At 39.9% G+C, this 71,156-nt stretch overlaps 6 protein-coding genes across 6 annotated transcripts in view; all 6 read left to right on the top strand.

The window, feature by feature from the left end:
* The window catches only part of cers2b (ceramide synthase 2b), a gene marked incomplete at its 3' end in the record, with an annotated part of 16,294 nt that extends 953 nt beyond the window's left edge, over nt 1–15,341 (top strand). Inside the window, exons 2-11 of the mRNA XM_083893072.1 lie at nt 8,963–9,136; nt 9,525–9,642; nt 9,745–9,863; nt 11,796–11,853; nt 12,123–12,173; nt 12,932–13,024; nt 13,433–13,561; nt 13,797–13,903; nt 14,011–14,164; nt 15,186–15,341. Coding sequence (XP_083749198.1) covers nt 8,964–9,136; nt 9,525–9,642; nt 9,745–9,863; nt 11,796–11,853; nt 12,123–12,173; nt 12,932–13,024; nt 13,433–13,561; nt 13,797–13,903; nt 14,011–14,164; nt 15,186–15,341 — 1,158 coding nt within the window. The 5' untranslated portion in view covers nt 8,963. The remainder of the gene's footprint in view (nt 1–8,962; nt 9,137–9,524; nt 9,643–9,744; nt 9,864–11,795; nt 11,854–12,122; nt 12,174–12,931; nt 13,025–13,432; nt 13,562–13,796; nt 13,904–14,010; nt 14,165–15,185) is intronic.
* Nucleotides 15,342–18,091: 2,750 nt separating this feature from the next.
* arnt (aryl hydrocarbon receptor nuclear translocator) lies at nt 18,092–30,760 on the top strand. Its single transcript, XM_083900131.1, has 19 exons — nt 18,092–18,409; nt 19,049–19,142; nt 19,274–19,318; nt 19,414–19,464; nt 20,313–20,526; nt 20,716–20,929; nt 21,017–21,119; nt 21,226–21,291; nt 21,416–21,501; nt 21,640–21,716; nt 22,203–22,337; nt 22,430–22,504; nt 23,073–23,224; nt 24,077–24,140; nt 26,218–26,414; nt 27,882–28,071; nt 28,357–28,534; nt 28,607–28,743; nt 28,832–30,760. The coding sequence occupies exons 1-19, from the start codon at nt 18,373–18,375 to the stop codon at nt 28,913–28,915; spliced, it is 2,199 nt and encodes a 732-aa protein (XP_083756257.1). The 5' UTR covers nt 18,092–18,372; the 3' UTR covers nt 28,916–30,760.
* Nucleotides 30,761–35,011: 4,251 nt separating this feature from the next.
* setdb1b (SET domain bifurcated histone lysine methyltransferase 1b) lies at nt 35,012–48,872 on the top strand. Its single transcript, XM_083890267.1, has 25 exons — nt 35,012–35,064; nt 36,841–37,044; nt 38,597–38,763; nt 38,854–38,897; nt 39,504–39,633; nt 39,731–39,901; nt 40,043–40,244; nt 40,367–40,440; nt 40,592–40,782; nt 41,746–41,875; nt 42,026–42,500; nt 43,055–43,168; nt 43,282–43,573; nt 43,692–43,953; nt 44,107–44,197; nt 44,280–44,396; nt 44,493–44,662; nt 45,148–45,369; nt 45,501–45,671; nt 46,458–46,588; nt 46,795–46,814; nt 46,918–47,036; nt 47,134–47,393; nt 47,489–47,577; nt 48,739–48,872. Exons 1-25 carry the CDS (start codon nt 35,048–35,050, stop codon nt 48,854–48,856), a joined length of 3,981 nt encoding a protein of 1,326 aa, XP_083746393.1. The 5' UTR covers nt 35,012–35,047; the 3' UTR covers nt 48,857–48,872.
* A 613-nt stretch (nt 48,873–49,485) lies between these two features.
* LOC310931913 (meiotic recombination protein REC8 homolog) lies at nt 49,486–58,691 on the top strand (the record flags this gene model as incomplete). Its single annotated transcript, XM_083895157.1, has 15 exons — nt 49,486–49,541; nt 50,551–50,619; nt 50,711–50,853; nt 50,932–51,007; nt 51,086–51,206; nt 51,323–51,404; nt 52,875–52,942; nt 53,036–53,114; nt 53,208–53,325; nt 53,423–53,603; nt 55,227–55,422; nt 55,889–56,072; nt 57,071–57,160; nt 57,300–57,403; nt 58,615–58,691. The coding sequence occupies 15 exons, from the start codon at nt 49,486–49,488 to the stop codon at nt 58,689–58,691; spliced, it is 1,644 nt and encodes a 547-aa protein (XP_083751283.1).
* Nucleotides 58,692–59,336: 645 nt separating this feature from the next.
* On the top strand, nt 59,337–67,600 carry clk2b (CDC-like kinase 2b). Its single transcript, XM_083885933.1, has 12 exons — nt 59,337–59,451; nt 59,642–59,814; nt 60,458–60,548; nt 60,637–60,703; nt 61,060–61,176; nt 61,271–61,437; nt 62,737–62,831; nt 63,957–64,086; nt 64,200–64,282; nt 64,369–64,448; nt 64,531–64,615; nt 66,058–67,600. The coding sequence occupies exons 2-12, from the start codon at nt 59,746–59,748 to the stop codon at nt 66,238–66,240; spliced, it is 1,167 nt and encodes a 388-aa protein (XP_083742059.1). The 5' UTR covers nt 59,337–59,451; nt 59,642–59,745; the 3' UTR covers nt 66,241–67,600.
* Nucleotides 67,601–70,914: 3,314 nt separating this feature from the next.
* cyp11c1 (cytochrome P450, family 11, subfamily C, polypeptide 1) overlaps nt 70,915–71,156 on the top strand; it is a gene marked incomplete at both ends in the record, with an annotated part of 18,662 nt that continues 18,420 nt past the window's right edge. Inside the window, 1 exon segment of the mRNA XM_083895147.1 lies at nt 70,915–71,142. Coding sequence (XP_083751273.1) covers nt 70,915–71,142 — 228 coding nt within the window.

The following is a 71,156-nucleotide window of genomic DNA, read 5'->3' as shown; positions in this document are numbered from 1 at the left end:
ATGTAGTTTTGTTTTCAGAAACTTCAAGTGGTGCTAAGGGGAGTAAAACTAAATCCAAACATTTATTTATTTGACAATGTTTACCTTTTGAGTACCTGTATCATGTAGATAATATTTAGGTGATACATTACATTGCAAGACAGATTGTACGTGTTGTTTAAAAAAAAACCAAAAAAAACCAAAAACAAGTTCAGTAATACTATTAAAATATTATATTGTAAAACAGAAAGACTGACAAACCCAAACCCACCCAGAAGTGATTAACTGAATGTTCCTATTTAAACAGTTCAGGAACACTTTGTCAGGAAAGTTTGTTCTGCATAGTTTTTTTCTTTACTAAATTTCTCATAGTGATGTTTAGGTGAGGAACTACTGGACTACAGACCAGAACTAGCTCCACTTTGACCAGCTACAACAATGTAGATGTAAATAAATTTGATGCATCAATATTAACAAGTGTATATTAATCAGTTACTGTAGAATGAATACGGTTTAGTACAACTTTAAACAATATAATAAACAGAAAAACAAGCCCAAAAAATCTAATTATTGATGACAATGATACCAACTATGATATGATAAGATTTTCCATTGAGTACTGATTACTCAGTGTAGTTGAAGACAGGAATGTTGCCCAGACATTCATTGTATTGCGGTTTTTCTGTGTTGTATTTGGTTATCGTTATCCCACAGAGGGATTCAATTAGCATAACAGTATTACCTTTTACACCTCCCCAACAGGTCTACTCAAATCAGTATGCGGACTGATTAAATCTCCCCTTCAATTCTTTTATCAGGGTCACAGATCAGTGTTAAAGGCCCTGAAGGTGACTTTCTTGTGATTGACTGTCTCCACCTGGATTATTTAACATGCTTCCCGCTTTACAGTATGACTTACACTTTGGGATCGTGGTTAAACAGAAAACAACTGTTTTGTTGTGGGTGCGGATATGACTCACTCTCAAAACCCTCTGGCCCAAAATGCCTAAGGGATGACCCGTGTTACAGCTAATCACACATGTCCAGAAAGAATTCAAGCCTTCAGAACTGCCACATCATCCCACAGTATTTGTATTAAGTTTTTTTCTGTGGTGTGTGAGTTGTGGTTGTATGTGGGACCACAAGAAGTAAAGGCTGTCACTACAGAAGTTGGACATAATTAGATGTATACCCATTACTTACTGTAGGCTACAGTTAGACTGATATTGGTATTTGACAGGGCCACACTTTTTATAATCAGTCATTGCATGCATCCACAGTTGTTCTCACAGACCCCTGAGAGTGAGAGATTCATGTCTTGGATCAAACACTTGGTATAATCGGTCATAGCTGTTGGAGTATAAAGCTATGCAACATGTATTTTACAGGATGTATTTCATTTACAGCCCCTTTAACACATTCAAATGTCTTGTTTTATCAACAAGCTAGTATAAAGCTCTCAATAAAACAAACAGCACTATACTCAAGTGTCCACTCCATTAAACACGGGACTGAATCAAAGTGTACTTTTTAATTTACTACAGGACTCTCTATCAAAACAATAACTATAGTTTATTGATTTCAGGCATTAGCAATGGGAATCATTGTCTTGCTGGGTTGTCTGATGACTGTGTGTGCTTTACGGGGAGATTTTCTGCAGCAGAATGTGCAACGAGTAGTCCTGATCGATCAGTGACAAATGCACTCAAAACAAACTAGTAGCAACACATATTTCCTTCCTCTCTGATGTTCCGAAGAGGGCTTGCTCAGGAAGTTATAGCAGAGACGGGTAAAGTGGATGATGTCTTTAAAACAGGGGTCTCAAACTGGCGGCCCCCCAATGAATTACATGCGGCCCCCCACTTAATATCATGTTATAATGAAAACATGGCCCACGACCTCACCATCTTTTATACACAGTGTGTAGCTGAGGCACAGCTGATAGATATATAGAATATATGTTTGCTAGCAATGTTTTTTATCACAGTTATAAGAACACATTTGGTCATAATTATCCCATTATTAAATGTATCACATACAACATTCAATTACATATATAAATACGCTTGTTGGGGCCCAAGCCACGAATGTCAGTGACCGAAACGGCTCCTGGTACACATTTTAATTACAGTTGTCCACACTTTTATTTATGTAATTTAAAATAATTATTTTACCCACTTTTTGTTCTCTAGGCCGGCCCCCTCTTGACCACAATAGATGCACATTGGCCCCCAGGTCATTTGAGTTTGAGACCCCTGCTTAAAAAAGGTGACCAAAATGAAATGACCTATTACCTTGAAAATAAATTAGTATTTCAATGGATGTAACGACTGATTTAAGACTGTTTTGACTCATGTCAATACTCTACCCAACAAAATATGTAACATTAGTTTGATCATTTTTAGATATTTTAATGCAGAAATATCAGATTCATATTATTTATTTAATTTTCTTCTGCTGACTTATTTGATTGAATCTGTTCCATTTTGTTCCATTTTGACTACAGTCTTGTGACCATATGTTCAATTGCTCCTCTGTCTCTGAATCATCCAACTCTAAAACCTGTAAACTCATCATTGACTCCTCGTACCATGTGTTTCCTAATGTTTTAATATACGTACCCAGTTTACATAGACAACAGACTATTGTGACCAAATTTACAATATAAATTGTGATACAAGGGCAAACGCGAGATGAAAAACCTAATATTTTTTTTGAAGAGCTAGACCAGACATTTCCAAGAGTCACGAGAATCACAACTTTATTTTATGAATGGCATTTAAAACATACACACAACTCTTAAGCATAAGGTTGGAAAAAAAACCCTCTGGGAATGACAGGTCTTAACTGCACAGCATCTATGCTGCCTCATCCTGCTGTGTCTGTCTCCATCTGTTTAAAGTGTGTGGTTCAAGTGATTCAGCTGACAGTGAACAACTTAAGTATGAATGATATGAGTAAATGGGTAGTTGTTTACACAAATAGATGGTATTTTATGAGTCAGCCACCATGACTCGTGATCTCCTTGTCATTCAGAGAAACAAAGTTTGGTTGACACCATCAGGTTTTGTTCATTTGTGGGCAGTGAATGAGGAGGCTGAAGCTCTCCCCTTCTTATTGTGGCAGTAAGTTTACATTCTCCAAATATTCCTGGTTGCTGTACCAGGTTCCAGTCTGGTCTGTTTAGGTTTCCCCAAGAAGACTTTTATCCTTTTATCATTTCTGAAAGACAGCAGTTTAGGTTTGTAAACTATGGAGCTGAAAAGAGACATACTGGTAACAGCTGGAGCTATGCTCTCTCCTCCAGTAGCTGGAGGTCTGTTTACAGTCACTGGATCATTCATATAGAGGAAGAGAAAAAGAGACAGTCAGAGGACTTCCTGTCTCCCTCCCCCACCAGAGGCATCCTTTATTTTTATTGGACCTCTGAAATGGTCAGAGTTTAGTCATATGATCCTGAGAGCCAATGGAATGTGGTGTTAGGAAAGCTGTGGGGGGAAAAGTGCCGTAAGTGCTGAATTAACTGGATGATCTCAACAAGTAACCCTAAAAAAATCCTGTGGGTTCTGAAAGCTTTATCCGCTCAGCTCACTGCTGCAGCGGTGTCAAGTTTTCCTTGTTTAGATGCAGGTTTTTGTTTATATTTGGGAATGTGAATCAAAGGATGCTCTATTGATCCTAATTGTGCCTGATTAACAGTTTAAGGACGGTTGTTGTTATTATGGGAAGTCATATATTACACAGTGAAGTTCGTGCAGACTACTGGTGTGTCTCTGTCCTGTGAACCATCTAAAGCCCAATGCTCAGCGAGGCGTTCTGTTGCAACAGGAAACTGGGAACTGTGACTAAGATGACATGATGTGGAACATAACTGACACATTCATCCATGACACTGTCGGTGTCACCAGGATCATTACCTCAAGCATTACTTTACCAGTCTTATATTTCTGCTTGTGTGTCTGACAATATAAATGTGGAACCTGTATGATTTCAGTTATAGGGGATTTGGTGAAGCCAGTGGTTAAAAATAGTAACAACGACTGAAGTCCAATACAGCAAACCCTCACAGATCAGCTTCTTTGTTAGAATTACAACATAAACGCAAAATATTTATCTGTTTACAATGTATGTTTGCAGCTTAGCAAACTCATGCTGTAAAAATGCATTATGGCAAACTCTGACACTAATGCTGAAAACAAATATAGTTATAGATGACATGTACATTTATTGTATGATCATAATGTAATCAGTAGACACATTTACTCTCTAGACAATCTCACTTAAAGGCACTGTAAATGTACACACACACACACACACACACAGAGCATGTTAAGGAGAGTAATCAGGAACACCTGGGATTTCAGGGTATTTCCTACAGTCTCATGGTACTATACATATCACGATTCAGAGGCCATGATATAATTCATATTGTGATACACAGTTGTTTTGAATAATGACCATACCCTTTTACAGAATTTATTATACTAACCCTTATCAGCAAGGGCAATGGATCTGTTTGAGATAAGTGTCTGTTGCATCATATTATTTGACCTCTGCTGCTACCTACTGGCTTTACTTTAGGTCTTTGTGTCTTAAGACTGCCATCACAACGTTTGCTGCCATATCAATTCAATAATGTCTGAATTTACCTCATGATATTCTTCCATATTCACTTTTTTTTTTAGCATTATTCCAGTGATAACTTTGGTTCTTTTCTTACTGGGGGTTATCATCATGGTAATGAACACACCACCTTTAACCTGCTCTGAAGAAGGAAGACTTCAGAGGACATTATAAAAGCTTGTCACTAGCCCAACTGCTTGCCAATCAGACCACCAGAAAAGTAGTTATCATTCCTCCAAGACCTTGACAGTGTTAACAGTAAAGTGATAATAAACAGTGTGTAGCAATTGAATAGATTGGTGAGGGGATGGTTTTCAACAAGTCAGGCTGACTATTTCCAGTATGCTGTCAGCCAAAGATGCACAGAGTATTTAGCAACACATATATGATTTAGCGGAGGCTGTACACAGTACATGTTTACCAGAAGTGAAGGAGCTGGTTTATATTTAGCAGGTTGTAACTGATGAATACCAAATGATGTTTCAGACTTTACAACACTACTGTAGTGTAATTTAGCTGAATTTATAACCCTAAATAAATATTATCACATTAGTTATTATAGCTTTATTTAAAGGTGCATTATGTAATAAATCTAAAGCAACTGGCCATAAAATCCTCCTAATATGTCACAGAGACTCAGGAATAATGTTCATATAACAAACTGAACTCACCAACAACAACAGTACAGACAAAATATTTGCATAAAAAAAAATATTTTGCAGACTGCAAATCATGTTTATGTTTTGAAATCATGTTTTGGCATGTGGCGCCACCTACCGCCGTCTACCAGTCATTGCAGTCAGTAGAGTCTCGGCTGCCGAGCAACCACGGGTTGCCAGTTACGTCAGAAAACGAAACCTAAAAGATCTTTGATCCCTGACAGGAGTCATGACACTGTTGAGGTTTTTTTCTTTTTAATTCTGCCACTGCAGTTCTCAGCAACATGAAGCTGTGTGATGATAACTGGGGATAAAAAGTGAATCCTCCCCATGTTTATGAATATAGATTGATCACATCAGCGATAACCTGCTTGTCTCATCTTTCAGCTGTGGCATATCAATCTTATCTCTTATTAGTATTGTTATAATAATTTGCTCACCATCAGAGAAATAAAGCAACCCTCACTCAGCAGCAGACCTTAATGATTATTTTGATTACATCATTAGCCTGGCCATTTCCCCGCAGGCGTCAGTCTCACAGTCTCTTGACGACGTTACATGGAATGATCAACCACGCCTCTTTTCGGAAAAGTCAGATGGGAAAACCCCAAGTCAAAGTAGAAAGTTGATTTTTTAAGCTTCCATTAATGGATGAGACAGCAAAGACATTTACTGAGTGTGAGAAACCTGTTTTGTTACCAGACCCAGCTGAGTTAGCGGCTGATGTTAGGCTTAGTGAAGCCGGATAACGAAGATATATGGGTATGCAGATCTTGTTTCGTAGCACAGGCCACAGACATGCGAATTAGTTTACAAGAGTTCCCGGCATGTTGCAGAAGAGTCATTCAAAAAATATCCTGCAAGCTGTCATTCAGACAAGTGACATGGGTCTGTTGAGAATCTGTTGTTTATTTATGGCCCTTTTCCACTATGGTCCCAGCTCGCCTCGGCTCGCCACGGCACGGTTTAGATTGGTTGGTTTCCACTACAAAAATAGTAACAGAGTCATCACTGCACAGCTGCATGAAACTGCCATGATTACATGCGTTAAAGCAGTGGTTTTCAGTGTAAATGAATCATTAGAATATGTTAATTAAAACTATTTGTGCAGTACTTCCTCCATGACCAGAGCACAGACTCCGTCTGACACTGGACTGAAATGCAGTGGCTGTTAAATGTTGAGATTTTAGACATTTCCCTGGTAAATTGTTGGATATTAACCAACGTTCGTAACGCACTTTTGTGGGAAATGTGAAGTCTTTTTAACTGATCTACAGTTTGGCATTGTTCGGCTTGATTCTTGTGTGGGAAATGTCTTCCTGTGACAGCACTCTGACCAATCAGTGGCCGCATAGTACCTGCTTGTAACCTCACCAGAGCAGGTACTATAAAAAGTACCTGGTATCAGGTACTATGCTAGTGGGAACGCAACTTAGCCGCGCCATGCCGAGGCGAGTCATGTGTGTGAGAGAAAGAGTGCATTGTTTTTTCAAATTCCATTCAGTCTATGTCAATGATTATCACAACTAGAACATTTCTCATGAAGAATCATAATTTGATCTATACTCAGGTCACCTGAACTTTGCTCTCAAAGGATGTTTTGTGTGTATTTTTTTCTTCTCCATGTTTACCCAAAACACTCACAAAAACCATACCTGGTTGAAACAGATTGCTTATGATTTATGAAATTATGATATTAATTATTTGGGTCTTTATTCTGCGATGATTTTTGACCTCAGAAGCATGAAGAATATTTTTTTTTACAACTGACTGTTTTCAGCTCCACTGGTACTAATACAGGTGAAACACCGGGAGATTACATTTATGGTCTGGAGGGAAAAAAGTTAAACCAGAAACCAGTTAATTCTAAGAAAACAACAAACCGAAAACCATTTAACACATCTGAGATAAAACATTTTTTTAAAATTACAGTGTATATGTTGTATCTCAAAGTGGCTGCCCAGTGTATTAACATATTTAAATACTACTGTAAACTGAGCGCTGTTATAATTCTACTGAAGCAAAGTAATTTTTTTATTGTGATTAAATAGTAATTGGTAATATATGCGTCATGAATAGTAGTCGTCATCACTGCTGCTGTATTAAAGTTTACAATGTGTTGCCCATGATCACAAACTGAATACTTTTTGGCACGCGCTGCATTATATTTTGTGAAAAAAACAATCAGTGGTCTGCAGACATAGATAAGGACTTCTTGTAATTGTATGCATGCACACTTAAGCCCAATTTATACTTCTGCGTAAAGTGCTCTGCGTAGGCTACGTAGAGACTCTGCGTCGACGCAGAGACTGTCGAAGAGCCTCTGCGTCGTCTCCGTCTGCACGAAATATTTTTTAAGTGTCCGTCACTCCGTCAAGGGACAACGGAGACGGCAAGAGCTGCGATTGGTCCTCAGGACAGGCGGAGCTGATCCCCGCCGATAACGCCGCTGCCGAACTATAAATACGTCATATCTTAACACACACAGCACATGTTTAGACCCTAAATGGCCAATTTCTCGCCTCAAATTATCTTAAAACTGCGTTCCGTGACACAGAAAAGTGAGAAACGACCACTGTTTCAACAACAACAGTCTTTCTCTCTCTTTCTTTCTCGGACGCCATTGCTCACTGTAGCCAGAAGCACAACAACCTTGCGCAGCGACCCCTACTGTTCGGGCGGGAAATTGCAGCGAGTGTCCGTCACCACGACGCAGAAGTATAAATGCTCGAGGCGTCTCCGTGGTGACGCAGACGGATAACGCATACGCAGTCGGAGAAGTATAATGTGGCCTTTAGGTGAAAAAGTATCATCAGTGTGGGTTAATTGCACCCTGCTTTTCTTCAGAACGACCTTTACCACAACATTATTTTAAGTGTGAATTAAGCATCACATAATAATTTGATATACATTAAGTCAGCTTTAGCTCTCTTGACCAAAGAGGGAATTCTTCTTGATTACTGGCAGGGAGCGGCAGGCTGGGGATGGGCGTGGAAGTGAAGCGGTTACATGGTTTTGGCATGCACAGCTGCAACGGCTGGGAGGGGAGAAGTTGGAGCTCTGCAATGGGACTACAGAGATGGAGTGTGTGGGGGTGCCCCTACGGCTTTAGACATACTGTCCGGATGAATCATGACTCACATCCTTCAGATGCTACGGCTCCCTCACCACCAGTTCTAATTTCTTTCTCTGCCGCTCCCTGCCAGCAACAGCAATCCTCATCTCTGCACTCTTAATAAGTCAAAGCCAGCTTTAACAGCTGGTGTCAACTGTTGAGGGGACCGTTGAAAGGTGTTAAAAACTTAAAGACCAAAATCCTCTTTTGTTGCTTTCTCATCCCTCACATGGGCATCCTGTGGTCATGCTCCATGAGGTCTGTCATATGTGTTAGGAAAAACCTACGGGCAGGCTTTAAATAAAATGGAAACATTGACACCGTCATGTTATTTTGTTAATTACTTGGTGACATACACCAATAACAAATGTCTACCAATAGCCATAGGTCCGTATGATTTCTGCTTTAACCTAACTTAGCTATAACCCCTATAGATTTCCTGCCGATTTAGATTTTAGGTTGAGTATTTTTTAAGGGTGTCTGGATTCTGCCTCCACAATGTGTATCAAGGTTTTGGGTCTGAAGGATTCGCAGCCTCATAAACTTATAAAAGTTGTGCTGACTCCTTGTGTGTCCTGTGTTGCAGAATGCTGTCAGAGCTGAGTGAGTGGTTCTGGCAGGAGAGGCTGTGGTTTCCAGAGGGTCTGGGCTGGGCTGACCTGGAGGATCGCGATGGACGAGTATACGCCAAAGCCAAAGATTTGTGGGTGGCTTTGCCCATCGCCCTCGTATTCCTCGTCATTCGACAGATCTTTGAGAGGTCAGTCCTGTCATTAATCGTCCATATTCACTGCCTGTGCCCATATTTGCATGTCCTTCCATGTCTGCTGGCTTTGCATCTCTTCTTTCCATTAGTCGTCCCCTCCTGATTTTTAATTCAATAATTTACTTCAGAATGCTTTTGTCTCTTGCTTTCTTCCTCAGTAATTATTTTGCATGGACAATGCATATAAATAAACATATCTATAAATATGCCAGCGTGAGCCAAATGGCTTAATTATTTTTCCAATTTTGGTGTATTATCTCCCACACCCTAAAGGCATTTCATGTTTCTTCAGTTTCTCACTGTTTCTAACTTGACTTCATTCAATTGTATTTTCCTTTCACAGTTGTTTCCGTCTCAACAACTTTTTTTTTTATTATTTCAGGACCGTAGCTACACCCCTGGCCTCTCTACTCGGTGTGAACGAGAAAGCACGACGCAAAGCGCCTCCCAATCCCTCGCTGGAGTCCTACTACTGTAAAATTACCAAAAACCCCACACAGGTAAATGTTAACACACATTTAAAACAATGTTATTTTATGTGATGTCAAACGAAAACAAACGCTTAAATGTGGCCGCTTTTTTGTTTTTATTCTGTGTTTCAGAGTTCAATAGTGACTCTTAGCAAGCAGTCCGGCTACTCGGAAAGACAAGTGCAGCGATGGTTCAGGAGACGGAGGAACCAGGACCGACCGAGTTTGCTCAAAAAATTTCGAGAAGCCAGGTTAACAAACGCACTCATACTTGCTGTCTTTTAAACACGTGCTGTAGAGCTACAGGTCAGGCTGAAGCAGCGGCCCTGCCTTGCGTTCCTCTTGCTATATGAGGACATTTGTAGTGGCAAAAGTACCCCTCTATTTTTAACATGAACTTGCAATGCCACTCTGCTGCTGCCATGCCTGTAGCCTCTACTCTTCATACACGCACACACATTCTAATTAGCACAGAGGGTTCTGTCTCCATTGTTGGTTATTTCTATGTTTGAGCAATTACTGTAGCAAAAGCAGACTTAAAACAACATGAAAACCCAATGATACAAACATTATTGAAGTTAATCTCAGCTGGAAGGAGTCACGCTGTGGCAACTAATGATACTTACAGTTTGATGATATAAATACAGTATGTCACTAATGGTGCCGTCGACAGACTGTAGAGAGCATGATGCTGTCAGCGTTATGAGGATTGAAGCGCAGACAGATACTGAATGACATATGGACAAACACACAACATTTGAAGCTGATTCATTAATGCATTTCTTCATCCCATGTGTTGTGCTTCATACAGTATCTCAGTATACAATATTGGCATCATTTTCATGGCCATTATTCACGTTTAGATCAATGTAAGTGCCTTAAAGGGTCAGTTCACCCATACTGTAGGAGACAGTATGGTTTTTTTAACAGTTTTTACTGGAATGGCTTAAACGTGAACTGTAGAAAGTCCATTTCAAAAGAAATCAGTTTTTTCTTTTTATGTCATTATTGTCTAAAGTACTATTCAGACGGGATTAGTTTTACTACTCCACGACTCGGTCTGGTAAAGGGCTCCTTGGACAGATTTACCCTGATTTACCCATCCCAGTTGTGGTAGTTTTGCTGAGATGTCTTGTCCTGTGCAAATTGGCCGTTAATATTATAGATGTCCTGTAGTAAAAGGACATTACTCCGTCTCCCCATGTAACACTAATCCCATTCGAATAGTGCTTAAGATGGTAAGAATATTTCTTTAAAACCATTGCAGGAAGTAGAGTAGAAGTTATTTTTTAATCACATGTACATGATCAGATCATGTTTCAATATTTCATGGTTTAGCTAAAGTCGTGATGATCAATTAATTGTTTTGATCCGAGTAAAATTTGACATTCGACATTTTTTTGCATTTTATCAAGCCACGGTGTGTGTGTGTGATTTTGTTTTGTAATTTATTAATAAAACTACTTGTTAACTCAATATCTAGCTTTACTATAGATGCCCAGTAAAGTTAGAAAATAAAAGCAAAAGGATGTGTAACTTAATATAAGTAAAAATCAGTTTTTTTGGCAAACTGACCCATCTGTGTGTATCTGAATTATAGTCACATTTGTGCACATGTGGTAGTGGCCTGATGTTTGACATATGATGTGCATGCTTGTGACTGCATGTTTTCCACTCTGTGGTCATGGTGTGCCTTTCACTGTGTGTTTGACATTTCCTCCTCTGAATCACTCTATTGTTTTTCTCCCTCGTTGCCCTGACTGGTGTATTTTTACACTCTTGCTGGCTCTTTTTCCCGAGTCCATCTTTCTCTTCCGTCTCGTCTCTGTGTTTGTTTTTGTAGAAAATGTCTTTTTAAACCCGTATAAGAAGCTGCAGTGGGAATGGCGCGTCATTGTTTGCGTTGTAGGTTATTAACAGGGGCGACAGCATTTGACAGCTCTCATTGTGTTCCGTTTTGAGTGTGTGTGGCTTTGTGTGTCCTAATTTGACATTCTCAGCGTAGATCACCAGATTTTTTTTTCCCCAGCTGTCCATTCCACCTGAAATCTCTCTCTCCTCTATGCATTATTGTGTGTCTGATGCATTAATGTGTCTTCTGGTAGAAAATGTGTCTATTGTCTTTACCTATTGACTGAATAGAGAGTGTGTTTGTATGTGTGTGTGTGTGTGTTCTCTTACAGTTGGAGATTTACCTTTTACCTTCTTGCTTTCATTGCTGGCCTGGCCGCCCTCATCGATGTGAGTACTGCCATTTTAGCCTGAACCGTATCTCCTCCTCACCCTCCTCTTCCTCTCATTTCTTATTTTCCCATCCTGATTTGTCAGCTGCCCTTCCAGTTGTAACCTGGCAGTGTGTCCATGGTAGTCTGTCTTTTTTTTTTTTGCTGCAATAACCTCACCTTTTGCTCGTCAGGGGGGGCAGTAGTGACTCAGTGCTTTGCTGAGTCAGTTACTGTAAATACACAGGTTGTTGTTCTGCTGTCTCACTCTCTTTCATCCCCTTCCAGAAACCTTGGCTGTACGACCTGAAGGAGATGTGGCAAGGCTTTCCTGTGCTGGTACGTCTTTGGGATGTTTATATACACACTGAAAGCACCAGGGTATCTCTCATAAATGGCATAAGTGCCATGTCATCTAGGATGTGCCATTGCTTCAGCCAATTATTTTTCTGACATTCATGGGTTATTCAGTATGCTACTCTTAGTTTTTGTTTTAAAATATTTTATATTCATTATTTATTATTTATATTAGTTCTAAAATATAAATAAAAATGTGTTGCCCATGCTATCCGGGGTTCCCCCGGAAGAGCTGGAGGAAGTGTCCTGCGAGAGGGAGGTCTGGGCGTCCCTTCTCAGACTGCTGCCCCTGCGACCCGGCCCCGGATAAGTGGTGGAAAATGGATGGATGGATGGAAATGGATGCCCATGTTATTATTCTATTCTTTGACATAATCATAAATAATGTATTAAATTGCACTGTAATTTGGCGAACAATGCAGAATATGCAATGCTAATACCCAAATCAAGACACATCTCAGCGTTTCCCACAGTTGATTCTGTGGCAGGCCCACCACAAATTGATCAATGCATGGGAAACCCTGTGTCTTAATACAGCGTTCAAATGAAATGTCACACACACACAGTTGTCGGTTCTGTATCATCTGTATTTCAGAAAATAATCAGGTCAAAGGTGTCTACTTGGGCTCTAAGTTTGTGTGACGACCTTTCTCACTATTTACTGACATTAAAATGGATTGACATCAAGCGAATACAGGGCACATTGATCAATAAAGTTCTGTTTTTTTTTTCCTCTGCAGACTCTCCTGCCATCACAGTATTGGTACTACATGATTGAGCTGGGTTTCTACGGCTCTCTGCTCTTCAGTGTCGCCTCCGATGTGAAACGCAAAGTGAGTGAATTTGACTTGCATCCAAACAAAAGTGAATGGAACATAAATCTGTAATTCATACAGAGAGGTTTAGCCCCTTGTGTGATTATTATTTTCCTTCTATGACCCGTACAACAGTCATGTTATCAGTTTGACACCTGGCATGGGCTGTGTGTGGACATTAGACTGTTGTTACACGTGTGAATGTGTGTGAGTGTCTGGACTTTACTCAGCCGGGGTCAGAGTGAGGAAAATCTTGCTGAAGAAAAACAAAGAGGTGTTTCAGCACAGAATTAACCTAGAGTGTTAAGAATGTTTTAAACAAGCACACACACACACATATATACACACGTATACTCTATTTCCAACCATTTATTCTCCACCAGAACCCGTAACATGTCTGTTTCCACCACGTTTCCTTCTTTTAAGGACTTCAAGGAGCAGATTGTCCACCATGTAGCGACCATCCTCCTCATCAGCTTCTCCTGGTGTGTTAACTACATCCGTGCTGGAACCCTAATCATGCTTGTGCACGACTCCTCCGATTACTTTCTAGAGGTAATGTCTTGCCATATTAAAATGTGTATGTTGATTGTTGTGTCATGTATCCCTATCAATAAAAAAATAATACCATTTAAAATCATTCAAAACAGTATTAAATTAGATGTAAGTTTTGTATTGGGTTCTGTGAGTGCTGTGATTTCTATGATGTCACTACACTGCCACCTAGTGGAGCAAACATCATGTTGTGGCCAGTTTATCCTCAATTTTCCTTCCTCTTTTCCTCTTTCAGTCTGCAAAGATGTTCAACTATGCTGGGTGGCGTAATGCCTGTAACTACATCTTCATTGTGTTTGCTGCAGTCTTCATCGTCACTCGTCTGTTCATCTTCCCATTCCGGTACAAACCTATACAAATATAAAAAAATTAAAAACCGAAATGTATTCTAATGTATTTCTCAATGTAGTTTTTGTCTTTGTCTTAATTCTCACTGTGTTGTGTTGCAGCATTATATACTGTACGTGGATTTACCCAGTGACCGTCTACAAGCCCTTCTTTGGCTACTACTTCTTTAATGGGCTTCTGATGGTTCTGCAGTGTCTGCATATCTTCTGGGCTGTCCTCATCATACGCATGGCAGTCCGCTTCCTCACCAACAATGTAAGAAAATAGGCCAATCTTGACCATTCCAGCGCTCACATTAGACTCAGAGGAGCATTATTGTTCATGTGGAATTTGTCGACCTTTTAGATTAATAATATGTAATTTTTTTTCCCTCAGCTTCATAAAGTGGCCTTGCATACCTTAAAGGGTGCTGTTTAAGTCTACATTATTATTGTTTTTCATTATTATTATGATTGAAATAGTTGAGCTAGAGATTGTACAGCAAAGCTGAAAGACGAGAGGTTGAGCAGATTCAGGGAATAATTGTCTGTAGAATTGTCACTACGTCATATTTTTAACCTTTGATAATTTATTATTATATGATTATAATAGATTATCAGAGCTTTTTTGAATAAAATATGAAGGAACATAAAGTGGGTGTATCAATTGAAAATGTGACTTGAAGATTCAGGTTTTTATTCTTTAAAATCCGCATATAGTATACAGCAGGGGTCACCAACGTGGTGCCCGCGGGCACCTGGTAGCCCGCAGGCAGCCAATACGGTGCCCGCGGGCTCACTTCACTTCACCTCACTTGCATGTATCCGTATGATCGCTCAGTAAAATATCTTTGATATTGTTTATAAAAACTGGTAATCGTTAGGAGTAAGCACTGGAATTAATGTGTATGCAGTTGAATGCATAATATTAATCATTTAAATGGTAAACAAAAAAAATAAAATGTTAATGTGGTAGCCCTCCATATTATTTTTTACCCTTAAGGTAGCTCTCATCTCAAAAAGGTTGGTGACCCCTGGTATACAGTATTGCAGCTTTGATTACAGAGACAGTGTGAGAATGTATTCCACAAAAACAATGAAAAATTAAGAATAATCATGTGTTTGTCCACTTATTCAACATAATCATGCATGCAGCTGAATTTCTGAGTTTGTTATGACACTGACAAGAGCAGCAGTACACTACATCAGAATGGAAGCTCTTTATACATTTATGATGCCTCTCTAAAAGGCCTTGTTTTCTCACACTGTGCCTTTTTGCTTTTATTTTATTTTTTCAGGAAAAAGTAGATGATGAAAGGAGTGACAAGGATGAAACGGACGAATCAGAGGAAGAGGAGGAAAATACGGTGCACGATAAAAAGAGCATGATGAAAAATGGACCAGTGCAGAACGGTCATGCAGTCTACAACAACAACCACAGCAAGACAGAATGAAAGCAAACAAGTGTCAAGATGAAGGAATGTGGGACGGACTCATATCCCCTGAGTAGGGGAGCAGGAGGGAGGGATGAAAAGAGAAGGAGGGAAGGGGCAGGTGGTCATTCTTTTAAAAAACAAGAACACCAGGTATCCTGAGAAAATATGACACTAATTCCTTTGCACGACACAAAAACACACTAACACGTGTACATTCATACTTTTAGAGGGCACAGAATCCCTGCAGATGTTTCACATCAAAGTGACAGGTGGGTTTTTTTTGTGCTTTTTCATCAGAGAAAAATCGATCACTGTCAAAGTGAGACAACAGTCCCAAAATATAGGAGACAGGAAAGAAAATGGAGAGGACCAAAAAGTGTGGAGAGGACATACTGTATGTGTAGAAGTGATGCTGCTTCTTCTTTAGCTTTCACGTGCTAACTGTGCCTTAGAGCCAGCTAATTGCTGTCCAAAAGCCATTTTATAGCTTTTATGCTTTAATCTTATGTTGCTTTGTTTCTTTCTCCTTTTTTTGTTTTCTTCTAAAAGAGCAAATGACTGAGTGTTTTCATGAAAGTGTAACGATAGGGCATTGATTCCCCTAATTTTTCTGTCTATGCAAGAATGTGTATGTTCAGCTATTGCAACATCTTTGCACAAACATACAGTGTCTCATATATAATGCTATCTACAGTATAATGTAATAATGTGCAGTAGGACTGTGTGCCTCTGCTCCCCAAAGTAGCTGGTGCCATTTATAAACATGTCTGCCGAGTAAGGTTTAAAGAAAATGTGGTTTTCTTTAAAGAAAAATCTTGCTTTTATTTGTTTTAATTACACATCAGTTTTGGTGTCTAAGGCCACCTAGATTGTTGGTGTCTGAGGCCGCCTAGAACCATCTGTCTTCCCCGGCCAGAATGCGAACACTGTCATAATCAAAAGAGTGTCCTTTGTCCTTCAGATTTAGGTGGACAGCTGAGTCCTGTCCCGATGATCTGGCTCTTCTGTAATGCCATGCGTTTATGCAGTGGTTGTTCCGTACAATCCTCCTTATATTGCACTGCATAAACCACATTGCTCTGTTTTTGCCTTGGAGTTTTATCCTTTGAGTGAAGGAGTTTCTGTCTTCAGGTGTTGCCGGGTTTGAAGTGCAGAGGGATGTGGTGATGGAGCAGAGGGTTTTTTTTTTTTTCTTCTCTGGTTTGGCTGAAGCACTTTGATCCAGTTGAGTGCAGAATCACAGTGATGTGAAATGTATGACTCCATATAATAATTGCAAAGGGCGAATCACTCTGTTGAAATGAAGGAACTATGCTATGGCAAATTAAATAAGAAAGATTAGCCATTTCCACAATTTACGCATATTGGCCACATTTCCTCAGTTTACTGCCTAATATCCTGGGGTATATTTATTTACCTCAGTGAGAGTTCAGTGTTGATCTAAGTGAATTATTTTTGGTATGAAACGGGTTTACAGGTATGTTCATTGATTTTTTTTTTTTTTTCCTTCCAGGAATCTTTTCTTTTTTATTTTGAGATCTTTCGAGGTATTAATGAAAACAAGTGTTGCAGATTTGTTATCATGGTTTTTAGTTTTTTTGTATGTCAAGTGCCTTATCTGTAATGTATGGGACGGTCTCCCTCTCTCATGTCTTCATGTCCCCTCCCTTTGTTTCCTGTCTCCACCTCACATGACAAGATTCACATTCTCCTCCCCTGTTGTCTCACTCATCACTCGCATTTCTCCTCTTTTTATTTCTCCTCTATTTCCAAACTTGCACTCATTCCACCAAACATGATCTTTACTAGCCTAGACCAACCAGCAACCTCTCTTCTCCGGTGATACAGAAGAAACAGCTATGTCCTAATTACAGTGTTATTTTTTATTTTATTTTTTCTGTTTAATGATGCCTAAGTATTGTTATTAACAATAAAAACAGGAGATTGTGAATCACACTTAAGTTATTTGTTTTCTGTATGAAGTCTGCAAATGCACCATGCACTGTTGATTATTTATTTTATTATTTTCATATTTTATTATTTTTAACTCACTTTTCAGGCAAAACACTAAACCTTTTATTCCTGATTTTCGACTCTTCTGGCATACTGTAGGAATACAAAATTACTTTTTGCTGTTACAATAAGACACAGGACCTTGGACAAGTTCTTTTCTTCTTTTTTTTAAGGAATTGAAATGGTGACCATTGATATTTTTTGGTTTTCTGTTGTTGATCTGACAGCACAGGGACAGTAAACTCATCATTTGAATGTAAGTCGCTTTTTGGGGGGATGTGAAGAAAGGGTTATTGATCAATAACAACGACAATGTGTGCATTTTACTATCATTTGATGATTTAAGAGAAGTAATATTCATATTTATATGAACATTTAAAAAAAAAAAAAAAAAAATGCTGGCCACAGACTTTCTGACCACAAAATAAAACAATGATGATCTTAACACTATAATTTGACAGTTGGAATATAATGACAGAAATTAACTTAACAGATAAAGATTCAAATTGACGCAGTGGCAGAAACTATCGCACGAACTAAAATGTAGACAAAATTGGATAAATAAAACAAAACACACACACGTGTCATGTATCTATAGTAAAGGAACACTATAATATGAGGAAAAACAAAGCATAACAGGTGGTACCACACTGCCCCCGGTCGGCGGGGCGGGGCACAGCATGGATTTCCCAACATTTCTCGCGTCACTTGTATCCGGTTGCAGTCAGAGGAGAAAAGAAAACACAGCAGACAGCTTGGCTCTGCTAGCCTCGATCGCCATCTTAAGCAGAAGCGGGGCTTTAAACCGACAGAAAGCTGGGGAAAAGGCCTCTGGGGGAGGAATAACGCTACTCTCGCCTTCGTTTTAAGCGCTCGGGTTGCTCTTAGGGAGCCCCAGTCGTGCCTTTTGGCGCTTATAAAACAAAATTAAGTCGTAAAGGGAAATCTGCAAGGAGCTGGTTAGCCTCTAGCTATTTGGCGAGGGGAGGGGTGGGGGGTTGTGTTTTTTTTTTTTCGCAGCCGAAGTTGATTGTTTATGTTATTACATATGGACATGTCCTCGGCGAACCCAGGTAAAGTGCAATGAAATTCACAGCGACCGTTAGCCACACTGTAGTACGAGACTGTCGCGGGGTTTCGTTTGCTTTTGTCGCGCAGAGCTGAAACGGGACACTTTCTAAACATAGCGTGACAACATCGGCTAAGTTAGCTTAGTAGCAAAGCTAATACCTCAGCTAGGCTTTCTTGTTATTGCACAAGTGCTGGTTTGGCGATATGCTAACGACGACTCGGTAACTGTTGGTGTGGTTCCCTTAGTCTTATTTTATGTATACACGGCAGCAACGGAAAACAAAGACATGTTTAGTGACGTCAAATCGGCGTCTGGCTGGTTTTTGTTTATATGCTTGTTTTTGACGAGTAATCCGCCGACAAGATTGGTATCGCTGAGCTAAATGTAGCTCTACCGGCAGCTTTATAGCCGTAGCTGTCAAGGCGTCATATAATTTACAATCACGATTTAAGAATAGTTGGTGTGTGGCGGATATAACGCGCTTATTGATATATTGCGAAATTAACGTAGCGTAAGAACTGAATATTAAGATTTGAGCGTGTGCTCCAACGGTATGTTTAAGTTTTACAGTGTCTGACACAATAGGAAGTCACCTCTCTGTCTCACTCTGTTTCTCTCTATGTGTCTGTGATATTTATAGAGTTACCAGACCCAAATCTGGGTATGGGGGCAAGTGGGAACCAGGCAGGTGGCGGAGCTCTTGTGCCAAAGGGGACCAACAAGAGACGAGCTGTGTACGTGTGTGATTCTGTGGCAGAGTTCATGTTGAAATGTCATAAAAAGCCATACCTTCACTTTGGTGTTGGACACATTTGATTGAGAATACTTATGTGAAGCTCATCTGTGTTTATCTTCTGCACTGCAGGCCAGATTTTGATGACGACGACGATGATGGCAGCAAGTTGTTCAGGTACATTTATTGTCAGATGTGGTGCATTGCTGCTGTGACTGCACAGATTTGGGTCGTTGAAATAACAAGCAACGATTTCTGTCTTTTTTTCTCAGGTGTGACGATGAAAGCAGTGGCTCCAACAATGATAAAGAGCGTTTTGCGAGGTAGGACCATTCATTCAAGCAGATAATAATATGTGTGAGGGGTGAAGGGAGGAATCATTTTGATGCAATTACCTCTATGCTGCTCTCCCTCCTTTCAAATTCTTCACTTTTACACTTAATTGCTTCCTTTTATTATGGTCTTTATTTTTTTTCCGGTGTTTTAGTGGGCTGGTTTTATTTCTAGGTTTTTGGAGGAAGATCAAAGTTTTGCAGATAAGGAAAAACTTGCCAGGTATGGCCTGTGCCAATGTGGAAGGATCCCTCTCCGACTTATATCTATAGCGGTATTGAATGCACTGATTTGCACTGATTAAATTTCCTGCTGGGGACCCAGCACATTGTTATTTTGACAGCACAACATTAGCGGTATATTTTGCAGCTCTTTGTGTCCGTTATGGTGCCTGTCAGAATGTTGTGCTTTTTTTTTTTGCAAAGACAAATTGTTGTCTGATTCAAACCACCACTCTGATATGTGCCACAAACTGCTGTGTGTGTCAGGGCCTTCTTTCCCCTTTGAGCAACTGTCTGGTCTCTATTTTCTCCCCCTCTCAGGACACCTGACGGGTCCTTCTCTGTCTGCACTTGCTCTCTTTGTCACACTGACTGGACTTGTAAGACCAGGCTCTCTTGCTTTCTCACTGTCAGTTGGAAATTACTGACTACATCCTTTTGTTTTGCGCGCCCATTACATCTATTCTCTCATCTCCCATCTTTTTTGCCTGTTGGCATATGAACATAGCAGGATTAACTCCAAATTCTACTCCATGTCATCCACCTACCTGTTTCCCCCACCTTGATCCTTCCTATCCTCTCTACCTTTGCCTTCCTCCCTGATTTCCTCTCTACAGGGAGAACCACAGTGAGATTGAGAGGCGGAGGAGGAACAAGATGACCGCCTACATCACAGAATTATCAGACATGGTGCCCACTTGCAGCGCTTTAGCACGGAAACCAGACAAACTAACCATCCTACGAATGGCAGTGTCCCATATGAAGTCCCTGAGAGGAAGTGGCAACACCAACGCAGATGGCTCATACAAACCATCCTTTCTCACTGACCAGGTATAAACAACCCAGAAAGGGAAATGTAGAAATTGAGAAGTAAGTCATGTATGGCTATTCTGAATTTGTAGAAGGTTATGTTTTTACACTCATACCGGAATATCAAAGTTTATGTGTCTGATCTAAGATCCGTGTTCAGCCATTGTTGCATTGCATTTGCATAACTTTTTTGATGACCTCTATCTACAGGAGCTCAAACACCTCATCTTGGAGGCAGCCGATGGCTTCCTGTTTGTGGTGTCGTGTGAAACTGGCCGTGTTGTTTATGTCTCAGACTCTGTGACACCCGTCCTCAACCATTCGCAGTCTGATTGGCTCGGCTCTTCCCTTTATGATCAGCTACACCCAGATGACACAGAAAAGCTGAGGGAACAGCTGTCGACAGCAGAGAATAACAACACGGGTAGACGATCTACTATCTGTACATGCTGTAGACGCATCCATCCCAGTACACTAATTATTAAATTCACTCCCTCATTTGCCTTCAAAGGGAGGATGTTAGACTTGAAGACGGGAACAGTGAAGAAAGAAAATCAGCAGTCAACGGCAAGAATGACCATGGGAGCACGTCGATCATTCATCTGCAGAATGAGGTAAACCGCTGCTAAAGTTATGCATGCATCTTAATGCTTTTTTTTAATTGATGTGTGTGTGCCAGGATGCATAGATATTCATGTGGTTGCCTGCTTGTGTTTACAGGTGCGGCACGTGTCCTGTGGAGCCTTTGTCAATGAACAGACTGAACTTCCTGAGGAATAGAAATAGGTGAACACGGCTTAACACATTTTCTTCTGACGATCTGTTTTGGAAATTTGGAGACCACGGCACATTAGCACAGTAGCATGTTGTTGGTTTTCAGTGCATTTTATGATTTCTGTCTTAACCTCAGGAATGGTTTGGGTCCAGCCAAAGATGGAGAGCCCCAGTATGTAGTGGTCCACTGTACAGGATACATCAAGTCTTGGCCCCCTGCAGGTAAAGCCAATCACTTTTAATGGGGTTTGCATATTTAGCCATCTCTGTTGCATTTGCATCATATTTTATGGGCCTTTAAGGGGTGAGTTAGACTTTGTTGCCCACTGTGAACACTCTTTGTGTATGTTTATGTTATAGGTGTATCACTAACAGATAATGAAACAGACAGCACTCAGGGGAGTCGATACTGTCTTGTTGCCATTGGGAGATTACAGGTAAAATGGATCTTGTGCATGTGGAGAAGTATTTCATTTTTTGCTCAAAGAAGCTACAATAATAAATAACATATTTTGATTTTTGAGAGTTGTGTAGACAGGAAAGCAAATGTCTTTAATTGCTGTGGTGTCACTGATATTTGTCAGTTTAAATCAAAACATTTCTACGATTAAAACTAAAAAATATATTAATTTTGTTGAAAATGGATAAGGCATTATTTTATGTTCACAATCCAAGCTCTTATCTGCAGTGTTTCTTGATATACAGAGTTTCTAAATCACAGATGGTATTTAAACCTATTGAATAAAAACAAAAAAACTAGCGATATTTTGTCCCGAAATCTGAAACGTACACAGTGTGATTGTAAAAGACCTGTTTTATTTATTTTCACCCACATTTGAAGCCATTAAATGTCATGTTGTTGCTCAATATCCTCAGCTGCTCATTATAGCCTGGAATGCCTTTTTTTTTCTTTTTCTCTTCAGGTGACATGTTGCCCTGGAGACACAGACATCAAAACCATCAGTGTTCCAGTAGAGTTCATCTCACGCCATAATTGCCAGGGCCTGTTCACCTTTGTAGACCACCGCTGCCTGGCCACTGTTGGCTACCAGCCACAGGTAAACACCGTAACTGGTGGAAAATGTTTCACATCCAGACATTTAATTTGTCCGAGACTAAAGGCGGTTGTGTTATCTGCTGCTTGTGACAGGATCTATTGGGTAAGCACATTCTGGAGTTTGCTCACCCGGAAGACCAGGGCTTATTGAGAGACAGCTTTCAACAGGTATGACTGTTGTAATATACACACTTTTTTATTATTTTTCTTCCTTGTCAAACATTTGTTTGACTGAAGTCACAAACACAGCATACCCATGTCTGTACAGTTTTATAAGAGCTAATGTAGCCTTGGGTCATTAGCCTCCAGTCGAGATGTAGAGAATGCAGCAGAGTTTTTTGTAACTACTTCTATTTATGTCCAAACCCTTGACTTTAATACAACTTGTAATATTCATTTTCAGCTGTTACTGACTCAACTTAAATTGAGTTTGTCGGTAAAGTATTGCTGTGACATAAATGCTGTCAAATTATATCTGAGGCTGATCCTAAGAAAATGCTATAAAATTAAAATGTTAAATTTTTTCACAGCTGAGGAGTTCCCTGATCAATTCACATTTATGCCATGAGGAAAATGGTGTCGAGCTTGTCTTTCTGTCAGTTATTTAATGTTGTCCAGTTAGGTGTGTAACCAGGCGTCTACCAGTATTTCTAATTGCTTGTGTGCAAATGCACTGAACAATGATTGTGTCAACACAGCATTATGAGTGTTTGGCATGTTGTACTTGTGTCCTCAGGTGATGAAGCTGAAGGGCCAGGTTTTGTCAGTGATGTTTCGGTTTCGCGCCAAATCGAGAGAATGGATCTGGATGAGAACCAGCTCCTTCACCTTCCAGAATCCTTATTCAGAGGAGATAGAATATATCATCTGTACCAATGTCAATGTCAAGTGAGTCGTACTTTGTAGATCCAGATTTTTTTTTATTTTTTTTTTATAATAACCAATTTTATAACATGATTTTTTTGAAGTTTCATTGATGGGGAAACTCCCTGTTTGACTGCTTACCCAAATCCCCAATTCCACTTGCGTTACCAAGATCCCTTTGAATAAACCACAGACTGATCACTCTCTCCCTACACCTCTCTTCTGCACCCATATCTCATTGTGGGGTAGTAGAAACTCGACTCAGGACCCCCTTACTCCCATCTCTTCCCCAGGGGGCTTGCTGCCCCCTTCCCTGGGTCAGAGCAGCCCAAGCAGCCCTCCTGTAGTGCTCAGCCCGGGGCAGGTGGCCATCAGGTGAGACCAGGCCTGACCTGACTATTGTTCCCCTGCATGGGACAACGGGGGCTACTTCTTCATGGGAGACTACTGCTGTTTCTAGCAAACTATAGACCATTTCTTTCCCCCCATTTCCCACCCTGAGGGTTTCTTCTCTACATGGTTGTTTCCTTTATTTTCTTGTAGCGTTGGGAACATAGAACTGTTGTCTTACTGTATAAGAAGCATGTTTTGTAGTGAGTAGTAAAGAGGTTGGTTTTAAACAGGTGGTGGAGCATGTCAATGGTGTACAGTATACATTTATATCACAGGTCTTTTCTCAGCTGAAGCTTTGTCACACTTCCTCTCCTGTACCCCTTTCTTTTGTTATGTTGCCATGGTGACTGGTGGTGGGTTGATTGCTGTTTTATCAGCAGGTTTTTTGGGATTTCTCACTCAACAGTGGAGGGCAAAATGAGGCTATTTTAATTCAACGTCAAATTAACACTCTGTCTCTCTCTGTCTCCTTTCCTTTTCCAGGCAGTTCCAACAGCAGCAGCAGGCTGAGCTGGATGGAGGCGGGGCTCCAGACAGAATGTATGAGGTAGGACCAATTAGCCTCTCACAGGTCAAGCCACATATGTCTACAAGTTCACGTGTATAAGCCCAGCCTGATTTGAGAAAATGCAGCTGATGCAATTTTTTTCTTCAGTGTTTTATACTTTGCTGCAGTGATTGATCAGGTCCATTTTTATCTGAGTGACCACTGCATCCTTGTGTGTCTGAGTCAGTGATGGAGTTGCGTTAGTAATAAAGTTACAGCATTGCCCAACTGAGTGCCATGTAAATGAGGGAGTTGTTAGAAGAAGTGTTGACCATAGTTATGATTTGATTTTTAAGATTTACTTTCATATTCATATTGCAAATACGGATCCTGAACCTGTTCACAAACCAGAGCTCAATCAGTACGACTACGTTGACATGTTGCTCTGCAACCCCCGAAGAACACAAATGTCCAAATCAGTTGAATGAACATTAAATAAACTAACCCCTGCCAGTACAAAGTCTGTATCAATGCCCAGTGTGTAAACAGAATAGATAATTGTCCAGAGAATTCACAGTGAGCGAGTGGGTGGTGGTGACATTTCTGTTGTACCATATTCCCACTGTTCAAAAAAATATTTTAGACCAAGTCTGAACAGGTTTTTCACCAATGTTTAAACTGCATTAAATCTAAGGTCAAATGCACAAGACCTGGGTAAACACACTAATTTCTTCTACGTCTGCTCTATTTATTTTTTTTTGCCAGAGATGCACTATTTCCAGGTGATTTCTGGCCAGTAGCATAGCTGTTAGCATTAATGTTTGTAGTGATCCTTACTTTTTGAAACTTTGAACAGTGCTCAATATCATTTATTCCACCAGACAATCCCCTAAATGCTTGATTTAAAGAGAGGTCATAGTAAATGATGCAACATTTATCACTGAGCGGGTTTATTATTCCTGCTTGCTTTACCCCTGTTCCCCCCTCTTGGGTTAGCCCTCAGAAAAAAGCACATAACGAACAGCTTTACTGGCTATATTAAAATACTGCATTTACTATATGTCAACACAGAGAGCAATTAAGAAGTAAACTGGTAAAGGTAGAGTATAATGCAAAAACATCACTGATATGCTGAATGTTATAGTTGAGAAAAGTCTCACTTTCATTTATTGATTATACACAAAAACAGGGCAGGATGTAAGATCTAGGATAAGTATTTGTGGTTCAGGAAAACAAAACTGTATGTTGGGAAAGTTCCATTGCCACAGCTTCCTTGTGATTGTTTTCCGTTTACAGGAATTAACAGGAGCAAACTTTAGACTTTTTACCCTTTTTTCTTTATTACTAGTTTCATTACATGATGATACTGGATGACATGTAAGATAGATAGTGATTGTTTTTTTTTTTTACTTTGGATCAAAGCTGTCCTAAATATAAACATACCAACATCTGAAGTCATAGAACTGTGATTACATTGTCCCTATTGTTAGGAAAAAACAAAGGTATATCATTAATGGAATGGAACAACATTGTACTTCCTGTGAGGAAGTACAACAGAGTAATTCATCAAGTAAACATCGAGTACTCGATGGTTGGAGTAAAACGCATCAGTTTACAGCCTCACAGAATTATTAAGCAGTCACAAAATAGAGAAGGTGTGTTTCCAGATAATTGTCCTGTAAGGATATTTGTGGTGTAAATAAAAGATGTGTCAATGTTTTCTCTTTTCACACCCGCACAATAATGTTTTTTTAGACAAATGCTTGTGGAAGGTGGTCCAAGTGTCACATTTGTTTGCACATGTGGAAAGGAACAAAAAAAAAAACTAAACCTGTTTTATAATTCTATTTTTATTTTATGCTGGGATTTTAAATGTGCTTATATGTGGCAATTATTAGCTATTTATATAAATAGGTATATTTTCCCCATACAGGAGTTGTGTGGGAAAAGTTATTAGTTCGTGTTCATTTATTATAACATTTAAAAAACAATTAGCTGTTCACATGTTAGATTGTTTTTTTACAGACATGTTGGTCTGTTTTTTTGTGTTTAAGAGTTTGATAGTCACTTATGATTGCATTAAAAATGCCATTAAATATCCTTTTGATTGCTCACTAATAATTGCGTTGGTCCTCAGATGCCAGTCCAGCCGGTGCAGCCGGTCACTGCTGCAGGTCCTGACCACAGCAAGACACTTGAGAAGCCAGAGCTCTACACATCCATTTTCCAAGGCCCAGATCAGACCAAGAACATGCCCTCCACCTCTGCTCCTCCAACACAGGGTTACCCTCAGGCCAACAATTTCACTGGTGGTCGGTCCACTGATGCTTACAGGTATGAAGTCACAATCTGTTTTCATCCAGGAACACCTGGGTCTCAAGCTATCACACTGTCGCTCTTGCCTAAGCCTCTCAAAATGTTGCCCATTGTCTTGCTACCAACACATCGACTTCAAGAACTAACACGTTAGTATATCCCAATCGATCAGTGTATATGTTCATTTTGTCTGACCTCTTTCTCGATCTTCTGTTTATTTTCATATGGAAACATATAAAGGACTTATTGAGCCTTTCTTGGACAATGAATATCTATTACAAGATTAATTTTAATCTCTTGTACAAACAGCATGAGGTGGCGCAGAATCAAGAGTTTATCTGTTCCTGTCCTTTAGCTTGTGATCTTAAGATCTGACTTAATTAGGTTGTGCTGTTACCCTGAGATAACACATTGAAATCCGGAAAGACACTGGCTTTATTATCCACTGTCATTTATATCACCGTTCACAGTGACTCCTGGCTATAGTGTGAACTTATAAACTACAATACATTCTAACCTGCTACCTGGTTTGTTAAATGGGTTTTGCTTGTCAAATCACAGCAGACAACGGCACAGTCTTGTGTGATATTGGTTGACTTGTACCAGCATGGAAAAATCTACCCTGAAGTTTTCCCTCATGTAGAGTTTCGGGGGAAAGGAAGGTTTCCCACATGTTTAAGTGGGCGCAGATGCTGCTTTTATTATTGTTCATGCAAAATATAATTTAAAGCATGTACAATATGTTTCCAGTAGCTATTACGCTTTCATTCATTTTTCTTACTGCTTAAGAAGGAAAGGGTTTTTATGGCCATTTCAAAAACAGTTGCTCAAATGCTGGATAATGGTGTCAGTTTTTAATCTTCAACCAAGTAAAGCCCAATTTATACTTGACGCAGAGCACTCTGCATCGACGCAGAGCCTGTCGAAGAGCCTCTGCGTTGTCTCCGACTGCGCAAAATATTTTTAAGTGTCCGTCACTCCGTCAAGGGACAACGGAGACGGCAAGAGCTGCGATTGGTCCTCAGGACAGGCCGAGTTAAGCTGCTCTGTGCCGGCTCACAGTGCGCACCGAGCGTCCACAGAGGTGGAGCTGATCACCGCCGACAACGTCGCTGCCAAACTATAAATACGTCATATCTTAACACACACAGCACATGTTTAGACTCTAAATGGCCAATTTCTGGCCTCAAATTATCTTAAAACTGTGTTCCGTGACACAGAAAAGTGAGAAACGGCCACTGTTTCAACAACAACAGTCTTTCTCTCTCTTTCTCTCTCGGACGCCATTGCTCACTGTAGCCAGAAGCACAACAACCTTGCGTAGCGACCCCCACTGGTCGGGCGGGAAATTGCATCGCGTATCCGTCACCACGACGCAGAAGTTTGAAGGCTCGAGGCGTCTCCGTGGTGACGCTGTCTGATAACGCATAACGCAGTCGGAGAAGTATAATGTGGCCTTAACACTCAAATCACTCTCCTCTGCAGGCCAGTCAATATGACTCCACAGATGGCTCAGCCAGCCCAGTCAGCAGGACAGATGCTGGCTCAGATGTCTCGTCAGAATGGAGCCCCACAGTCCGTTACCCCCTCCAACACCGTCAGCCCCCTCCATGTAGGACCGACAGGAGCATGGCCAGGAACTGCAGTTGGAGTGAGACCACAATTTAATAACCAGGTAAACCGATGCAATGGGGCACATGGTCTAATTTGTGAAAAAAAAAAAAAGTATATACCTATGATGCCATCATATGCGTGTGCTACACATGACCCCAAGTTGCTCCTGAAGGCTGTGCCGGCCGCATATGAACGGGTATGAAAGACGTGCGATAGAAAGGCGCTGCATACGTTGTATGAATGTATGAGTGAGTGTATGAAAGACAAATCTGTAGTGTAAAGCAGCACTGAGTGAATCGTGCTATATAGATACAGACCATTTACCCTTTCTTTCAACCCGAACCAGCAGGTGGCTCCCCAGGCAGCAAAGACCATGTCTCCTCCGTTTGTCCCCATGGGAGGATTTGGAGGAGGCTCTTCAAGCTCTTTTGGCCAGATGCCCACAGGTGCTGCTCCCACCACCACCAGTGGCGCCGACTACCCGCAAATGAACGCTCGTGCCAGCCTCAACACGAACGGCTATGGTGGGTTGTGTGTGCGTGTTATCACATAATTTATATGCACACAGCATCTTACCATTGTGTTCTCTGTTGCAGATGGCTCCCAGTCTGGGGCTCAGTTCCCGTCTCGAGCAGCAGAGGCAGTGTGGCCACAGTGGCAAGGCCAGCAACACTCGCAGAGTAACGCAGAGCAGCATCCTCACGCTCAGGGCAACCAGCAAGACATGTTTCCTGTGAGTCACACGTGAGCTTCCCGTTCACTTTAATCTTCCTTTTCTCTTGTTACTTAAAATAAATCTTTGTCTCCGTTATCTGTTTCAGGATGTGTTGTCTATGTTGGACCAGCCTGCCAACTTCAGCAGCGATGACTTTGAGATTCCGATGTACCCTTCCTTTAATGAGTGACCTGGTCAATGCTTCTTATGCTGGTCCATCCCTTAGTCTTCTGCCGTCACTTTTCTTATATTTCGCTCTTGTTAACCTGTTTTCTTCCTGCTCCTGGGAGTAGCACTCTTCCCTTGCTTTGCATGGCTTACACTGCACTGCCACAAGCCAACTGAAGATGGGGGGGGATTTATCTGAGAGCAGATATTTAGGAGAGGAAAATCAAGGATTTGCTACTGACATAAAGGAATTTATTTTAACAATATTCCAGCCATTATAAGAGCTAGCACTGCCCAAAGCCCAACAGCCCATGTTGTAGATATGTGATATATACATATATAAATATATATAAATTTATAAAAGCGCACAATCACAAAACTGTTTTTTTGGATAGAGTGCACAATGACACACACTCGAGTTCTGACAAACAGGAAGTAAACACACACGCACAAACAAAGGCCTTTTGTTCTAATCTACTCAGGCATTGATGAAGAGTGTATTTAGCTGTTTTATCCTTTAGCGTGTAGACTAATCAATCCAATCATTGATTAAAACTCTCAGGAAATTGCAGGGATATACAGCTTTGGTGATTTGAAAAGAACATTTCAGCTGTGGCATGCAAAACACCACTTTCTGTGCTCACCTCACTCGGTTTTTAAACCCACAGCATGTCTCTGCACGTCGGCACTGCTTTAACGGAGCGCTTTTAACATGTGTAGATTTATAATGTACAAAAGTGTGTTTATCTTTGTACATTGGTGGCTTCAAATTTTAATAATTTAATTTGTTCTCGAAAGGGACGTGTTTTTTCTTTCTGGAATAATGTTCTTTAATAAAACGGACAGTGTTACAGTGGTTTCATACTGTTGGTCTTGGTGCCCGCTAGAAATTATACTATGTATTTCCTTGCTTACGTACATGCATACATACACTATGCATGTGTGTGCACTGTGTATGTATGTTAAATGGATGCCCACAGTATCATTATCACCTTTCTTTCATACGATCATGGGGTTTTCTGACTTGTTTCTATCATCCTGCATTCACCTGTACCAGGTATGGGCCTTTTGTATTCCTTTTGTAAAAGAAATATAAAAAAAAGTAAATCACATAGCAATAATTAACAAGCAGGAATTGTGTACTTTTAAAGCCATTCTTTATTGTTGTCATAACTGTTTTCCTTCATTAATATTATTTTGAATTGCAGAGATGTGATGGCAATGTTTTGTTTTCATTGAAATATTACCCTCTTTTTTGTCATTTCAAAACTTTTCATGATCACTTGATCTCCATTGCCCACTTTTCTTCTGAGCTGTATCTTATCCATGGATTGATCAGGGTATTCAGGATTGAAATGGAATAATCACAAAGCAAGACAATCTGTGTCTGAGATTTTCCTAAAGCTGCGTTCTTTTGTCCTCTTTTACTGACAAACATTTGGACTATGACTACATTTTTACCATCGAGATCCAGCCATCTGTGTTTTACAGTCAGATTTTTGGTAAATTTGTTCTTTAGAATGTTGTGTGTGATGCAAGATAAGGCTTCTACGTCAGTGTGTGTAATTAGTTATATTTGACCCCTTTGTGTTACAGAGTTGTATACTTTGTGTGTAACGCCTGCACACTTAAATGACACATTCTGTAACTATGTAAACCCCAGTTTTTAATCTTTAAAAGGATGTTGGTGACTGTTGTCTTTGTTGTTGCTGAACGCCTTTTTTTGGTTACTCTGTATCCAGGTTTTTTTTTTTTTTCTTTTCCGATGATGTGAACTTTAATCACTCATTAAACACAAATATATAAATATACTGTATATGAACTGTCAAATGAGAGAATGTTTGGTTTTTGTATTAAATTGTTATATTGTCAGAAATTAAGGAGTTGGATTCTGATTTAAACTAATGTTATTTTATCCTGACATAGATCTATATATTTATGTATATCTTATCTAAATATCTATGTATATGTATATATGTGTATATATGTATATGTTTATATACTATATATGTGTGTATATGTATATGTGTGTATATATGTATATATGTATGTTTAAGTATATATGTGTATATATGTATATGTTTATATATGTATGTGTATATACTATATATATGTGTGTATATGTATATATGTGTCTCTACTATATATGAGTGTATATATGTATGTATATGTATATATGTGTATGTATATGTGTGTATATGTGTATATATGTGTATGTATATGTGTATATATGTGTATATATACGTATATGTGTATATATATATATATATATATATATATACGTATATGTATATATATATATATGCGTATATGTATATAAATATGTATATATATATATGCGTATATATATATACTTATATGTATATATATACATATACATTTACACATATATACATATACATATACACATATACACATATACATATATGTATATACGTATATATATATATAGAGAGAGAGAGAGAGATATTCCAGAATCACATTGATTTGATCTGTTTCCTGTTTGCCTCCGTTCATGTCTTCACTTGAAATCATTTTATGTAAAGTGGTGAAGAAACAGAAGCCACTGTTGTTGTGATTGGCCTGTATCCGTTTTCTGTCCTCTTTCTGCAAATTGGTTAAAGGCGCAAGAAGAGATCTGTGGGTTTCTTTCTGCTGGGATCAGTTTCCACTGTTGTCCTTGTCTGCTCTCTTTCACAGCCGGGGGGTGAAAAACAGAATTAATGCTGACACTGCTCTAAGACATGTTTACTGCCTTCTTTTTTTTTTTTTTAATTGTGCCACTTGAGTGACGTCTTATTGTATATTGTTGCCGGTGTGATTTCAACACATTCACGTTCCTTCCAGCATTTTGTCCTGATCCATTATCATTTGCATAGCCTCTTTACTCTTAACTGGTGTCAGTGGCGTCAGAATACGAGCAATCTGCATTTTTTTGGTCAGGATCGGTTTTCAACCCCTCTTAAGTGGATTGCCACTAAGGCGTCATATCCTCTTTCTCTTCTTCAACCTCTTCTTTTTTCCTGCATCTCGACCACTGTGCACTCATTCTTTCCAGGTGTCATGACGCAATGAAAACCTTTTTTCATTTGTGCTTAAGTAAAAACCGTAAAGTGAATTAATTTGCTCATAATGGACAAAGAATTTTGTATGACGTGTATCTGAACCTCACACTGACCAGGGATCCAGTGACTCTTGTTCAGGTGTCATCTCCTGTGGAGGCCTCACCTCTTCAAGGGCCAAAGAGATGTCCGAGTGTTTTATTCTGAGGAACAGAGCTGTTCCTTACCATACTTGTTAACTATTTATGCACAATACAGGTGCCAAACAGGACTCTGTGTGTCCGTCAGTACTTCTTATCTCTTGGAGGAGAACAGGAGGTGTCAGTGCAGCAATTAGGGAAGGAGACATGGACTTGGAGGACTGGGTTGTTGAGTTCAGTGTGGGATTGTCGTGTAGAAAGTGCAGCGGTGAGACCGGTTGTCTGAGGACTTCATCGGATCATCTCGACAGGTCGCACGGATGAGTGCACGTTGGAATTATTTTGTTAAGGAACACGGAAGACAACACAGTGACGACGTTTCCTTGGATTTTGCAGATTTGCCAGCATGGACCCTCCGGCCGTCCCTGTGGCCAGACTCGATGTGGATGTGGACCTCGGTTTTGCGTTCTTTTTCTTCTTCATCCTCTGCTTTTTCTTGCTGGTGACCATTGTCCGCTGTGCTCAGATGGTGCTGGACCCTTACAGTGCTGTCTCTGTCTCTACATACCAGGAAGAGGAGCAAATGGAGGACTAATGGACACCAGGGACCTTAACTGTTTTTTTATTTTTATTTTTTAAAGGCCTCTACAAAACAGAATGCCATTCCATCTCACCACAGAGATCACCCACACCCCCCTAAATATTTGAGGCTTTTTTTTGTGTGCCTGAGTCAGCGTGGTGGGTTTGATTTTAACTTTTATTTCGTTTCTTGCCAACTTACATTTTGCACAAGAAAAAGCTGTCTACGACTTCAAATGATGTAAGTACGACTAGAAAAGTGAGGCATCCACGGTTTCAAATTGAATAAATGGGTCCTGAGGTTGCAGGATAATTGTCATTGAAATATCATTGTTGGCATGTGCATCGACTGGATATTGTCTTGCAATTTTGTTTGAAATCTTTAAACAAAATGCAAATGTTTGCAAAGTAAAATGAAAAATATTCCACAATAATAGAGCGTTAAATGTTTGCATGTTTTCAGTTGTTTGAACTACAACACAAAGCAGATGGTCCATTTTCCTGTCCTCCCGTTACATCATGAAATGTTTTGAAGCATTAACGATCCATTTGCACGTTATTGTGCAAGAAATGAATTGGAGACATGGACTTCTGACAAGCTGCAGACCCTTTACAACACAGACCCGGGACAATCTTCAGCACAAACACACAGGCATCTTATTGTCTCTCATGTTGCCACATTTATCTCAAGAGTCTCCTCATGAAACTCATGACATTAATTCACAAACCAGGTTAAACGTTAGCTTCAGGAGTCAGCAGAAGAGCAGAGTCATTGTCAGTTTACCACATGTTGACAGCATGAAGTTACACTGAAGCTTCTTCCACATGACTTTTTAAGACTAAGTGTAAATCAAATAAAACTGCATAGTGTGTGCCGGTAATTCATCAGCAGAGTGACGAAGGTTTTAATTATCAGTGCTCCATCAATCATCTTCCACAGCAGCGGCTCTCAGGGAGAAGTCATTAAAACTGTTAGACAACAGCAACAACAACAACAACAACAAAAAGGTAAGATTATTAAACAAATTAAAGCTGAACACATCATTGAATGAACCTTTATTTACATTAAATGACACGTAATGTGATGTAATGAGGCCTCTCACTTCTTTCTTGCAGTGCTTGTGGGACACATTTTGTGGTTTGTGGTGTGATTATATCTGTGCTATTCATTATTTTTACGATGCAATGTTGCCTTAGCTAGTCTGAGCAATTTTATATTAAGATATCGAAACCGTACCAATACCGTGGCCCAGGGCCGTTTGAAGGAATTTGGGGGCCCCAAGCAAAATGGACATGTATACTGAGTTTCCTCTGGAAACTTCATATAGAGACTGTCTTTTCTTTTTACGCTTATCCTCCTCTTCCTTTCTCGTCTTTCTTTTCTGGCTTCCCGATGCATAATTCCGCTTCATGATGACTGCTGAGGTTTTGTATTTTGCCGGCTGCAGAGATCACCAATCTTGCCGGCTGCAGAGATCACCTATCTTGCATTTTACTCATAACCAGTCGTTGTCTCGGGGCCCCAGGTCAACTCGGGGCCCCAAGCAATTGCCTGGTTTGTCTGCCTTGTCGCAACGGGACTGCCGTGGCCCCAAAACCCAAAAAATATAACACATCAGGTAATTAATTCTTTTCATTTTTAAGGAACATACAATTTGAATATTATGAAAAGGCGAGAAATCAATATCTATGGATTTAGAGGACAGCAAATGGCAGAAGATGGCAAACTATTGAAATGTCCAATCCCAGCTGACATAGGGTGGAGGGTACACTGTGGACAGGTTGCCAGTCCATCACAGGGCCACACGTAAAATTGACCAATAAATTCAAAATGGCTGACTGAGGCTGAAGCTTTTCATCAGGGTTGTTGTAATTGTTAGCATAGGGAATTTTGGGACAGTGCACAATGTCTGTCTCAGTGGATTTTCTATGAGGAACAATTGATAAGATAAATATTTCAAAAAAATATAGAAAAGAGTTGAATGTACTTCAAGTTTCTAAATTTGGGGCAAAGTTTTTGCACGTTCAAGTTGTCAAACATTATTGTTTGGGGGGAAGAAGAAGGAAAAACGACAATAACAACAACAACAACAACAACAACAATAATAATAATATTCATCATAACATTTCGGCTCCTAGAGTTCGCGCTCGGACCATTATTATCCGTCAAAAACAATAAAACAGAATACTGTGCACCGGGCACATATGAGCATTTTTTATTTAAAACCTGGATAACCCCGCTGGGCGGAACAACAGTGTAACATAACACCGCCTATTTCGAATACACCGTACAGCAAATCACGCGCCCCTCTCGCTGCAGCTAGCTGGTAGCATTTGCTAGCTACTGCTAAGCATATATTTGCGAGCGACAACATGGAAAGTAGCGAAGGGTGAGTGATGCGTGCTGTTGGTAAATGGACTTCAGTGGTCTGGTTTGTTTTTGAGATAAAGTCTAGATCATTACCCGGGTTTGTTTTCCCCTTCAGATTCCTGCATCACTTTGTCAGTAGATGAGACATTGTGCATGCTAATGCTAGGCTAACATGCCAGCACGGTCTCAACAAATACAAACCTCAGTTTATTTGTTGTTGTGTTTGTTTGTTTTTTAAACCATATTTACCACAAATGCGTCTTATTTCGCTGTTACAATGTGGTGTATTAGGTTTAATATTCTTCCCGAAACATTAAATGGTATCTAAACTAGATTTTGGTTCCAATCTTGGTAGTTAGCAATGGATTTTTCCAGACTATACCTGGCAATGGCAATACATTTAATAGTTTCTGGACATTACATGGTTTAGTCTGTTTGTTGTCCACATTTTGCAGCCTTGTGACCTGGTGCAGGTCTCACCCTGCAGGTTTCACCTTGCAGCCCAGCTTCATCTCCACACACTAGATAATCTCAGAAGTTTTATATTGATGTTGTGAATGCTGTGATCCAGTGCTTCATCATCCACAGAGGCTCATATGTTTATGTCATCACACACATGTGATTGTAGGAGATCTGTGGAGATGAGGTGTGTCTCTCGCTGGGTTTTGCAAACATGTGAATCCCAAAACATCAGAAACAGTGTAATAAAACTGTCCATCAAGTATTCCTGCTGTCATTATGAGTGTTCTAATGTTTACTTTTTGTTAACATTGTTTAATAGATGTGTAAGAGCAGTTGCACATTCATATAGAGGGTGATGATTGTGATTTAAAGTTATGAATTGTATTGCATTATAGAAATAGGTGTTTTCATTATGTAACCTACTGTCACTTAAAAAGGATTAGGATTAGATTTGAGATGTGATGTCTTAGCAAAGCTTCAGTCCTATGTTTACCTTCATAAAGATTGATTTTATCGCAGCTCTGTTGTACTGGACTAAGCCTGTTGGACATTTGCACATTTGAGTATACACAGTGGTTGTTGTTGTATACTTTAGAGTAATCAAAATGGATAAAAAAAAGGAGCTTACCCCAATGAAGAGATTTCAATTTTCACAAATTGCTGTTTTGTTTTCACTTTCTTGCAATCAATTTTTGATTCTGTGTAGTAATTATCCACTTCCATCTCATTCAGAACATATTTAGTACCATATATATTGGTAAATATCAGAGTTGAAAACCCAGGTTTCAGTGAATGAATCAAACAGCACTAATTATTGTTACATACATTTTCTTCAATAGCAATATTGCTAAAGTACATATGAGAACATAGGTGTACTACATGTATATAATACTGCATTGCTTGCAAACACATATAATATGTCTATTGATCCAAAGTGCTCATATTAACATTTGACAAATAGGTTTTCCATAGATGCAGGCTTCGGCACAGGGAAAGGAAACACTTGAAAATTAAACCACTGGCTATAATATTACAATCGCTGACAAGTATAAACGCAATGACATAACACTGTAGTTTTCATTATGTATTTTATATTTTGCTTGTGTTCCAGATTGAAGTAAAGGAAGTATTTGAAAAGTAGAGCTGTAGGATTGTACAAGGTTTCATGAATTTCACAGTTTTCACTATAATGTTTAAAGAAAAGTCATTGTGTTTCAGTGTGATCTTGGTGGTTTTGTTATGATCATTCCATTTTCAAGGCTGTCGTTGAGACAAAATCTTTGTGTACATGTTTAAAATGATGTGAACATATCTGCTGTCCATTTCACCCCAGGATGGAGGTGGAGGACTGGGACTCCAGCCTGGAGGAGGAGTTGGGTGTTTCTTTGGAGGAGCTGAAGAAGTGGATTGAGGAGACCGTGGAGAAGAGTGAGATCGTACAGAACAAAAAGGCTCAGCTCACAGAGCTGAAGGAGTTGGTGGAGCAGAAAGAGAAGGAGGCGGCGATGACAGATACACTGCTCAAGGATGCTAAACAGTGAGTTGGAATCAACCTGATTATCTTTCATTTACTAAGCGGATGCGTGATGTTATTGTCATGATATTTGTGTTGGTCGATATTGGTTTTTATCAGATATCGGTAAGCATACCAAGATCCCATGATATAACTAATGACTAAAACTGTAGGCTGCTACCTCCTTGACTTCTATGCTGGTGCCCTTTCCAACTATTATTTTCTGTGTTGAATAATTTATTTATATCTTCATCCGATGTGACTTGAGTGTGCAAAATATTATCCTAATTTCACAACAGAAGATACCTAATGAACCCTGGAAAAACAACTATATGTCTATATCGGCTTTCGGCCCAAGAACTCCCAATATGTTGGCATAGCAACAAAAAGTCCAATATCATGCATCCCTTCTAAGTGGATTATATTTTCAGCCTTAAGCTGTTTTATATAGGTCTATAACTAATATTTGGTCCTTTTATTTGTTAAGGATTCACAGTGTGTCCTGAAATTAGGATACTTTTTTCTTAACTAGTGTTGTACCTGTATCTGTTTGACAGATATGCAATTAACGCTCCCTTGCGTTTCTTATTCAAACAGCGCCAAAGTAGACATTGCACAAACTGGTGCCCTTAGTAAGTCACCTACCATTGTTGAAAAGGCGAACCGTTAACAGTCAGACGGGTGTTAGTTTTATTTATAGATCGATAAAATATGCTGTCAAGAAATTTGCCTCTAATTTGTTCACTAAATCTGAATAATTATGGAATTGAAGAAGACTTAAATGGTTGATGGAAGTTATTAATAATGATAAGAGTACATCTTAATGCAAACCTAGATTATAGTCTTAATGAAATCAAATAAATCAGACAAGACCCAATATTTTTTGGTTTGTCATGTGCCATTTATTGACTCATTGTTCTTAACATTCACGGGTGATCCCGACTGTTACCCCCAAGCGTTAAGTCATTGAAACCAGCTATTGAATCAACACAAGCAATGCAAATATATCAGGGAGCATATCCACTGCAGAGCAGATCAACTTCTGTTCAATTAGCATCATGCTTATCATCAGATTTCACTCTTCTAGATGTTAACATGATTACCGCTATGGGAAATATATGTAATGAATCAATTAGTCAGCTGACAGAATAGATAATTAAGAGGTAACAGACATTTACATAACAGGTCAACTCATAATAACAGGCCTTGCCTTTTCATTTTCTTATATTTTATAGACAAAATGATCAATGTTAGAATTGTAATAGGTTGCACTTGTACAAAATTATTATTTGATGATGACTTAAACAATTGTTCCATTGTTTTAAGCTCACATAATTACATGTATTTGTTTGGCAGATGCGTTTATCCTTAGTGACTAACAAGTGTTGTATACTGCTGACATATATGTCAGGGGCAACTTGTCTTACCCAAGGACACATTGGTGTGTGGACTTTAGCAACTAACTAATAGCACATAAGAGTATTTCTGTTGTATGTATGACAGGCGTTTGCATATGGCTGATCTGGTTGAAAAGTGTTATTGTCTGACACTCTTTCTTGTTTCTCGTCTTCCTCAGGTCTTTATTGGAATGTGAGATGATGGTGAAGGCAACCTACTATAGGAGCGGTCTTGTTTACCGGGAGAGCAGCTCGGAGGATGAGGGGGGCGGAGGAGGGTTGTTGTCCTCCGAGGTCATAGAAATAGACGACGACGACGATGACGATGTCATTGCTGTCGGCTGTTGTAAGTCGTGCAGTTTTTCCTAAGAGAACAGCAGTTATCATTCGCTGTTACTTGATATTCATTTCTCTTTGTTTCTTTACAATGTTTAAGTGGTTCCTCCAAAGAAGCCTTTGACTCCTGTGAAAGATGCAATGGTGAGAACGAGAGAAAACTATGATATGGATCTGTATGCCCACTTCGTTTCTATGTGTCTGTTCTGATGCTTGATTTTTTTGCATTTTTCCTCAGAAGCTCTGCTCTGTACTTAACATTTTAAAAGTTTACAAAGCTTTTTATATTAAATTAACAAATAACAGCAGGAACAATGCTATGTACCAATGGTTGAATGAACTGATTTGAGCAATTACGATAAAATTATGTATATTTTTATATGCATTTAAAAATCAGATTAATTGAGAATGGGTTTCACTTTGTTTTGTTACATTATCTTTACCCAAGAATATAAACATTTAAAGACCAATGAATTGTAATAAATAGAAAAAAATGTATATGTTTGTAAGATCAATACAATCAATTTGTTTAAATTAAAGCAAAAAAAGGGAGGTGAGAAATTGTGAAGTATATATTCTTATGTTAACAATCACCAGGGATTAGATAAAGTCTTGTTTCCTTAATGTTATATTGTTATAATCTAGTTGGTAAACATGTTGACGGGACAATGCTACAGTTTACTGAATATAATGGGTTTGACATCATACATGCCACTTTATGCTGACGATGATGTTTGTTTATTCTGTCAGATAAAAGAAACGTCTGCAGCTTTGCAGAAAACCACTCAGCAAGTGCAGAAGTTGGTTCAAATAGTTACCAAGCCAGCACTGGGGGGGACCTCTTTGCTCCGACCTCCTGGACAGCTTCTGTCTCAGTCAGGTCAGCACACACAAACCCATCATGTACACTAGACTCGTATGGAAGAATTTTATATTTAATAGTAAAAAAAAGTGTGTGTGGCTTGTCCTCCCTGCAGGTGTTCAGGGTTCAGTGCCAGCAGTGTTCGTATCACAGGTTGCTTCTCAATCCATGAGCCAACCCAAGCCAAACGTAGTGGAGGATGAGCTTCGCATTGGGATGAACATTCTGGGAAAGAAACGCACCAAGACGTGGCACAAAGGCACCCTCGTCGCGATCAACCCCATCGGTCTGTGACTAATACGTCATCCTTTAAAATGATGTTAGGCATTTAATATAGAGCCAGATTCTTTCATTTGTATTAGCTGAACATAGTTTCAAATGTCTCTTTTCTGTCACTGAAAACTGCTCTTTTTCTGTCCTTATTCAGGAAATGGTTTATTTAAATATAAGGTGAAGTTTGACAAAGGAAAGAGTCTGCTGTCTGGAAATCATGTGGCTTTTGACTATAATCCCACACTGGAGAGTTTGTATGTTGGAGCCCGTGTGGTCGCTAAGTACAAGGATGGCAATCTGGTGTGGCTCTATGCTGGAATAGTGGCAGAGATGCCCAACAATAAGAACCGTATGAGGTAGGTGGACATTATTAAAATGTCATTTACTTTTATAAACCTAAAAAATTGTGTTCACACTAAAAATGACTCACAAGCAAATTGATTTGACTCTACTTATATATCTTTTTATGTGTTTTTAGGTTTATGATATTCTTCGATGATGGCTATGCTTCATATGTGACATTACCTGAGCTCTACCCTGTCTGCCGACCGTGTGAGTGCCCATTTTCTCTTCTCCAACCTTCTCATAACACTTAAAACACAATAATTAGTACTGCACTTTATATTATATTTAGTTTATTAGTAAATTTCAGTTTCTGGTAAGCTGATCAGTAAAGGATGAGGTCATTTTTGTGTTTTTGCAGTAAAGCGTACTTGGGAAGACATAGAGGACGCGTCGTGTCGCGATTTCATCGACGAGTACATCACCGACTATCCCAGCAGGCCGATGGTGCTCCTAAAGGTCAACCAGATAATCAAGACGGAGTGGGAGGGAACGTGGTGGAAGAGTAAAGTGGAGGACGTTGATGGCAGCTTGGTCAAGATCCTCTTCCTGGTATGTCTGTGTCAGAATTCGTTTTTTCAACAACACTGATATTTGATAAGAATGTGTTAATCACCAGCATTTACATGTAGTTGACAAGAACATGTAAGTGAACCCATTTGATTTTCCTGTTTTCTGCACGAATTTGCCTTAAAATGCGATCTGTTATTCAGACACATTCTAAAGCACACTATTCAAAGCATCCGTGTTTTTATTCGATACGCGCACAGTAGTGGTGGACAAAGCTAAGTGAGCCACTAGCTCACAATTAATTTAGTAATTGCAGCCCTATTGAGTGACCCAGTCAGACCTTAACCTGATATAGATGCTGTGGAATTACTTCAAAGGAGCTTTTCACATCAGACAACAATCATGGGAGACCTGAAGAAGTTCTCTCAGGAAGAATCCAGGAAATTCCTCCAGAACAGTGTACAGATCTAATACACTGCTACCAGAAGCACTTAGTTGAGGTTATTATTGTCAATCAGCTGCTAAGTCCAGGGATTCACTTACTTTACACTCTTAATTGACATTACTCTGCTACTTTACTTTTCACTAGCACTGAAAATGTTTTATATATGTTGTGTTTAATTAGTTTAAAGACTACTTTCTAGTTTCTCGATTATGGGAAAAATAATAACCACGATTAGTTGGGTCAAAATTGAAATCGCAGTTATTTTAAATGATTATTCTTTGACTTGAACTTGAAACAAATGGAATTTAAAAAGTGGCTTTGAACATGAAATTGTTCATGTGAATTTACTTTCACAAGGTTACTTACTTAAATTATTAAGTACAATGTAAATTATGGTGTATATACATTTACACTGACAGGAAGTCAGACACAGTTACATGTTACCCCAGTGTTATTTTCAGAATAAAAGCCCCCGTTTTGTAATAATCGTTTTGTTTTGATTTTGTTGTTGTAACCGTTTGTGGCCATAATCTTATTCAATCAATTTATTGTTTGATTAGGATGATAAGAGGAGTGAGTGGATCTATAGAGGGTCCACCAGGTTAGAGCCAATGTTCAACCTGAAGATGACCACAGCCAACACTCATGAAAAGAAGCTGGCTGGCCAGCAGAGAACACGTCCTAATATGGGTAACACACACAATTTGCATGGTTAATTTGTTTTTAAGTTGCTGGGGTCACTAAGTGACCTTATGATGAACATTTATCCAAGAGGCCTGTTGTTAATAGAATGTTTAAAGTCATTTCATTTTTGCATCCTTACTTTCTATTAATTTCCAGGAGCTTTGAGGAGTAAAGGCCCAGTGGTTCAGTACACCAGTGATGGACTCATTGGAGCCTCTCCTGTCAAATCACCGCCAGCTTCACTGAGTCCAGCTTCACCAATACCCCAACAACAACAGCAACAGCAACAGCAACAACAACAACAACAACAGCAACAACAACAGCAACAGCAACAACAGCAACAGCAACAACAACAACAGCAGCAGCAGCAGCAGCAGCAGCAGCAGTTGCAGCAGTTGCAGCTGCTGCAGCGTCCACAAGCCCAACAAACCCAGCAAACCCCACCAACCCAGCCAATCCAACAAACCCAGCCAATCCAACAAACCCAGCCAATCCAACAAATCCAACTAATCCAACAAATCCAACAAATCCAACAAATCCAACAAATCCAGCAAACCCAGCAAACCCAGCAAATCCAGCAAATCCAGCAAATCCCACAAACCCAGCACACCCCTCTGCCTCCACGTGTTGAGTGAGTGATGCTATGCTTTATTTAAAGGTTTTAAATGCTTTCTTTAAGTAATATTTTCTCTTGGCTAAGTTAAAGTTTCATCTTCAGTGTTCAAAAAATGTCTCAAAACTGACCCTTCCTAAATTCAAGACTGGAGAGAATGTTTCATTTTTTAACTGACAAATGCTACCATTTTAAATTTGATGTCAATATTATCAGATATTGAAGATATTCACTTTTTTTGCATCTTACATTTTTAAAATAATATATAAAGTCTATATTAACTTATGTATGAAGTTGTGCCCATATAAATTTGGGAAGAACGTTTAACTCTGTCAACTTTCATTTAGACTAAATTTACTGTTAAATTGTCTTAAATTCAGAAATGAGGAAAAACCCATGGTCAAGTTATGAGGCTCTGTGGGCTTTGATGACAACATTCGTGCTGCACAACAAGCCTTTAACATGTGGATATAGTGAATATTGATATGTGCAGCTGTACGATGTGGTGATTTGATCAGACATAAGTGGAGACCTCAGATATTAAATGTGTTTCTCCTCTTGTTGTCTTTAAGCAATAAACATCAGATGGCAAAGAAGAGTACTTCTCCATTTGTCCCTGGGGTGGGAGGCACACATGCTTCCAAAATTCTGCAGTCTCTTTCGTCCAGTCCTACCAGCCTGCCTGGGTGAGTACACCTTATTGTATGAGATAATAAACCTGCAGCTTATACAAATACATAAAATGTGTTGCCTTCTTAGACGTGATGTCTCTCTTTGTCTTGTGTTCCTCAATTCGTAGTGGAAGAACGTTGAATCCCCCGATTACTTTCACACAATCGTATCAGAGACCGCAGCCGGCTCTGGCCCCTGCACCTCCTCCTTTGACCCATGTGATGGCCTCCATCCCAATACAGCCCTCGTATCGGGCCCCGACAGATCGCATCTTCTACATGGCCCATTCGTGTCAGCCTGCCTGTCTGAAACGTATCCGGCCTCCGAAATCAGACATGCACAGTGGAAAGAACCCGCTCCTCATGCCTTTACTGTACGACTTCAGAAGAATGATAGGACGACGCAAAGTAAACCGCAAGGTACACATGAACACAAAATAACACTGGCTGGAAAATATATGCACGAAATCTAGCTTTTCTTGTTATTAACACTGAATGCCAAATTCCACAACTTATCTTTTATATGTCTACATTCCAGATGTTCTTCCACGTGATTTACAAGGCGCCGTGTGGGCTTTGTCTGCGTAACATGTCAGAGATCCAAAACTACCTCTTCCAGACATTCTGTGACTTTATATTCTTAGAGATGTTCTGTCTGGATCCCTACGTACTCGTGGACCGTCCCTTCCAGCCACAGAGGCCATTTTATTACATTCCAGACATCACTGGTGGAAAAGAAGACATTTCTCTATCCTGTGTCAATGAAATTGATTCCACTCCACCTCCTAAAGTAGCCTACAGTAAGAACACTGAAATGATGATTAAAAAGCGATTCATTAGAATTCTATTATAGATTTGTTGTCTTTCCAGTTTTGTTACAATAAATGAAAACAATCACATTGTAGTAAATCAGACTTTAGAGACTTTATCTCTGTCTGTCTGCTCTCCTCTAGGTAAAGAACGTATCCCTGAAGACGGAGTGTACATCAACACCGGCGCAGACTTCCTGGTTGGGTGTGATTGCACCGATGGCTGTCGAGACAAGTCAGTGAATCTTCACACCTCATCATTTTTCAGATTTCCTCCTGTAATTATATTCTGAAGTCTCGCCTTTGTCTCTTCACAGGTCCAAATGCTCCTGCCACCAGCTGACCCTTCAGGCTACAGCTTGTACACCCGGGGCACAGGTCAACACGAATGCTGGATATTCATACAAACGATTAGAGGAGTGCCTGCCTACGGGGTCAGACATTTAAACACAAACATCACCTCTTTCGACCCGGTATAAACGTAACAGTGTTTAATGACTCATTTTCACCTATTGTATCTTCTCTTTCAGCATTTACGAGTGTAATAAGCGGTGCAAATGTTGTGCTGAGATGTGCACGAATCGGCTTGTTCAGCATGGCCTGCAGGTGCGTCTACAGCTCTTCAAGACCCAAAACAAAGGCTGGGGCATCCGATGTCTGGATGATGTGGCCAAGGGCTCTTTTGTCTGCATTTATGCTGGTGAGGAAAGCAATTGTTTCATTTAAGGCGACAGAAAATTACTTTATTCAGTGATTCTGTTCACATGCTGTGTCCAAAAACACTTGAAAAACGCCAGAAATGTTTGTAACCAAGGTGCTTGCATGGGCTTCTGTTGCATCCATTATTATTATGCAAACAAAACGTGGGACCGTCAAAGATTAAGTTGCTCCAAGTTCTGTGAATTCATAAATGCATAAATGATCAAATCAAAAATAAAATCAATATTTTACCAGTGCCTCACCACAGCATTGCTGTTTGAGTTGTGTGTCGTCAAAAGAAGAAGGTAAAAACTGGATGTTCAAAGTTTATTCTATTGTGAACAACTTCCAGTTTGACCTCCGCCTTTGGCCTGAGTAAAGATTTACTGAAACCTCTTAGCTGATGTGCGTCTCCATTGAAAATGTGTTTGTGCGTGCAAGAGACGCAGTTTGTGAACCCACTCTTTTTTTTTTCTCACGTACCAGGGAAAATCCTGACTGATGATTTCGCAGACAGAGAGGGTCTAGAAATGGGCGATGAATATTTTGCCAATCTGGATCATATCGAGAGTGTGGAAAACTTCAAGGAGGGCTACGAGAGCGAGGCTCACTGTTCAGACAGTGAGGGAAGCGGCGTGGACGTGTCCAGGATGAAGGTCAAACCATCTTTAGCACCATCTAATCCTGCAGCGCGACAGCCCACAAAGGGTGAGTCTTGGCAGATCCTTTAAAGTCTTCTTTGTTTTTGTTGTTGATTTTTGCACCATGACAGTCGGATGTTATCTTCCCTCTGCACATGATAATTCACACGTATTTGATTTTTTTTTTTTTTGTCACAGCCCAAAGCTCAAGTTCATCAGAAAACAGCAATGACGGGGATGACAAAGACTCCAAGAGCGAAGATGAGAGTGACAGTTCAGATGACACGTTTGTTAAGGACAACTACTTCAACTCCAGCTCTGTGTGGAGGAGTTACACAACGCGCGGTCAGGTCAAGAGCAATAAGGAAGGTGAGCCTGCCGGGAAATCTCTGGGAGGTTTTATTCAAAGCAGTCCAAGATGATCCATATTTTTTATATAAGATTTTATGTGGTAAAATGTGTGTTTGATAAAGGTTAATGGTGATAAACTCCTGCTTTAGGAGTGGATGAAAGACTTTTCTTTCACCGGAGTACATCCCAGTAGAACAGAGGCTGTCTGTACTGCTGGGTTATTCATTTCCATTTAGTAAAACAAAGCCACCACCTATAAAACATTTACCTATTCAGGAGCTGTTGTGTTTATTTTAACTAAAAACTATTTTATTGCAAAGTAGACCTCACTCACTCACTCATTCATTCACACTCTCTCTCACTGTGTGTGTCTGTCTGCCATATGTATGACTGAGGAGGGGCAAGGGTTCAAAACTAGGTCAACTCAGGACTGCAGTGTTTTGGTAATTACTCAGAGGTCCACAGGGGGGCGATAGATGTTCTGCTCTGGAGCTTTCCCTATCAATACAGAAATATTATTCATTTATTTCGGGATTATTTTTGTTCAGCTAACATGCACTTTATTGCAACGTAGAATAGTATTTTAAGTGCACTCTTTTAGGTGACCTTGGTTTGCTTTTAGAGTTGTGTCTTTCTCTGACATACCTATCCAAGCAAAATGATTGATCTTTTCTTTTTCTTTTTAAAGTCTTTTAAAAAGCTGTATTGTCTCTTCTGCATTCATTCTCCTTTTCCAAAGACAGGTTTGTTTTTTGACAATATTTGTTTTAGTCCTCTCACGTTCACCTAATTTTTCTGCCACAGGGAGTCAAGACAGTAAAGATGGATTGAGTGCATCAGTCAAGGGAACCAATGAACAGAAGCCACCATCTATGCCAGAGGAGACGGGGAAAAGCAAAGTAGCTTCCTGGTTAACGAGCCAGGGGCTGAAGAAGGTGAGCGAAGAGGACATTAAAGGGAGACTTTCATGGAACAGAGCTCTGTGTTCACAGCCTTCTTAGGATAATTTGCAGTGTCTCACAAGTAGAATCTTTAAGCTCTCAAGGGCTCTTATCATAAATATCTGTGGTTTAATGTTTTATTGTAGGAGATTTTATTTTGATATTCTTGAATAATGTTTCCGTTCTGTTTTCCATCACAGGACTCTGCAGACAACAAAGGGTGTGTTGTACTTCTTTTTTTTTTTTTTTTTTTTACAATATTTCTTGTTTTGTGATGAATAATATCAGCTTTTTGTTTAAAGATTATTTCATGTTTCTTCTAGTCAAGTGAAGCCAGAAACGGGGAAGAAGCAGGATGTGATGACTCTCTCTGACAGTGACGATGTTCAGACCATCAGCTCTGGATCTGATGACAACAAAGAGAAAGAAAAAGTCACCCCAGGTCAATAGTTGAAGTTATGCTGCAGGTCTAATGACCACAATGTATTTCCCAATTTCACCTTTAAATCTTTTCCGTTTTTCTCATGTTTCTGGCTCAGGTGTTACCAAGAAGCAGGTAGCGGTTAAATCCACTCGCGGCATCGCTCTGAAGACCAGCCATGGTATGATGGTAAAGACCGGTGCACCTGGAGGTGGAGGAGGTCATGGGCGTCAGGGAGGAAAATCAGGGCAGCAAGGACAGAGTGGAGGAGGTGGAGACTCAAACGCTCCCAAAAACACGCGACAATTCTTCGATGGCGAGGAGTCCTGCTACATCATTGATGCCAAGTTGGAGGGAAACCTGGGACGATACCTCAATGTAAGGATCCCCTGCAAATATGATCCCATTGAATGGGAAATGACTGGATTGTGTATTGATGTGTAACTTGGAAATCTCTGCTCTCTGCGTTACAGCACAGCTGTAGTCCAAACCTTTTTGTCCAGAATGTGTTTGTGGACACACATGATTTGCGATTCCCCTGGGTGGCATTCTTTGCCAGCAAGTGAGTTTTGAATGCTAATTTGTCATCACTGTTTTCTTATAACTTGTCCAATATCAGCAGGCTCAGAAGATTGATGCCAACCTTTTAAACCAGAAAAAAACTTTATACAGTTGCAAGCTATATATATTGATTCAGGTTGCTGTAGATTTAAGTTATAGAGCTTTTGGAAGGCTTATCATAATGCCAAAACACTCAACAGCCGAGGCAATCTTTCTGTCGCTGAAACTTGTCATTTTCTCTCAGATTGCACAATTTTCATAGAGGTCTATGAACCTTATGTTTGGCAGAAAGTAGTCCACCGTTATTTTTGTGAGGGACTTCCAGTTTGGCATGCCCAGTGTCTCAGTTCAATCATGGTTAGGTAGCTTCATGCAGCAGGGGTTGCTATAAACGTTGCCGCAAACAAACTTTTTACTCCTTTGAGGAACAAGAAAACATTTCACTTATGACACTTCTATTGATTTTGTTGGAAATGAAACACCCAGTCTGGAAAAAGAGGCGTGGCTATTTAACGACAAAATGTCAATATCAACAGCCACAGATTAAAAAAAACGGAGCTAACTATGATTAAGGTGTTGGTGCTCTGAGGCAGTGACAGTTGATATAGTTGTGTAATTAAAACTGGGTTATATCGCCCCCACATTTATTCATTCATTGTATTCATTCATCCTTGTTATATGAGGCCACTTCCTCATGTCGTCCTCCAACTCCATAATTCTTCATGGATGTGGAACTTACCTGCCATGTCCATTTGTGTTGAGTGTTCCCATGACATTTTTAAGAAAGCAATCTCACTCCAGACACAAATTGGTGAAGGAAATGAACATATTTATTGACCTCCGCCAAGGAGGTATATGTTTTCGCCGGAGTTTGTTTGTCTGTCTGTCTGTTAGTGACCAACATAACTCGAAAAGTCAGGGACGGATTTGTCCCCAATTGGACCAGGAAGTGATTAAATTTAACACAACACTCGCTGTCTGACCCAGGTGTGCCGGCAGGGTGTATTTTAGCTGCCTGGCGGAGGTCTGCGCTCTCTGATTGCTTTTCCAGTTTGATTTGATTTCATGCTGTTGTGTCCTCAGGTTGTCATGGTTGCTTAGATTGTGGTACCCAGGAAAAGTAAATTCTCTTTTGTGTGTGTGTGTGTGTGTCCTTGTGTAGGCGGATCCGGGCCGGCACAGAACTGACATGGGATTACAACTATGAGGTGGGCAGTGTGGAGGGTAAAGTGCTGCTCTGCTGCTGTGGATCCACTGAGTGCAGAGGAAGACTCCTGTGATCTGGGCTACTCTCCTCATCCTGCATTTGTTTTTTGTTTTTTTAAAGTTGAAGTATTGATTTTATTACAGTTTGTTTTTTTTCTTTTAGTTTTTTTTTTTTTTTTCACCATGCATTCAGATGCATCTTATCCATTTCATATTTACCCCTGAATAAAATTCAGTTTTCTTCAGCAAACCAAAGTGTCTGCTCTTTTGTGAAGCAACACAGGCCATAAAAAGATGATAAATGGGATGATTTCAGTTTAAACCAAGTGAATTATTGTAGGAATATTATTATAATATAATGAAAAATACATATATTTATATCACATGATGACATCCATGTAAACTCTACATTTTAATGACTCAATTTTCATACAAATGATGTATATATTTGTTGTCTAAGTGATCTAACTATTTTCTAATCTCAAATGCAGTACTGAGCTGTGTAACTAGGGTAAAAAGCAGAATCTCAGTTGTTTGTGGTGACGTCACGGTGGGACTGACCAATCAGCGCGTCCACAGTAACATCAATCACACCGACACATCAGTCTCAACTATCACAAACTGGATCAAATGTTCTCGGCTGGAGAATAATATCGATCATTTAAAAGTCTTTGGTATCGATTTTCTCCCGCATTTAGCGGAAATGTTTTACTACCCCGTGGTTTTAAACCGTCATTCTGGATGTTTCTCCACAATCTGGTGAGTAGATATTTAATATGACCCGTTTTAAAATCGTTTAGTTTTTAGCCTTCAAGTTAGGACGCTGAGATGCTAACTTTATTTCTTCATTTATTTTTCTGTAAAAATATATATATATCTTAAACTATCAAGTGAATGACTTATAACCTCTTAAAACAACTTTAAAATAGTTAAATAACTTGCTAATACCATTGTAATTAATACAAATGCTAACAGATGATGTAATGTGTCGCACTCGTTTAGCAATACCGAGGGATTTTATGTCAAGTGTGCATATTCATCATATTTTTCTTTTTATTATTATTTTTTTAAACCTTTTTATTTTTAATTATATTGCTCCATATTTTAACTATAGGCTGCAAATGAAGATACTCCGCTTTTCCACCTTTTAACAGACACTTTAGCTTCACACAGAAAAAAGAAAGAAAGCTAACCTACGTGAAGCTCTAACGCGAATAAAAAGTGCTAGAAAACAGCGAAATTAGTCGATTCTTTCGCCCAAATGAACACATTCTTTATCAGCAAATCACCGAGTTAAATGGTAATAATGTGAAATAAGATTTATTTTGTCGATTTATTTCACATAATCTTTGTAATGAGAACGTTTTTTGTTTTTTTTCAAATTTTAATGTCGACATTGAAATGAACAAATGGGATTAAGGTTAATTTAAGGAGATTTAAATTTTTGTTAATAGTCTACATTCATATACTGTAAATATTGTGGCAATGAGGTGATCTTGGATTGTCCTTTTTCTATGCATTTTTTAAACAGCACCGTGTTTCTTTAGTGGCCTTCTGTTGGTCAGCATGTCAAAGATTGCGTGTCTCCAATAGTCAACAATTTACAGACAGATTCAGTATAAGTTGTAGGAACAGGAGAGATTTCTCCCTCCAAGGTAACAGACAGCTGATAGCAGTTGCAGGAATGTCTCTTACATGTTATCCCCCTGTAGCTTTTGTAGGCTGATAAATAAAATATGAAACAAATCACTGTTCCACTGTTTTTCAGGCTGGTTGCTACAAAAGGTATCCGAGTTCCCCGCAGGGATTTCTTAAAAGTGAATGTCAAAAACACGTGGTAAGTTCCTTTTTTTTTGTTTTTTTTTTCCGAGGTTATAACTGGGTAATTCATAAGTAATACATTACAATGAAACAAATGTCCTGTCCAGTGATGATCTTATGCGGTACATGCTGGAGCGGGTTCCACCACCTCGACCTGGTCTGCCACATCCTCGCTTCTCACTCTACCTGTCCTCACAACTCCAGTATGGTGTCGTCATGGTTTTCCACCGCCAGTGTGCTATTCTCCTGGGTAAGAAATGATCACTTCACTGCTCGAAAAACATGCAGAGTGTACTGGTTCTTGACCCTGGTTTTGTGTTTCTTCTAGAGGAAACTCATGCCATCGTGCGGCAGCTGTTGAAACGGCTGGCATCACAGAATATTGACATGGATGATCCCATCAGGTGAGCTCAAGTGTTTAACCTTTTATTCTGCCTTTTTGAAAACACAAACTAACTGTGATTCCGCTTGTTGTCTATCAGACAAACTCTGATTCTCCCAGACGCTCTGTCTCTACTGGCGGAGACAGAAGGAGCTCAGGACCCTTTATTTGGAGTGATGAGCATGCAGGATGTTATGCCGAGTCCCACTACACTGATGCAGGTGTCGTTAAAATAATGACAGAAAACTAAAACTTTGCAGAAATATGCAAGTGGAGATAAAGCTGTAAACATAATTCTGTCATAGAATAATTGACTTTCCTGCACCGTGTCTCTCAGATGGATGAGACGTATGCAAGGGAAGCCTTTCCTGAACATCTTGAAATAACCAGCCCGAGTGCTTCTGTGGCACAAGAAAACGGTAGGATGACATCATTTGCTGTAATGACATGATAATACCGATCTCTTCGGAGCACTGCTTATTGCAGCAGTTAAAAAAAAAGAAATGTGTAGAAGTAAAAATAACTCCTATAGCTACTTAAAAGAAAAAGTTTTACAAATAAAACATAGCTAATTTTGTTTGATTGTTGTTGACTTTCTCTTTATGTTTATTTAAACTGTATAAACTATGTAATGCATAATTGTTGTCATTCAAAGTTAATATAAAGTGATTTGTTGTTCAGATGTACAGGATAATAGTTTACTATGTTGATAACTATGATGAGGCCATCCATTGTCTACAGTTGTCTGCGACAGTATTATTTTATTATTTAATAAAATAATGACAAGTTATTGCTGTAGTGCATAACTTTTGTTGTTGATAATGATATTATTCTGCCTCAGTTTGGTCTTTGTGACTAGAAACAATGTAACATTATTTGTATGCTGTGTCCTTCATCTGGAAACAAACTCTGTTGCAGAATAGTTAGTTTATTAATCCTGGAGGAAAATGTGTGGTCACACAGTTGCCCCATGCCAGATTAAGGGATATACAGTTACAAGAAAGAAAGTTCCACATATTACAAAAAAATAGAAGTAATTATATATATATATATACATGTTTTATCTGGCGCAATATGTACCAGATAAAACATGATCATGATAAATAAGAACATGAAATACTATCAGACCTGTTCAATTTACTTCATGATACTTTTCTTTATTTTATACTCCAACCCATTAGCTTACATTCCTATCACAGCCTCCATCTGTCTTGACATAAAACAAATCACTTCCTGTGTGCAGCAGGCAGAATGTCGCTGGGCAACACACGATCTAAACACCCCAATACTGAGAAACACAGAATATTTGAAGAGAGAGATCTGTGTAACTGATCAGCACTGAGTGAACCCATTTCACAATGGTTTCAATGTAACAGACGTTGCATTAAATTTATAAGTTATCCACGACAGCTTTAACAGAGTGACTTTCTGTAGATGTGCAACTACAACACGAACTGAAGCATCTTCATTTATTAATAGACAATATACATGACCCTGTGTTCATTTTGTCATGTATGGGAGGCCATATAATTAATGTTCAGAGATGCACAGTATGTCAGGCTGTGTGCAGTAATACAGAGACATACCAACAAGTCACAGAAATAGATGACATTCTGAGATTGTGTGCAAATCCTGACAGAAATACAGAGCGAGGAGAAGCCTTTGCAGGTCAGGGCAGAGCAGGCTTCCGTCAACAACATCCTCCTAATTGGCCAAGGCTGATGCCTCCATGTCAGGATGTGTTGTGCTACTGCACTTCACTCAGCAGCAGAGAGCACTTTAATTGCAGCTTGATTATCTGTATCCTCTCCCACCAGCTCCAACAGATTGTGCAGCTGTGAAATCATTTAGTGTCTTTTTTTATCAATGTGATCCATTATTTTTCTCAGGCATAACTGCATCACCAGACAGCATCACTCTCAGAGAGATGGAGCCTGCCACTATCCCCGCTGCAGAGGTATACTTGTCAAAGAAGCACATGTGAAGACGTGTTCATTTTTGTATCAAATCCTACGGATCCTCACTTGCATTCCTCTTTTCGTCTTGGTAGTTTGAGGGCGCGGAACTGGTCGATCAGTTGTCGGATGTGCTCGACCAGCTCATGGCTCAAACAGATGAATTTCTAGAAGGTGAGTTAAGAAAGAAGGAGCTAATTTCTCCAAAGACAAGAGATAGATCCATGCACAGTTATTTTTTAAATTTTTTTTAACCCTTTCTAACAGGAGATGCCGACGTGGTGAGAGAAGAGGTGACGCCACGAGAGCAAGAGAGCAGGGAGATGGAAAGAGGTGTAGATCGGGAGAGAGCGACAACCAATGAAATCACTGGATCCACAGCTGAGTAAATGAAACGGACACACCCGTAAACACGGAACGTAAACACGGAACGTGAACACGTACACGTACACACACTAACCCACCGTCTACCTGTGCATTAGATTACAGCCCACCATACGCCCGAGTGAAGAAGCCACGCTGTTGCCTCAGCAAGAGCCTGATGTGTCAGTGGAGACGCCGTCGGCACCATTTCCAGACCAAGTCACCCCCGTCTCTATGCCTGTCCTCCCCTCACCACCTCCTGCAGTGAGGCAACAGGAAACACGCAGGCTAGAGTTAGAGGTACATGCTTCTGTGGATTTGTTCAAGAGACAGAATACTGTATGGTACCACTTTCTTTATGATCATAGATTTTTGTATGCGTATACATTATATTTTAGTTTAATAACATTTGTGCAGGTGCAATTTTCATCCATTTATTGTCATCATTGAATACAGTACGTGTAGGTTGTTCTCAGTTGCCACCCAAGCATTGACACACACATCTTTCCAGCTTGACTCTGTCAGAAAAAAAGGGCTTCACCTGCCCAAGGGATCCTCCTAATCAAAACTCTCTCAGGTGATCTGACTCTCCTGATTAGCCTGTCTCTCTCTACCTGCATGCAGCCAGGAAGCAGCGAGTTGCCACACCTACCCCCTGATACTGCCCTTCTGTGCTACATAAACTAATCAAAATTTAAAGTCTGTCAAATCAGGACTTCACAAATGTAAGTGACTTTTTCAGCGGGTGATGAATTACTCCATAACCCTAATAAAGAGTTGGTTCTTATTTTTTAGGTTTTGATACATTGCCAGCACTGACTCGAGCACGCTGCCATCTCTGAACCAGTTTGGGACATTTGGACACTCACAACATGTCTGCCAGCAGGGACACAATTAAAAAACGATTTTAGCCACTTAAAGGTGCCATATGTAAGAATGTGGCCACTACATTCAAATTCAAAATACTGAGGTCTTTTAAGTTTTAGTTTTCTGACGTTACTGGCAACCCGTGTTTGCTCTGCAGCTGAGACTCTACTGACTGCAATGATTGGTAGACGGCAGTAGGTGGCGCCACATGCCAAAACATGATTTCAAAACATAAACATTTTTTTTAATGCAAATATTTTGTCTGTACTGTTGTTGTTGGTGAGTTCAGTTTGTTATATGAACATTATTCCTGAGTCTCTGTGACATATTAGGAGGATTTTATGGCCAGTTGCTTTAGATTTATTACATAATGCACCTTTAACTAAAGACTCACCCGAATAAAATCTACACCTGTGTCTACGATGTGTTAAGAATATGTTTGGTGTTTTACTTCCACCATTAGAAAACCTTTTCTGGCTAGGAGTTTGTAAACCGCTCACTCTCCTGCATCAAAGTCCATAGAGAAATTTTTTTTTCAGCTTGTAGGAACACAGAAGCTGCTGGTCTTCTGCTGCCTTGTTTGGTAAGTGTATGTCAATAAGGTAAACCATAACAAAGGTTTTCCAACACAAAGACATATATTTGAACTTACTGATGATGTAACATTGCTGATTTTCTCTTAGGACTTTGACACGGGAGAGTGGGCATTTTACAAAGTGACACAATCTCCAGTTTACGGCCACAAAAGGTTGTCTCGTGGCATTGTTGAGGACATTGTGGACTTAAGCAGGTGTAGATATTATTACAGGAAAGTTATTTTTGAGGAAATGTAAGGGTTATTGCAAGGGAAAGCAGAAGTTTGCTCTAAAAAAGTTCCCACCCTGACCGTAGGGGACTTCTTCTCATATCTCTACTGACACAAACATTAAAGCAGATACTATTTTATGATTTTGAAATCCAAATCCAAATTTTGAAATCCAAATAATATAAAGCACATTGTATGTTGTCCCTACTTGAGAAAAAAATTCACCCCTCGCACTTCTCCCCCGTACCCAGCACGTGTCCCCTCCAGCGGTGAGGAGGAGAAGGAAGAGGCAGCTGATCTTCTTTGACCCAGAGACGCAGCTCCCTCAGGAGATGCTGCAGCGGCAGATTGACGACCCGCTGACCGAGACGAGACCCGTGCCTCTCATTCCGCCTTCAGCACAGAGAACTCGCTCTGCCGCTCAACTCTTGAACAACCCATGCACCTGTCAGTGAAACACGGGGGTTGACGTTTATTGGTGCTTTTCACTGTGACATTTGCAACTATTTGCAATTTTAACCATGCAGTATACTGTATATACACAGTATGGTACATTCTATACAAGTTATAATGGACTACATCCTCTAATTTTGACCCAATATCAGTAAAACACAACCCTGTTGCACCAAATTGAAAATGTATTCTAAATATATTATTTTCAGTCTTAATACTTTAAAAACAAAGTGTTAACAGAAGCAGCTTTATTGGACAACTATGCACAGTCAAGGAATTCTATTTCTCTGTGTACTTACCCATTAAAAAAGACAAATGGACAGGAAACAACAGAACTGATGAAATAAGTTAAACAATTGCACAAACTTTTAAATAACAATGGTAATGATAATGTCAATTTACACTCAAGTGCAGTAACCTTTTCAACAATGAACCACCAAGCAATTTCTTCCCTCTACAGTCTTGCCTGAAGAGGTGCTGTCTCTATGGGAACAGGCAGCAACTGTCACACCTGTCGCCGACTCGGACCTGGAGGTTGGGGAGCGAGGACCTGAGTCCACGGACTCTGAAAGGGAGAGAGAGCGCAAAATGGTCGAGGAGGCTGAAATAGAACAGAGGAGACGAGAACACAGTCCCAGAGAGGTGTAAAAGAGTTTATGTTGAATTGTGTGCTGTTGGTGAGGATTTCTGACTCTTTCTGACACTTTTAATATGCCTGTGTGTGTGAATGCAGGTGCTGAGAGATTTGGCAGATTCTGAGTTTTCAGGTAAATGCAACCGTAAGACTGGGCTAATACAATAACATTTCCCAGGGCAGCCTGTTGGTGTTTAAATGGTAAAATAGTTGTCCTCACTGTGTTTGTACTGCAGTTGCATTTAGCACAAGCAAAAGTGGATGGGGTGTTCACAGGGGTGTGAGGCTGAGGTCAGAGGTTGGGGTTTGGCATGTGTCGCTTGTAGTTGAAGGACTCCAGAATGTATGAATGTATGCCATTGCAATGTACTCAAGTGTGTGTGTGTGTGTGTGTGTTTTTGTGGCCAGGCCTGATGCTGGACGGCTCTGACCAAAGGGAATTATCTCGAGAAATCTCGCCCATGTTTGCTGCAGACAGAGAAGGGTAAGCAACAAAGACATGCATGAAGTCAAGTGCATGTGTGTGCGTGCGTGCGTGCGAGCTGTTCATAAGACCAAACAATTAAAACTCTTCATCCAACAAACTCATCACTAAAGTTCAAGATTTGGTTGACCGCAAAACTGTTCAATTCAGAGTTAGAAACCAACAGGTGATGATATAGTTAAAAAGCAAAAGTTCCACAAAGTTCCACGTCGTATGCCTAGCTCCAAACTTTTGATGAGTGCTGAGCAGATAAGTGCTGCCCACTTCTACTCCTACATTTTTTATTTTGTTATTTTGTATTGTATCAATAAAGTATTTTAAATAATAAAAACAATAACAATTGTGTGTGTGTGTGTGTGTGTGTGTGTGTGTGTGTGTGTGTGTGTGTGTGTGTGTGTGTGTGTGTGTGTGTGTGTGTGTGTGTGTGTGTGTGTGTGTGTGTGTGTGTGTGTGTGTGTGTGTGTGTGTGTGTGTGTGTGTGTGTGTGTGTGTGTGTGTGTGTGTGTGTGTGTGTGTGTTGGCAGGTCCATTGTATCCAAGTCTCTTTCCGTGATGCAGGACATCCCTGAAGTGGTGGATGAGTTTCTGCAGACAGCTGCAGCTGACATTCCTAGGTAACAACAATGAAAGCATTATTATTATTGTTATTATTGTTATTATTATTACAATAACCTGTGGAAATAGTGCATGTTGACATGTATTTTTCTAGATAAGAACACAACTGTGAGCTTGTGTGTTGTTGTGTCTGTCCAGCTTGTTGCCGTCTGACAGTGAATCAGCACCTACGCTTTTTCACTCTCTCCTGCCGCCGGATGTTGACCGCAAAACTGTCAGCACTGCTTTTCATCGGCTGCTGGGTAAAGTATCAGTTTCAGCTCACGTTGAATCGTCTCATCACTCGCGTCGTAGCTCTGTTACTGTTACAGCATCACAACCCAGAGAACACTCTTAAATCAGTGGGTTTTCAGTGAGGAAGCAGTTTAAACATAAACGAAGCAGTTTAAACATATTCAGATACTCTTTTCCAACAAAATGTAGTTAATGCCTGACTGATATTTTTACATACAGCAGGTGGAAGTAGTTTCATCTATGAGGACACAAGAAGTAACGAGATGATTAATGAGGAGACTTAAGGAACCAAAAGTTGACATAGCCTCAGTTGCAGGTTCAGGTCTTCAGTATATCATGAAAGCAAGTTTGTAAATGATGTTTCTATTTAGACGAAAATAGATGATAAAGTACAGCACATATGAATGGACCAGTGCAGGTGAGAGCTAGGATTGTCCAATAGGAGCCTGGTTGCCGGTTTAAAAACGGGAGATCCGATTCCTGTGGGTGACATCACAACTTGTTACCCCTTGGTTCTGATACACTATCTTTTTTATTCATCTTTGATTTTTGGTGACAGATTGAAGCATTTAGTGATAAAAGAAGGGACAAATGTAAGACGTCAGACACCAGAAATAAAGTTTTTTGTACTCTACAAGGTTGTTATACATTATACAAGACTTCATTGTGTACATATAGATGAAAGCAACTAAAGTGAATGGATGAATTACTTTTTTATTCAGATAAATGAAAAGAAAAACCTTTAGAAAAGGTGTTAGTATAGGGCAAGAATAATATAAAGGAATATTGAACTTTTAAAACATCACAAAAATAACAGAACTAAACTAAAACAGAAGAAAATAACAACTCCATGGTTACCTCATGTCCTTAAACTTAAATATTAAACAACAATTTTAAGCTTTTTGCTTCAGTAATTATATTCATATAAAATATTCAAACAAACGAGGAAACAAATATAAGGAAGGTCATGAAATGTGTGCATTAAAAAGTACAGTATTTCCTTCTGAAATGTTTTACGGTGGAAGAATACAGTAATAAAATGAATGGAAATGCAAATTCTTTACTTTTCAATCAAAGTCCAGTCCTGATTAAAAGCACACGTGTAACTTGTCAAGAAATGGTTTTGTTTTATTTAGGATTTTCTTTCACTTATGCAAATTTGTCTATGATTCTACTCAGTTAATGAGTTATTCATTAGATGTCGATCTCTTATGTGCAGAAAATGTGTCGACCAGGAAGCTTCGTGTGAAGCAGGACACGCCTTATGGCGACATATTGATTTTATCTGGACTTTGATGAGGTGCAAGGGATTTCCCGACGAGCACACGTTCCCCACATTCCTCCTGCTCTGGACGTTTTCGATGTTCTATATCCTGAATTCAAATAAGATAAAACCTCCAGAAACGATTGTTGCATCTTGTTAACATGTTTGAAATGACTGGCGTTTTTTAACACTGTTGTATACAACTGTTTTTATGAAGGTTTGCATGAATTTACATCACTGTTCCTGTTGCAAATCTGACTGATAATCTGCATATGATGTTTCATGTGAATGTTTCGACTGTTTTTAATGTTGTATTGTTTTTATATTCTTATTAATGGACTCATGTTATTCTGCACAGACTAAAAACTTCGGTTCTGTTTGTGTTCCTCTGAACATGAACGGAAAAAATAAAAGTTTTATCACAGTTTTGTCTCTTCAGTGCTCTCTGTGTTTGTTGAAAGGCATGTGCAGCACGCAGGGCAGGGCAGGTGTGGCAAAACATGGGGGTTAAGGAGGTGCAAGAGGGAGAGCAAGTAAGTGGAGTGAAACTGGATCCTCCTTCTTCCCCCCCCCCGACTACATCTTGATTCTCCTCTGTAGACTTTCTCGGGGGCTGTGACTTAAGTTTATTATTAGCGTCTGTCTCAGCTCTCACTCTCCAGTCGTAGTTGTCGTCCTCCTGTCTTTTTGTTCCATTTCTCTCTTGTCACTTTTTGTTTTTGTCTCGTACTTTGGTGACCTTGTTATTTTTTTCCAGCGTTTGGCTTTTGTTTTTCTTTCTTCCTCTCAAAGGTAATTCTTTCTTTTTTTTCCTCCCTCGGTCAGTTCTGTGGCTCCACTGTGTCATCGTGCCTCTCTTTCAGTCCTGGTTTTTGTTGACAACACTGCAGGCTGTTTATTACTTTGTCAAACACTGTGTCCTAGTCTATTCTGGTCCATTGCTCTAATATTTTGTTGTTTTCCTTTTCTGTTCTCCCCACAGTTCTTCACAATCTCTAGTTTTTGTCCTCCTGCTGCTACACTTGCCTCACCTCCATCCTCCTCCACTCGAGCTTGTCCTTTCACTGAGCAGCTCTGCGTTTGAGCATGATGGGAAAGACAGAGCTGTATTCTCTGTACAAGGGTTTTTTGGACTGTATTTGCCTTTGCCTCTCTGTGAGTATCTCCATTATCTGGGCATGCATCAGGTGTGCACTGACTATTTCTCTGCACAAACCATTCCACCAGCTCTGCATCATGGTTGACTTTTGACTCTACATAATTAAATGTTTTTTCTTTCAGTTCCACAATCTTCTAACTACAAATCACATGCAGATAGTGTGTGTTATATGCTTCCGTCCTTTTACACAGTCTATTTCTTGTCCTACAGTAAGTGTCTTCTCAGCAAATGCTGGGCTTCTCATATTAATAACTGTCTCAGAATGGAAACGGACTCGGCTCCTGAAAAAGCCAGAAGACGTTTGACAGACCTTCCTTATTAGCCTCCTTTAAAACAAACTCATGTTATTATGAGCAGCCTTAATGCACACGCTCACACTCACTGGTCTCTTTTTAAATGATGTGCTGCATCGACACAGACTGCAGCTCTTGGGTCCATCCATGAATTAATGTCCGTTTCACTACGTTTGAATCATCGTCGGTCTTAGTCAGGTGCAAGTCCAGCTGGTGACTTGTGCCCTTTTAAGCCTAGAGGTCAGAATATTTTGACCTCGATCTATATCTGTTTTTAGTAATAGTAATAAAGTTGACAGGAATAGGTTGCTCTCTGCCCTGATTTTTTTGTTTGGACGTTTTTCAGCGGAGCAGCGAGGACGATGTGGACACCAACAAGAGGGACACTGAAAATGGTCACCTGATTTATAGAATTGGGGACATCATTGAAGACAAATGTAGGTAGTAGCTGAGTTAAGTAATGGCAGCTTAAATCATAAATATCTCCCGATTTAATGTCCCGTTTCCCCTCAATCTGCCTCGCAGATGAGATAGTGGACACTTTGGGTGAGGGGACCTTTGGGAAGGTGGTAGAGTGTGTGGACTTCAACAGGTGATGTGTTTGTAAAGTCAAGCCAATGTTTAACATGTGTAATAATTACTGCTTTATATTTAAAACAACAAACAGAAAGATCCCACACAATAGACTGTCATTTAAAGTCCATCATGTGGAACTAATATTTTAACATCCTCAGTCATAGAAAGTCATCATTTTGTCCTCAACAGACAACAAGTTACAAAAAATATACCAGGATATACAACATCCATGTACACGCACTAATAAAGTACAATACAAGTACATAAATGTACAATTAAAACACCGTTAGACCTCAGAAAGATATGCATTTACACAACAAATATGTAGAAATATGAAGGAATCACAGACTATGATTTTGTTTGAAAATGTAGGAAAGGAAGTCATGTTGCTCTGAAGATCATTAAGAACCAAGAGAAATACAGGGAAGCAGCCAAACTGGAAATCAATGTGCTAGAGAAGATCACAGAGAAAGATCCGCACAACAAGCAGTGAGTAGTGTGTGATTTTGATCGTTGTGTTAAGAAGACGGTTCCGTTTTTTTTGTTTTTTTTGTCCTATGCGTTTCATATTTCTTCCCATCAGACACTGCGTGCAGATGCTGGACTGGTTTAACTATTATGGCCACGTGTGCATCTCCTTTGAGCTGCTGTCTCTCAGCACCTTTGACTTCTTGAAGGCAAACAGCTTCATGCCGTATCCCATTAACCAGATCCGACACATGGCTCAACAGATCTGCCACGCTGTCAGCTGTGAGTCCGACCTGCATCACACTGACTGTGCTCGACTCTACCACTGTGCTTTTTCTCTCATTTACACGCCGTCCGTCCAACACTAAGCAGATTATTCACAGTTTTATTGCTGTAGAGAGAAAAACGTTATTGTTACCTGCCGATGATAAGAATTCAGTGAAAGACAAACACAGTTCAGGATCAGTCTGGATCATTTCCAACAACCCCAGAATATTTTTGCTTTTTAGTTTGCTCTGAAAGACCAAAGAAAAGAGCACACATATTTACATTCAACAAGCCGTAGCCATCATATTTTTGGCAACAGTTTTCCAATCTGTCACAGGGCCACATAGAGACAACCTCACTCTCACACCTAGTCAATTTAGAGTGTCCAATTTACCCTAATCTCCCATGTTTTTGGACTATGGGAGGAAACTGGAGAACCTGGAGAAAACACACACGGGGAGAACATGCAAACTCCATGCACAAAGACCCTTGTTCTGACCAGGTCGCAAACACGGGTCTTCTTGCTGCAAAGGCATGAGCACTAAACACTACACCAACCTTTGTGTTCCCCTTATTAATTAATTAATGAATTGATTGATTATCAAAATAGTCCTCCCCCCACACAATCTCTTTATTGACATTTTCAAACACATTTGCACATACCACATACCAAAAAAAAGCAAAACCCCAGACAAAGACCAAAAACAAGAGCCAGATCAACAACATAGAATTACAGAGATACAAAAACAATACAACAAATACAACGTAAGACTAAAAAACAAAACAAAAAAGTTAAATATCATTAATTTATGAGTCACCCTGGATAAGGATCTAAAAATGTATCTCCAGAATGTAAAGCAGGACACGACCATAACATATGTACATGACTCGCTGGTGCCTGTCGACACCTGGTCCATGTCCTTAAAGATCTTAGTAAAGCAGGCGCGGTGAGACATTGTAATTCTCACAGTCACACAAGAAGTACAGTTTCTATTAAAAGAGGCTTGGACCAAAAGTATTGAGTTAAAAACCAATATAAAGTTACCGCCCTCTACCTGCATCCCTCTCTTCCTACTATCCTCCTTACCTCTATCCTACCTAGCTACCTACGTACCTGTATATACAGGATTTCATGTTATAGTACATACAGTAGAATCCAGAGGAGTGTTCTTCCACAAGAGCTAGGTTTCACAAACTGCACACGGATGTCAGACATTTTTACTAACTTAAGATGTGACCAGAGGAGGGTGTTGACCGAGCCCTGATGACTCTAAAACCTTCTCTCTCTCTCTCTCTCTGTCTTTATCTCTGCAGTTCTCCATGACAACAAGCTCACTCACACTGACCTGAAGCCTGAGAACATCCTCTTTGTCGACTCAGACTATTCCCTCGTATACAATGCCGAGAAGGTTAGGAACAGCTGGAGACATGAAGGCTGGGACCTTGAGGGCTGCAGAATGAAATCAGAATGTCAAGTCACCGGGGATAAACGCAGATTGCTTTTTGTTTGCCCTGTTTTAATGCAAATTTGTTTTCAGCACAAACCTGCAAAGCAAACCACCCACATGGTGGGTGCAGACAGGATTATTTATCCATGCAGATCGTGGATTGTGTTTGTTGACACCGGTGTCACAGTGTTCGGAGTCTCTGATGAGCAGAAATATCTTCTTTTTTTTTTGTTTTTTTTAAATCACTTTTCATATTTTATTTCCTCTCTCTGCTAAAAGGAGCTCATGATTTCAGCTGCATTTAAAAGCATTTTAAAAGACACATTTGGATGGAAATTACAGTCATTATGGCTTATGACCCAAGAGAGACAAACTATATATCTAATTACAGCTGAAACGATTAATCGATGAATCGATTATTAATCGATTACTAAATTAATCGCCAACTATTTTGATAATCGATAATCGGTTTGTAGCTTTTTTCATGACTAAAACAAGATTTCTGATTGTTTTAGCTTCTTAAATGTGAATATGTTCTAGTTTCTTTGCTCCACATAAACAAAGAAATCTTTAAAACTGAATCATTTTGGTTTGTGGACAAAACAAGACGTTCAAGAACATCGTCATTTCCAGCTTTGACAAACACTGATCAACGTTTTTTTTTAACATTTTCAGACATTTTCTGGACCAAATGATTCATCGATTAATCGAGAAAATAATCGACAGATTAATCGATTACGAAAATAATCGTTAGTTGCAGCTTTATATCTAATATATTTTGATCTGGATGAGGATTCAACATTTTAAAAAGAGAAACAGTTGATATTGTACACTGTGGGAAACTGAGCAGCCTTAATAGAGGTTTGTACACTGATTTCATTAAAGCTATATGTGTAAATAACAGTAATAATAATAATAATAATACTACTTCAAATGATGATGTGTTTCCAGCCTTATTAGTTCTCTGTTATACTGTACAGCTGCTATAATTGATAGAAAATATGTCTGAAACTACTAAAATAACAAACTGTGATGATTTTTTTTGTTCTCTGTGGAGACGTTTGTGTTCCTTCTGTCTTCCTTCAGAAGTGCAGCGAGAGGAGAATAAACAACACCACAGTGCGTCTCATTGACTTTGGCAGCGCCACCTTTGACCATGAACACCACTCTGTTCTCATCTCCACACGTCACTATCGAGCCCCAGAGGTCATTATGGGTAAGACAGGTTGATTCAGACCGGAGACTAATCAAGAGAATGTCAGTCCTGTCAAATTGGCTGTAAAGGTTTAGTCTGTCTTTTTTCTCCCCCCCCCCCCCCCACACACACAGAGCTGGGTTGGGGTCACCCATGTGACGTCTGGAGCATCGGCTGCATCCTGTTTGAATACTACGAAGGCTTCACGCTTTTCCAGGTCAAACACACGTGTGTCTGTGCTGTCACGGCATGTGGAAAGTAGCGTGGACAGTTTGTGTTGCTGACTTGTGTTTGCACCTACAGACGCACGACAACAGGGAGCATCTTGCTATGATGGAGAGGGTACAGGGACCAATTCCTCAGAGAATGATCCAGAGGAGCGGGTAGGTAACTCAGAGCCGAGCACTCTTAAATTACACTCCAACACTTTTCTTTTGTGTGACAACTCTTTATTTCCAACTCAAGGAAGTTCTTCTATCGAGGGCGTCTAGACTGGAATGAGTGTTCCAAGGCTGGACGCTACGTGAAAACCAAGTACAAACCACTGAGGGTGAGTAGTAGTAGAGTAGTAGTGTGACAGATTATAGTCATTGGTTTATTAGTTGGTAATGTTGAGTCAGCATGTTCCTGATTATTATTGTTATTATCATCATCTTATTCTGCCCTCTTTTGCTTGCAATCTCCTCTGGCCTACACAATCCTACACTGATGGAATAAAACAAACACAAAATAAGTACTTATGCAAGAATAAAAAATAAAAAAATGACAATAACAATATCACCGAATTAGAAGAAACATCATAGACTGTGTTCCAATTAACAAAGGGGGACTACTAATGATATAATATGTGATGTAGCTAAGCAAACCAGGAAGTAGGGGCCATAAAGTGCTTAAAGGTGCATTATGTAATAAATCTTAAGCAACTGGCCATAAAATCCTCCTAATATGTCACAGAGACTCAGGAATAATGTTCATATAACAAACTGAACTCACCAACAACAACAGTACAGACAAAATATTTGCACTAAAAATATTTTGCAGACTGCAAATCATGATTATGTTTTGAAATCATGTTTTGGCATGTGGCGCCACCTACCGCCGTCTACCAATCATTGCAGTCAGTAGAGTCTCAGCTGCCGTGCAACCACGGGTTGCCAGTTATGTCAGAAAACGAAACCTAAAAGACCTCTGTATTTTGAATTTGAATGTAGTAACCGTTTTTGGCCACATTCTTACATATGGCACCTTTAAAGTACTAATCAATGAATCAATGAATGCAACCCATCACTTAAAGGTGCTTTATGTAATAAATCTAAAGCAACTGGCCATAAAATCCTCCTAATATGTCACAGAGACTCAGGAATAATGTTCATATAACAAACTGAACTCACCAACAACAACAACAGTACAGACAAAATATTTGCACTAAAAATATTTTGCAGACTGCAAATCATGTTTATGTTTTGAAATCATGTTTTGGCATGTGGCGCCACCTACTGCCATCTACCAATCATTGCAGTCAGTAGAGTCTCAGGTGCCGAGCAACCACGGGTTGCCAGTTACGTCAGAAAACCAAACCTAAAAGACCCCGGTATTTTGAATTTGAGTGTAGTAACCGCTTTTGGCCACATTTTTACATATGGCACCTTTAATGTTAAGTTATTTCTGTATTGTTTGTTTGTTTTTATTAAAAGATTAATTTTGCATGATAAATATGATTATATTGTGAACTATGTATCGTTCCATATCAAAACAAACACTCAAAAAGTTTGACTTTTTTTCTCTTGACCTACTGACCAAACTAGACATTCAGTGGCCCCCAGATCGTTTCAGTTTGAGACCCCTGATGTGTGTGTCTGAGTGTTCATTGACGTCATTTTATTGCACTTCGATTTGCAAGGAAATTTGTGTCAAGAGTCTGGTTGAAACTTTTCCAGTTCAGCGAAGTGTTCTTCACTCCTGAAAATGACAGACCTCTCTTTTGTTTTTCAGAAGTATTTGTTGTCTCATGGGATGGAACACCACCAGCTTTTCAATCTCCTGGAGAGGATGCTGGAATACGAGGCCTCAAGCCGCATTTCTCCCACCTCCGCTCTGGGTCATCCCTTCTTCCTGTCCGTCACTGACCCAGGAAGGTGCCACAGCTGGAGAAACAGCTGTGATATGAGTCGATGACGAAGACGACGAAGAAGTCATCTGATCAAATTAGTGGCAAGAAACTAATTGCAAATCTAAGAGGATTAAAGCAGGGCAGTTTCGTATATGGTCCATGTGATCACGTGTGCGTTACTGTGATAAAACATGAGCGAGCATGAAAGATGACATTCATTTCTGATGTCTAAGGAGAGCTGTGTCTTAACTGAGGTGCAGAACATTTTCCTGACCACGTTCGAACGAATTCTGTTCTGACTCTGATTTCTAAAAGGTTATTTTCCTGCGTCGCGTCTTGTTCGTTTCTGTCTGATAAGAAAGACGCTGAAAACGTGCGATAGCTAGTGTCACATTGTTATGATTATTGTGCTGCTGGACAGTTATTTATGCGGAAAATGTTCTGTGCCTCATCGTAACATTTTACCTCTGAAGAAATACACACTTGACTTTTTCAGAACAGGGTGAATCAAAGTTCAACAGCCTGACAAACACAAAGTGGTGCAAACTAACGTCGCGGTCACGTTTGGTAGTTTTTGTGTTAGTTGTTGATGTTATTACTCTGCCTTTGTTGGGAAGAAAGTTTGTTGTTGTATGCTGTGTCCTTCATCTGAAAATGGGCTTTGTCAAGCAATACTATCAGACTTGACCGAGGGAGCGTTAGTGTGTATACAGCTGGAGAGCCAGGGCGGACGGGGACAAAAATAATTTTGTGTTTGACAATGATTTGAATCTAACAGAGATTTGTGAATATGTAAAAGTAGAGAATTACAGATTTAAAATTTCACACGAGTACATTTTGTATCTATAAAAATGTAAACGATACAAATATAACATTTATAGTAAAAGCTTAAAAAACGGTTTGCGTTTGCATTCTGTGAATCAATTTATTATTATTCCATTATTTGTTTTAGTGTAGACTGTTTTGTGGAAGGACTTCAGCGATTTACTGAATGGACTTCTTCTGATGTCCATGTTTGTGTCGTCTCGGCACATCTGCGCGGTCTCACGTGTCGCACGTCTGTGTCGCTGCCGTTGACTCGCGGTCGTCCTCTGACAGCGTGATTGAGTGCAGCTCAGCAGAGAGCAGCGACTCAAGGCTGAGCTAGTTTTCAGCGCTCGCCAACTTTCCTCTTCAGCCTTGGCAGAGCTGAGGGGAAACTCGGTGTTGGCATACGTGAGCCTGACTGAATGAGACCTTCGCCTCAAGTGCAAATGTGTGTGTGTGTGTGTGTGGGAGGGCATGTATACGGTGTGCATATAATCTTTCTTGGCAATTCTAAGACTAATTTTAGGCTGTTAATGAGCAAGAATGATGCTCAAATTCAGTTAAAGTCATTTGAGACTCGTCGAAGGAAAGTGTGTGTGCTGTATTTTGTATCTTACTTTGTAAGAAATGTGTTTGTAATCGAAATTGATATAAAGTATCTATACATGCTACAGATACCATTGCCTTTATCGTCATTAATGAGCTTAAAATGGTTCTGCTTGAGACAAAGACAAATAGTAAAACAGTCCAAGGACCCTGGATATAAACGACTGATATAACAACAATATATTTACACACAGACTTAAAGTGAGGAGGACAAGACTGAGCAGTGATCACTCGCTTTAACATGAGACGTGATACCTGGTCCAGTCTCGTACGCAAATGAAATCATGTCAACAGGAACTCTGTGTCTCAGTGTGTGTGTGTGTGTGTGTGTACTTGGTATTCCTGATGTTGTGGGGACCTAAATCTGTTTACACACTCACATTATGGGGACAATAATCAAGTCCCCATAACACAAATGACCACATTTTAAGGTTATTCTGGGTTAGTCAGGGTTAGGATTAGGTGTGGTTAAGGTTCGAGTAATCAATGCAACTTCCTCTGAGGTCGTGTGTGTGTGTGTGTGTGTGTGTGTGTGTGTGTGTGTGTGTGTGTGTGTGTGTGTGTGTGTGTGTGTGTGTGTGTGTGTGTGTGTGTGTGTGTGTGTGTGTGCGTGCGTGCGTGCGTGCGTGCGTGCGTGCGTGCGTGCGTGCGTGCGTGCGTGTGTGTGAGAGAGAGAGAACCAGAGCTTCCATGCAAGAGCACAGAGGGGAATCACAAGTGGATCAGTGTTCAGCACGTGACAGACAGCCAGGGACACCCCCCACCACCATCACCACCACCATCACCACCACCAACACACACACATATGAATAATGTTTTTTTTAGTTCATCATAAGTTTTCCCTTTTGTTTCTTCCTGTTCTGTTCTGCTCACCCTGGACCAACTCAGCTTAGCTCCTCTCATCTCTAAACGCCTGCCTCTTTGGATGAGAAAACTGACCTCAGATCTGTCACTGAACACCTTGCGCTGCACGGTGGAGGCGCGGCGTTTCCTGCTGATCCTGTTAAAGCATTAAAGCGGCCCCACCTGTCAGATAACAATGCAGCGCTGTGGGTCGATGGAGGAGAAAGAATGAGAAGGATGGGTTTCTTTCTATCTATCTATCTATCTATCTATCTATCTATCTATCTATCTATCTATCTATCTATCTATCTATCTATCTATCTATCTATCTATCTATCTATCTATCTATCTATCTATCTATCTATCTATCTATCTATCTATCTATCTATCTAAGAACTTATTTTAATAAACGCTCAAAGAGATGAATTGATTATCAACAAAAAGGAGATTAATTTAGTCCTATAGATTATAATTGTGACATTGTTGCAGCCCTAGTTTGAACCATTGCTTGTTAGAGGTCATTTCATACATTCATACATTCATACATACATACATACATACATACATACATACATACCAGGTAACAGTATATAGATCCTTGTGATTTATGGCTCAGGCTCAGCTTCTTTCAACAGACCACAATTATCGGAAAGAGACGGCACATGTTTCACTGGTGCAGAAGAGACACACACACACACACACACACACACACACACACACACACACACACACACACACACACACACACACACACACACACACACACACACACACACACACACACACACAAACATGCTGTGTTTCTTTATCCAAAAGCCTTGATGGTGACATGTTTGTGTGCCGGGGTAGATGGAGAGGTGTGACCTCACTCTGTCACTTCTTGGACAGTTTTGGCACCTTTTTCGGTTCAGTTGTCGTTACTTATCTCCCTGTGAGCCAGACGCTGCTGTCTCAGGCAAGACTCCCTCCATCCATCCATCCATCCATCCATCCAAAACGAAACCTAAAAGACCTCTGTATTTTGAATTTGAATGTAGTAACCGTTTTTTGGCCACAATCTTACATATGGCCCCTTTAAAGAACGTCTTTGAAGAGAAAACAAATCCAACTGAACCTAGAAAGAACAGCGATGTCAGGCCGGTGAAAACACGCCACTCAACTCAATCTCCCTCACAAACAAGTGAGTCATCAGGTGCTCTTCCCTGCCACGACTAACGAGATTGTCCTCATCAAATCCTTCGAGTGGTAATCTGTACGGGAGAGAGTTGGGGGAAGTGAAGAGTGCAGGGAAAGAGGGGAAAAACAGAAGAAGCACAGGCTGGAGAAAACGCGGCAGAGCAAACGGTTATTTTGTCTTCCTGAGAAGACTGAGGGGCTCAGACACAGCAGTCTGTCAACTGTGTGTTTTGTTGTTCCTTTGTGTTTTTCGCTGGTTTGCGCTGAAGCTTTAGGAGATTGTGTGAAAGCAGAGGAGACCATCTGGTGCTTTATCAGGATTTCATAGAGTGGAGCTGTTGGCTGCATGGGTAAGAAAAGTGTGACGATGTTTTTTTGTTAGGGTTTGGGAATCTTTTACTATCTCACGATTCAAAACAATTTGATTCGTAATGAATTCTGCCTCAATCCATAGGTGTGCAAAGGATGATCTAATCCAGTCTGTGTGTCTTTTACAGATTTATTAAGTTTTAAACATGTATCCATGCTTAGATAGAATAGTTGTAACTGTCACACAATATAAGTAACAAATATAAAATTGATTCTGGGACATTTTGTCGTAGTAAATGCCACACCCCTAATGTTTTTAGTTTAGTTGTGAAAATACTGTGACAGACGGCCTTAAATATTCCCTGCATGTTAAATGTTATGTATCACTTTTTGTCCGGTGCCATATGTAAGAATGTGGCCAAAAACGGTTACTGCATTCAAATTCAAAATTCCGAGGTCTTTTGGGTTTTGTTTTTCTGACGTAACTGGCAACCCGTGGTTGCTCGGCAGCTGAGACTCTACTGACGGCAATGATTGGTAGACGGCGGTAGGTGGCGCCACATGCAAAAACATGATTTCAAAACATAAACATGATTTGCAGTCTGCAAAATATTTTTTTTAACGCAAATATTTTGTCTGTACTGTTGTTGTTGGTGAGTTCAGTTTGTTATATGAACATTATTCCTGAGTCTCTGTGACATATTAGGAGGATTTTATGGTCCAGTTGCTTTAGATTTATTACATAATGCACCTTTAAGACAAACCCTTCATCTGTGTAATGTAACATGTGCTTGAGCCTTGTCTAAACCGTCCTCCTTGTCTCTGGCAGGTCTCGGTCTGCGTTATTGACCCCATAGGACATGAGACCGTGTGAGTCCTGAGCACAACATGAGCCAAGGAGAAAACCTTTTCGCCTTCACTCGTCACCCGTCGAAGAAATAAGGGTGTGTGCTCGGTGCTTCCCTTCCCTTCCTTTCCCCCGAGAGCTCAGGTGCATCATGGAGTCTGTGCTGAGAATGAAAAAGTCCCTGCAGAGGCCCATCAGGAGGCTGACCAGCTGTGTGTCGGGGATGAAGGAGCGGAGGTTGTGCACCAAACCCAGAAATAAGAGGGGAAGAGGTGGAGGAGGCAGGAGTTTGGGGAAGAGGCCCCAACTCCGAACTGCACACCCCAAAGACCGGGCAGTCGTCCGCTCGTACCAGGCAGACCTGGACAAGAAGAGGCGAGTGGATGCTGTGGA

This window comes from Microchirus variegatus (assembly GCF_963457635.1).
Source record: "Microchirus variegatus genome assembly, chromosome: 1".
NCBI lineage: Eukaryota > Metazoa > Chordata > Actinopteri > Pleuronectiformes > Soleidae > Microchirus > Microchirus variegatus.
This window is presented reverse-complemented; position numbering and strand designations above follow the sequence as displayed.

Excerpts from the sequence above, each read along its gene's own strand:
- arnt (XM_083900131.1), top strand. The coding sequence starts at position 18,373 with ATGTTATTACATATGGACATGTCCTCGGCGAACCCAG. Across the intron at positions 19,319-19,413 it reads GATGGCAGCAAGTTGTTCAG|GTGTGACGATGAAAGCAGTG; the intron begins GTACATTTATTG and ends TTTTTTTCTCAG. Across the intron at positions 28,072-28,356 it reads GACCACAATTTAATAACCAG|CAGGTGGCTCCCCAGGCAGC; the intron begins GTAAACCGATGC and ends AACCCGAACCAG.
- setdb1b (XM_083890267.1), top strand. Across the intron at positions 39,902-40,042 it reads CGTCGCGATCAACCCCATCG|GAAATGGTTTATTTAAATAT; the intron begins GTCTGTGACTAA and ends GTCCTTATTCAG. Across the intron at positions 44,198-44,279 it reads ACCGATGGCTGTCGAGACAA|GTCCAAATGCTCCTGCCACC; the intron begins GTCAGTGAATCT and ends GTCTCTTCACAG.
- clk2b (XM_083885933.1), top strand. The coding sequence starts at position 59,746 with ATGATGGGAAAGACAGAGCTGTATTCTCTGTACAAGGGTTTTTTGGAC. Across the intron at positions 61,177-61,270 it reads AAAGATCCGCACAACAAGCA|ACACTGCGTGCAGATGCTGG; the intron begins GTGAGTAGTGTG and ends TCTTCCCATCAG. Across the intron at positions 61,438-62,736 it reads GATCTGCCACGCTGTCAGCT|TTCTCCATGACAACAAGCTC; the intron begins GTGAGTCCGACC and ends TTATCTCTGCAG.